Genomic DNA, 60,948 nt, shown 5'->3' on the forward strand with positions numbered 1-60,948 from the left:
TGAGACACACCAGCTTTCCATGTCCCCTAAGGCACGTCTGTGTGCTGATGAGTCCTGTGACTGATGCAGCCACAAGGGAAGCCCTCCTACTCTACCTTATGGTTCCTGTTTGAATAACCTGACCCTTGCCACATGAACACGCATTTCTGCCTTCATATTAATTCAGTATTTAATGATGTATTTCAGTTCAAGGCATTGCACTGAACATAAGGGTGATTGCGTCAACATGTGCCGGATTGCATGTTGTTTGGTGCTCATGCATGTGATATGTATGTGTGTGTGTTTGTGTGTCTGCTGGGTGATGCAGCATCTTTCCAAAACCAATCCAGAAGGTGAACGCTAGCTGAGTCACTGATCTATTGCTGTGGCACCTGCAGCCAAATTCATAACGCCGTCTCACCCACCTTTTTAATCATCAAGTCTACATGGTGATTAAACTTAGGTGTGGTTGATTGAGCTACCCACTAAGGTAAAGTCCCCGTTTTAACAAAAGTTTGAAAGGTTTTTCTGATTTTCGTTTAAATTTAAGCATAATAACACATATATCTTACCCTGTGTCCATGGTGAAATTTCTCAAACCCATTTTGGAGGAAGCCCGCTGGGTTTTAAAAATGCAGTTTTATCTCTGATCACTGATGCTGATCGTTCCATTTCTCAAACTTCATTTTGGAACTATTAAGGTCGAAGCTAAAATGATACATTTCTGCTTTTCTATTCCACATCAGAGCAACGTATCATTTGTTTTTGGATGAGTGTGCATGATTTATATTTCATTTAACTCTTTAATATTACTGGGAGAGTCTTGTTAAGAGGAAGCGAGGAACATTGAGTTCCTCTGGGTAAATAGAGTAAAAACTCATATAATGAGCGTAACCATTGCTGGACAAACGGAGGAAAGACCAACTCAACATGCTGCACAAAAAGAAAGTTGCAGCTTATTAGTGCCACTGTAAATTGCTTCTTTTTTTCTTTTTTTTTTTTGCAAACTTTATATCAAAAATATTTTTTTGCCATTATTGAAGTGACTTGTTTTATCATATGATTGTCATTTTACAAGAATTTGTTTTTGCTCACATCCACAGAGCAAGACGCAGAGCAGCGGGGAACAACATGTCTCTTTACTGAGAGTCTGGAAACTACAAAACTTTTCTTTAGCCATTAAAAGGCGGTCAACTTTTGTGTCTATTTGAATTTTTTGCAATTTTGTCTTCACCTGGCAAGTACAAATGTGATCACTTTGTGAGTGTAGCTTCTCAAAGCTGGCCAGTGCTTTGTTCTGGCTTTAAAGCATCAAGAAAATGATCTGATCCCACATGGCGCTATGCTAAATGACCAGAGTAACTGCCTTGTGGATTGTCCCTTTAAGTTCTGTGCCAGGACATTTACATGGAAGCAAGATTTAGTTTTTCTTAGAATACAAAGCAGCATATCCAGCATTGTAGCACAGAGGTGAAACGACAACCCCAAATGCTCTTACTTTGTTCATCACTGTGGACATTTCCATGGATTTCTCATGAAGCAAAAATCTTTTTTTCTCTGAAATACCTTACACTTTTGATGTGAACAGTCGAGTTATGAATAATCCAGTCTCTAGAGATAAAAACTCTCTCTCTCTCGCTGTCTATCTCTCTCTCTCTCACACACACACACACACACACACACACACACACACACACACACACACACACACACACACACACACACACACACACACACGCACACACACACACACTAAAAGTCATTTTGCTTGCATGATCAAAGAAATATAAGTGCTTTTTCTTGCTTCAACAACTTCATCAACCCTGACTACAGAATGGATATATGCAGCTAACCATATCTAATGACTTAATGAGATAAGGAATTGTGTTCTCTTTACATTCATCCTTTATATCATCCTCTCTTCCTTATTTGTACATTTTCCTTCCTCCTGATTCTTCATCCCTCATGTGGGTGCAACATGCACGACCCTCCCATCACATCACCCTGCCTGCTTTGCCGTCTCTCTGTTTTACTCATCCTCCCTCCGAGCGGCTGCTCTGATGCTGTCAGTCTCCCCCAGATTTATGCCTTTGGCATTAGTCACTGCGTAGCTTTCCCCTCGTCCCTTCATCACAAGTCCCCTCTTCTCCAAGTTTAGCACTAATCTTCTGTTTCTGAGACAGCACCTGCACAGCCCCAGCAGATGGGATGGCTATATTTACTGTGTCTCTCTGTCTGGCGCACACATCAATACACATGTACTTTAACACTGCAAACATTTAAATGTACACTTGAGATGAAAGACTCATTGAGACTGGAGAGTGAAAACATGAATGTGTAATGCAATTCTTTCAGCTCATCCTGCTGTGGTTTGTCAGGTCAAGATATTAGAAAAGCATATTGAGTAAATACTGTAACTGAAATGTTTCCAAGGGCAGTGCACTGTTATGGGAGATAGCAATGTTGCAATGCAGTGTTTGAAAATCTGTGCATCACATCTTAGAACAGGTTTTACAGTAAGACCGTGTTTCAGATTAATGGATTTAGATCTAATTGATTAATCAGAGAAGTGGAGTTTAGTGGTTTAATCGCTGAGTCCTCTTTTCTTATCCTGTAATCGCCAGATTATCTTCCCCAGGATTTCCGGAGTGATGGTCTTTAGTCTTTACTTGGCAGTTTTTGCATAACTAGTGATGACAACAAAGTGTTCTTCCTGCTCATATGACGTGTATGGTGAAGGAGTCTCATAATACTGGTTTACCTTAGACATAATAATTATGCATTGCTTTATTTATTTATTTATTTTTACATGTTGAAGTCTGTGATCCAATGTAAGCATTATCATTCTGCCACCAAATATTTGCTTATACTCAAAACCCTGGTAGATCATCTCTACAGTAGCATTTCTGATGAAAGAACAAGATGCCAACATAGTTAGAAAGCCCTTAAAGGTATAGCTGTATGAATATGTGGGTGAGGCTGAAACTAAAAAATACTTTGAGTGCACAGTTAGAGTAGAAAGGTGCTATATAAGTACCAGTCCAGTTACCTTTTACCAGTAACACAGTGCTACGGTTTCAAAAAGTAGGAACACAAACTCCCTTAAGCTTTCCAAAATAGAAGAAATACTATATGCAGTAAAACCTTCAGAATTTAACTGTGAGACACTAACAGCAATGGTCTGTGACATATCTGGCAAGCTTGTCCAAATCATTGTCAGTCACTGAAATGATACATATCTTGTCCATTTTATTGATTTTTAGCCAAAGTCCAAAGTGGATGTTGTACAGAGCATACTCATATAATCTAACACATGTTCACACACACCTATGGCTGCCATCAGGTTGGACATATTGTGTTGTTTGCCATGTGAGGCCTTCAGACTGAAATGGATTTATTACACATGGTGACACACTTGCCGTCACACCACCTGCAGAACCCAGTGTGATTGCCATTCCATTATTCATACATTTATCCATGCCACACGTGAAAAGAGAAATGTGTTTACTTCGCAGCCCAAAATTCAAATCAGGATGGTGAAAATGATTCTCTGATGCACAACTAAGATACTAATCTGAATGGGAATGTAACAAACATGAAGTTGTTCGGTTAAATGTGGCAAATTCCAATCAGATTTTTGAAAATTGCATTAAATTAAAATATTGCTCAATTGTACTTTCTCATCTTCTGCGGTGTCACAGATTCAAGGTTGTCATAAACCTCAAATGTATCTTTTAATCGTCCCACACTCTGCTTCTGTAGAGTCACAGATACATATGAATGTGGTTTTTATAGGGTTTTAATTTTCCTATTGGAAAAGAATGGATCTGGTCAGCCTGATGTTGGTCAGGTTTAATGGAATACGATGTCTGAAAGACATTTAAGATGATTCATATCTATTGTTTGGGTTCAGCATTTTCAGACTTTCTTAAATTATTGAGCCAGAAATGTACATCCACAAAGTTATAGATAATCCAATATCAAGGCTCTACAGTATATTCTGTGTCTCTGAAGCAAATAATTCAGAATTTGATTCAACTCTCTCATTATGTTTAATTACTCAAGCTGTATGGTTTAAGCAAGACTTTTATAATCCTTTGGTGATCAATTCAAATAACATTTGTGACTTCACTTTCCCCAAAGCATCACCGACAGGTTAACAATTACATTTATTAGTGAAAAACTCAACAACAGCCGGTGAGAATGCTTTCCTAAAGTGACAAAGTTTGTAATCCACTAACTCTTTTACCAAAACATGGTGACTCTGGTTCAAGAACAGATTTAATTGTGATCCAAAAAGGGGTTGAAAAGTTTAGGATTGTGAAAACGTGCAAACTGCAAAAGGAAAAGGTTCTTTTTTTTTCTTTCTTTCTTGCAGTGAGATACTTAAGAAAAACAACAATAGAAATGCAATAGGATGAATTAAACATTTTTGGACTGAAGTTATGAGCATCTTAACAGCAAGTTGCAGAGATCCTAAAAATTTTTTTTTTTTTTTAATTAGAAACCAGTTTTAGCAGCAATAACTTGAAGTAATCATTTTCTGTATGACTTCATCGGTCTCTCACATCATTGTAGAGGAATTCGGCTTCAGTTCATTGGGGTTTCCCGGCATTCATTTATGCACAGCTCTCTTAAGGCCCCACCACATTATTTCAGTCAGGTTGAGGTCTGGACTTTGACTGGGCCATTGCAGCACCTCTGTTCTTTTCTTTTTCAGCCATTCTGTTGTAGATTTGCTGCTGTGCTTGGGATCATTGTCCTGTTGCATGACCTAATTGTGGCCAAACTTTAACTGCTGGACAGATGGCCCCACATTTGACTCTAGAATACTTTGGTATACAGAGGAGATGATTGTCGACTCAATGACTGAAGAGTGCCCAGGTTCTGTGGCTGCAAAACAAACCCATATCATCACCCTTCCAATACCGTGCTTGACGGTTAGTGTGAGGTGTTTGTGCTGATATGCTGTGTTTGATTTTGGATAGGCATGGTGCTGTCCATTATGATCAAACATCTCTTGGTCTTGTCTCTCTCCAAAAGGACATTGTTCCAGACGTCTTGTGGTATGTTCAGTTAATCTAATTAACGTAATTAGATCTAACATCTCAATTAACTAACTGAATCAATGTCTCACAACGTCTCAATTAACCCAGTTAACCTTAAAAAACCCTGGTCGGTAGATTTAACTCATGCCAGGAAAGTCAAGCATTATTTCCGTAACATCAAAGAATGGCTCTAAGCCAGTAAATCTGTCTTATAAAGAGTGTTTATATGACATAAATTGCTTAAATTACAATTTTTACTGTTTGCATCAGTTTCTCTTCTAAATAATCTTGGCTGCGTTAAGGTCCCGTTTCTCTTAAGTTCCCTCTACAAGGTCATTGTAACACCTTGATTCTGTGAAACCTTTCTTTTCCATACAGTAGTTATTCACTCTCAATCTTTATGCTACACTAAGCTACCTGAGACCCAGCTCTACAGCATTTTTCACGTTTTTTTAGTCTTTTTTTTTTGTTTTTAGTCTTTTTTGAGCCTGGGGGTTACTTTTTAATGCTCAAAAGTTGCATTTTGAGTTAATTATTTATTTAATTTTTGAATGAATTGAAAGAAAAATCACTTGTTTGTGTCCAAGTAATTTATGTGGAGATGAGGAGCAAAATGAAAAGCTCTACTTTATTTGTTGGTTGGCTAAGTTGGTCTTTGAAAATCCACGGCATTCAGCTAGACTGAAGTACTGCTTAATGGGCCATGAGGCATATGGTGTGTCGTCTAGCTGCTGTTTTGTCCCTAGATTTCCACTTAATCTCTTGTGTGCCTCATTTTGACTCTATCTGCTTTTTTTTTTTGTCCTGCATAAAAAGCTGACATCTTTTTTTTCCGCCTTTACTCTAAGACTCCCAGCTCCGCTATTATCCACGAGTCCCTCAAATGCCCAACAACTTTGAAACAAACAGCTGAGCCGTCATACACACACACACACACACACACACACACACACACACACACACACACACACACACACACACACACACACACACACACACACACACACACACACACACACACGCAAAAGCTGATGATCACGACTGAAGCTGTCAGCATGCTGCAACTTGCAAAGTAATGCTTGCTCCAAATAGAGGAATTAATCGTGGGGGGAAATAACAACTAGTGGGACACTGTGACAGTGTGTACATGTGTGTGCATGTGCATATAAAAGAATCAGATCTCATATGGCTGTGTGGCCTCACATACCTGCATTATGTAATAAAGATTTCTTTTTAGTGCATTCAAGCTTTGGCATGAATTTCAGCTTTGATTTGCTATAGCACAGTAGTATAGTTTTAAATGAACCCAAGGCCATACAGTAGGTGTTAATTAAAAATCCCATGCAAAAAGCTTTGCTCTGTTTTTACCTGCACACTGACTACTCTATCACACTTTTTCACACATTTTAATTCCAAGCAAAGAGCATAACGGAGATGCTTACTTATCTGTTTGTTCTGGGGGGAGACATTCTTGACAAAACCAAATATCCCAGCTGCAGCTGCATTAATACTCAAATTCCAATTCTAAACTGAGTCTTCCAGCTGACTCAGGAAAAAAAAAAAACACACTCACAGATGCTGATTAGTAAACATCTCTGAGGCTGTAACTTGCATCTTGGCAATGTAGGTTATGTTAATTTAGTAATAAACAGGAAATAAGAGGCAGGAATAACAGTCTTTCAAACTGTCATTAACCACAAACACGTGCTCGTCTGTTTCTGTGCTTAATTACACGTGGATTTGTTAGCACATGGAAGCGCAAAAGAGAACAAGGCAGAGATCCTCTCGTGGCCTTGATGCTCTGAACAGGCAGTGCAGTGGCCTAAGCTTGTAAAATGAGTGTATCATCCCATGCCCCCCTAGAACACAAATAACCTCTCTCGTTTAGTCAAGACATGCACTAAACCTCAATTCATCTTCTTATCTCATGTAATTACAAATCAACATTGGCTTAATGTTGCAGGAGCGTCATGTCGAGTTTCTAAAAGCTGTTCTTCTTGTGTCCCAGACTGCCTTTTCATTTTAACTCCCAGACTTAAATGAACCCTCCAAATCTAATTTTAGAACATCCTTGGGGTTGGGCTTCATCTTTTTTTTTTTTTTTTTTTTTTTTTGAACCGTATCATTCATATTCTGTGCCCTTTGTGTGATCGTGGTCAAGATTTTTGAAGATAAATGCCAGACAAAAAAAAAAAAAAATACAAAATGAAGGTTTAATCTTTTTCCAATTTTTGATTATTTCTAAAAGATTCAGAGACATTTAAATACACTTTCTTTAATGATCTCCATAAATCTGGTGATGTTTATGCAAGTAGTTTGTTCATGATGGGATTTCACTGAAGCCTATGGCTCATAATTCACAGCAATTTCATAACTGAATAAAACTGGGCTTTTTCTTTTTTTCTTTTTTTGCTGTGCTGTCCTGATCTCCTCTGACCCCTGACCTTTACATAAATCAAATGCCAGAAATATACCAACTGTTTTGATAATGACAATGAGAATCCAGGTATTATGATGACAATTGTATAACACAGTTATTTTTATTATTTGTGATAAATCTTATATGCAATTGACATAACAGGTCAGGTCACAGCATTTCCTAATATAGATGGAGCCATTTCCTATATTGTCATTCTCATTTAAAACGTGTGCTGCACAGTAGGACCACTAACCCAGCGGTCAAATGCATTAGCGACATTATTTTGTGCAAAGATTTGTTAGTAATGAACTTCATATGGCACTCATGCATTATTGAATGTATGGCTATTATCTAATGTACTTCATCTCTATAACTAAATCTTCAAACTGTAACCCCTGTTTTGGACCTTGCGTTCCCATTAAATCTAACTCACCCCAACTTCTATGTCAAAGTCAATGTCATCTCAGGCGTATACAGTAAGTATACATAAATATACAAGTATACAGAGAGACAAAGTCGTGAAGATCAGCTAAAGCAAATAAATGAAAACAAAGCATTGTGCTTTGACACAGAACAGTGCAATTATATAAAATGCAATATATATAAAATACAAAATAAAGTAAGTAAAGTAAGCAATGTGCCGGTAAAATTCAAACTATATGGCTGTAAGATACTAGTCCTCCATTTGCAGAGAACATAGAATGATAGTTAAATTGACCAAATATGTGCTCCAGAGGGACATCACCTCAGCCAGGGAAACTGTTGGCTGCCGTCTCCCCACCCTAGAAGAACTGTATGAGGCTAGATGTTTGACAAAAGCAAAAAAAAAAAAACATGCAGAAGGATAAAACACACCAAGGACACTGCATGTTCGAGCTGCTGCCCTCAGGCAAGAGATACCAGACATTAAAAGCCAGGACAAACAATTTTTATCCAAAAGCAGTCACTGTGCTGAATACAAACATGTATATAAGAGAATGCTGCTCTTTTAAATATACATGGGATTATGTGCAATGATGGAAGGAAGATGTGGTATGTGTGGTGTGATGTTTGTGTTTTTTTATCGTGTCTTTTTTAGCTTACTTTCTTCCCTATGTTTTCTATTTATTGTCCACTCTGAGAATTGCACTTTTTAAATGTTGTTGTTATAGAAATAACAATGACAATAAAGAATCTTTATCCTCATGTCCTGAAGATGTGGACAGCACAGTACAGCACAAAAAAGTGCAATGCATCCTATTGCATCTTAACCTCCTTATTTTGCCTCCGCAAAATTTCACCATCTCCCGATGTGGAACGTACTAAGGTATGAGGTAATTCTTACCAATATCTACAACTGTGAACAAGATATCTGAGCAAAGTCTTTTTCATGGCTTTCCAACAGGTAACAGCTAGAAGACAGGTATTCAGTTTTTATTGGCAACTTCTGGTTTGTAATGTACAGTTATACTTGCCTCATACAGGGCAGCCTTGTAAACTGTTCAAACTACATAAAAAGTTCTTGTTTTTGTTCATCCCACCCTTCACTAGTTGCACAAAGTTTCTTTACTTTCAGAAATGCCATGTTTATTTGGAAAGAAAGACCTTTCTAAAAGCAGGAAATCTGACAAAAATAATTCAAATTCTAAACACTATGGATATCTATACCAGATTTTATGGCAGTCCATCCAAAGTCCAGGCCCAGCCATAATTAATTTGATTCATCCTCTGCAGACAGTGGCTCTATGTACAGAAAATTCATCAAACATTAGAAAGATATCCTGCAGCACTGCTAATAATAGTTGCTAAATTTCCTGTTTTGGGCTTTATATTTGTGTTTACATGAATGTAAACACAAATGCATTAACTGAATGCATCAGGGTATTATGTCAGTCATCAACAAAAACTAACACTAAAAGCCTGGTGATGTGTGACATTATGCACCTGAAACCTGGTGATAAATATTTCAGTGTTTCCAGAAATGTGATTTCAGCTCATAGAAAAGTATGAGTTGCCTCCTGGGATGTAATCTGAGAGCGGGTGTTTATTTATATTTATGTTTGGGGGTCTGTATATGAAGTGTTGTTTATGTATTAGGTACATCTACATTACAATCCATTGCAGGGCTGCTATATGCAATTTAATGTAGCAGGCCTGCAAGAGATCACATGTTGTTAAAGCATCTTAAGTCGATGTGGTGTCAGAGTGGTGTTGATTCAGCTCTATTGTTATTTTTAGCCAGTTGAGCTGTGAAACTCTAGTGAGGGAAATGTTTGCCTGCTACACCACTTCAGCCTGGAGTGCATTTCACCAACTACAGGATGCATTATCATGATTTTTTACAGGCATTTGTAGTACCTAAACTTTGATGATCTCTTGGCTCTTTCTCTGAAGCACTGCACTGAGACTTGCATTGTCCTAATAAACTAGAAGACTGTGCAAAAGTCTTAAGCCTTCCCTTTGCTTCCAAGAAGCCAGGCTGTCTCATAAATAGTTTTTACACCGGTCTTGAGCAATAGTTCTTCAGGCTTTCTGAAGGTCTTTCAAAGTTTTTCTTTGGATTTTGGCTGCTTTTTCACCCATTTTCCTTGTCCTTGAACCTGATAATTTTCAGAAGAATATTTTCTTGCTTAGTCAGCTAATTAACACTGACCTATGAATCCATCCATCCATCCATCCATTCGCTTCCGCACATCCTGTTAAGGGTCGCGGGGGGGGGGCTGGAGCCTATCCCAGCTGTCATAGGGCGAGAGGCAGGGTACACCCTGAACAGGTCGCCAGCCTGTTGCAGGGCCAACACAGAGGGACAGACGACCTTTCACACTCACATTCACGCTCTCATTCACACCTATGGGCAATTTAGATTAGCCAATTAGCCTAACCCCAGTAAGTGCATGTCTTTGGCATGTGGGAAGAAACCGGAGTACCCGGAAGCACGGGGAGAACATGCAAACTCCGCACAGAGAGAGGGAGAGGCCTGGGCCAAGGTGGAATCGAACCCAGGCCCTCCAGATGGTATTCTAACTGTGAGGCAGCAGTGCTAACCACTACGCCACCGTGCTTGACCTATGAATCATTCAAGCATAAAAAAGTATCTAACTGAAGGGATGAACCAGTGTTGTGTCCACACATAGCAGGCCTTTACTCAAGACGTTTGCATAGTAACACTGTAACCTGCAACATTGTTAACTTTTTAGCTTGCATCACTATCGGGTGAAGTGTAATTTCAGCTGTACTTTTAATATAGTGATAATTATAAGACAGTTACTGCATATTAATATATATGTACCTTGAATGACAACAGAAGTCATTTCAAGGTACTTAATAATGTAAAAGATCCTGCTACATCATAGAGAAAAAATAAAACTAAAAACTAATACCAGCTGAATGATTGTCCTGAACCTGGTCTGTACCAGTCAAACAAAAGTAAGGATTTTTGTATTTCAAGTATTTCAATATTTCTAAAAATGGCTAGCATGGTAACATTATAGTTGGTAAGCATGTTAGCGAGTTAGCAAGCTGAGATTAGTGTTCGGCTTTTTTTTGGCGGATCCTGAAACCTGCCACAATAGGCCTAGGCTGCTAGGGGTGGGGGTGGGGGGGGTCGTGGTCTTCATCATTTCTTTTGACTCTCTCTGTTTATACACCACTTTGCATTTAATCATTAATTATTGTTCATCTCTGGCTCTCTTCTACAGCTTGTCTTTCGTCCTCCCTCCACCCCCCAAACCAGTCATGGCAGATGGCTGCCCCTCCCTGAGCCTGGTTCTGCTGGAGGTTTCTTCCTGTTAAAAGAGAGTTTTTCCTTCCCACTCTCACCAAGTGCTGCTCATAGGGGGTTGTTTGACTGTTGGGTTTTTTCTTATTATTGTAGGGTCTTTACCTTATAATATAAAGCATCTTGAGGTGACTGCTGTTGCGATTTGGCTCTATATCAGGGGCTCAACAATTTGTTTTTGCTGTTTTTCACTGTATAATTTTTTTTCATGACCACCCAAATAAATAAAATTAAAAAAAAAAAAAAATTCTTTTCACTCTCTCTGTTTATACACCTCTTCAGCTCCCTTTTCTGAAATCAAAATTTCACCCAATCTGGACCACGGGGTGGTCATTTGAAAACATCTATTTTGGATTATTACATAAAAAAACAAGTTATTAATATAGGAAATCTTGCTCTGGTTTTAAGAACGAGGGGAGATTTGAGCCCATGTTCTTCCTGTTTTTGCTAAGGCTGAGCATGTTTGTGCAACTACTCCCATGAAACTGGTAGACAGAAAATTAAAATTAAAAAAAAGAAAATGTGCACACATCAGCCCACATATAGTACACTGCATTGATATTAATCCAAACACCTTGTTAACATACATCCTGCAGGGTGTCCTTGCTTCATTCCGGCATCAATAGCATTTTAACATTAATGTCTACTGAAGGGTAATACCATAGTTTACAAGCTATAAATACACCCACGCCCCCTAAAGACGAGTTATACAAAACAAGTCCAAAAATACCTCTTGTAGCAGAGAAGAGATTAAATGGGAAGAGTGCTGGACAGAAAAATGCATAATGAAGACACGGCTGTCGGAGAGGGGGGGGGGGGGGGGGGGGGGGGGGGGGGGGGGGGGGGGATAAAAAGTGGGATTACACATATCAACAGCAGTAAGTCAGTGGGGCAGGACAGAAGGGGAAGGATGATAGATGATGATGAAAAATAATCTGGGAACATCTGGACATGCAGTCTCAGAGGTGGTGTCTTATCCTGACAAATGCTCGCTTATATGCACAACATAGAGAGAATAAATCATTTCCATTGCATGACCCAAAGAAGAGATCTGTTTTTAGTTGGCCTCCCTTCTTCTTAGACTTCTTCTTCTTCTTAACACTGTTGCTTTATATACGTTTTTTTTTTTTTTTCACCCTTCTTTATCATTTGCCTCACAACCTGTCACACTATTTCACTGCAGTAAGTGTTTTACTACATTTCCCAGAACAACTTTCACCATCCCTCAGAATTGCCAAAAACAAGCCTGGACATATCCACCCATTGTTCATATCCTGGAGCACATCTCAATAGTGATAGTGAAAGTGTTAATGGTAGTCACAGCAGGAGGTCCCTGGTGGGCAAAAGCCAAAAGTTTTGTGTCCATTACTCAAAAGGCAGCATACCTCTTGGCTGTATTGCATCATGGTCCACTGAGGCCACTGTCAGGGAAGAATTTGCTCTTTTGTCTTTCCAGCTCTACAGAGGATTTCTGCCTTTTCTGCCAGCACCGAAAGTCAGTGCAAGATGGTGAGTAGCCTTGATCTCCACTTCTGACATAAATGAGTAATAAAGCTGCCTTATGTTACTGTGTCTTTTTTTTCTACACAAATCTACATTGCAGCTTTACTTCGTGTGTATTTGCCCCCTCATGGGGCATTTTTTATTGGAACCACAAAGATATTCACCTACAAATACAGCCATCTATTAAGTGTGGGGTGTTTTTCTCTTTCACTCCTTTTCACGGTTTTATGGGGGGGAAAAAGGCATGCCTGTTACTACTAACACGAACAAAACCAAATATAACTTTTATTCAGTTCATTCATTCTGACCGTGAACCACCATGCACAAATAGCAGAATGAATGAATCTGAACAACTTTACTTTTCCATTTGTCTTATAGACATATAGAATGCGAAAGGTCTGCCATTCATACATTATTAAGGTTATTAACACTTTTAAAATTTTGAATGGGAAACTGTTGGGAACATATTCAGTAACTACACTGCACAGTCATTTAAACTTAGGAGAGATCAGTCTGTGCGGTTAGGAAGTATAAATGATAGTAAATCAGTTTCATCTACTTTGGTGCATGTGAAAGTGACAACAGGTGCACTGGAGAGGCAACAACAAGACAACCCCCCCCCAAAAGGGAATGGTTTTGCAGGTGGTGGCCACAGACCATTGCTCTCACTTTATCCCTCCTGGCTGATTTTTTTCTCTGTTTTTTTCTTTTTGTTTTTTTTTGTTTTTTTTGCTGGTATCCTCAGCACTGCTGGTAGCATGAGATGGTACCTGCCTCCAATTCAGGTTGTACAGAGAATCCAGCTCCTACAGGATAGCAAATCCATACGTGTCAATACAAGGTTTGCTATGTCTCCCAGCACAGTCTCAAGAGTGTGGAAGATGTGCTCAACACAGCAGCAGGACTGGTATCTGTTCCTTTGTGCAAGGAGGAACAGCAGGATTACTGTCAGAGCCCTACAAAATTACCTCCAGTGGGCTACTTATGTGCATGTTTTTGACCAAACTGTCAGACTACATGAGGATATCATAAGGGCCCTTTAGTGGGACCTGTGCTCACAGCCCAGCACCGGTTCTGGCAGGCCACCACCCAGTTCTTTTCACAGATGGGAGCCGGTTCACACTGAACATGTGACAGACGCGAAAAAGTCTGGTGACACCAGGGTAAATGTTTTGCTGCCTGCATCATAGCGAGCGATAAGGAGAGAGGAATCGTCTGTGGCCACCACCTGCAAAACCATTCCTTTATCTGGGGCTGTCTTGTTGCCTCTCCGGTGCAACTATTGTAACTTTCATTTACACCAAAGCAGGTGGAATAGATTCAAAATGCTGTTTATGCTTCCTAAAATTATGTGCACACGCATACTGTGTCCACCTCAATAGAATGTCGATGCTAGTTAGCTGAATTAGCAAACAAACCTGTTGATGAGACAGGGCTGACAATAGTCTTAAATTCAGAAATACAGGGGTTGGACAATGAAACTGAAACACCTGGTTTTAGACCACAATAATTTATTAGTATGGTGTAGGGCCTCCTTTTGCAGCCAATACAGCGTCAATTCGTCTTAGGAATGACATATACAAGTCCTGCACAGTGGTCAGAGGGATTTTAAGCCATTCTTCTTGCAGGATAGTGGCCAGGTCACGACGTGATGCTGGTGGAGGAAAACGTTTCCTTACTGTTGCAATGTGCAATTAATGAAGATTGGCCACCAGGCTGGTCCAATTTAGCCATGAAACCTCCCACACTAAAATGACAGGTGTTTCAGTTTCATTGTCCAACCCCTGTAGATAAAAACAGATGAAATAATTACTGGTTTTGCAGTATAACTGCATTAAGTGAAACAGATTTTTCATGGTTTTCCTGACGCAAGAGGACAGTACTATTTAAATGTGCCATCCATGCATTATTTAAAATATATGGCGCAGAAGCCAAACTAAAAACTTTAGTTTTTCTTTATTACTTTTTCTCCACACTTAAGTTTCTTCATTTATGTTAAGTTGAATTATGCTTTCCATATGGAAAAGAAACAGAAAACATATATGTTTTAAACAACTTGCCTCATATTAGCTTTACTCATGAAAGTGCCCCATTTGCATTTTCTTCATGACACAGTCGGTAGTTTTATAATGATAAAGAGAACAATTTCTATGTTAACAAAGCACCAAGTCATTTATCAAAGTAATGTTTAAATAAGCCCATACGTAATTCTATCCTATCATTTTGTCACGGTCCTCCAGTCCTCCTGGCTGACACACTTAGTTTTCCTCTCTCTCTCTCTCTCTCTCTCTGTCTCTGTCTCTGTGTTTGTGTGTGTGTGTGTGTGTGTGTGTGTCAACCACACCTTGTGTTCCAGGGGCGGGCCTTCCTCCTTTCAGCTCCATGCATCTGGGTTGATTAACGCACCTGTGAGGAGTTATGAGATCAGTGGCTCCCTATTAAAGCTGGAGGAAGCCACCCCTTTAATGCCTGATTGTTGCTTTGACAATAGTTAGTGGAACTGGCTCTTCTGTATCTGCACTTTTTTTTTTTTTTTAATAAAATCAAGTGGTTAGTGAGTGTACATATCTCACTCACTGTATATGTCTGTCTCTGTATATGCATGCATTTGCTAGCATCTACTGTGACTGTTGTTTCTCTTCTGACCATGTAGATCTCAGATCTTTCTGTTATCACACTTTTTTCTGTACCTTGTTTGGTCTTGTCTCAGGCCTAACAAACGGCCAGTAAATGAGTTTGCTCAGTTACAGCCTTGAATGCCTGCTCTTCTCACTCTGTTACACCCACCCACCCACTACCCCTTCACACACTAATCTAATTGTTTCCTTTCGGACAAAAGCAGAATTCTGCTCAGTTCCATCACTGAGCAGAGACAAACAGATTTTTGACAGCCACAGTGGCCTCTGTGGTACGAGGAAACTAAAGCAAAACCAAACAGACTGGGTGATTGTTGGACACATAAAATGATTGGGATAAAGGAAAAAGCATAGCCTTTGATCTCCCTTGACCTAGAACACAAAGCTGGGCCACACTAGCTCCTGTAATGGTAGACTTAAGCTGTTTTCACAAACAAAGTCCGGACAGTGTTGGGAGGATCAGGTCAGGACATTGTCTACAGTTGCCCTTGATCCCATGAGCACACTGAAGGAGGTTGTCCACATAAGATGTGTTAGATATTACTTGAGCTGAAAATGGGAGCAGGACAAAGACAGTATCTGAGAATGACATTTGTGTGCTCACATGTGGTAGCACTACATGTGCTCACATGTAGTGCTACCACATAAGTTCAGTAGGTTCTGTGCTGCAATGCATATATGAGGATGGCTTTACAGTTGCCTACAGTGATGCAGTGGGACTCTTTGTTAATGCACATAATATCTGTCAAAACAGAATTGGTCTAATCTAAGTTCTGTATAAGTAATAAAATAAAAAGTAATAAAGTAAAAAATATTAGCCTTTATAAATTTAAAGAAATAGATAAGCATATTGGCAGCAGCCAATGAAAGCGAAGCTTGCATTCTTTCTAGTGGCCAGTAGGGAATGATTTTTCTGGTTGCAAGACTGATTTTTATAGGATTTCACAGGAAAGCTGTGTTAGTGCTCAGTTTGTTTATGACCTTGATGATGATCATTCATTTTGTAAATAATAGTCCTATTTGGAGCAAAATAGATGATCAAGCATGGAACGCTTTAGGGCAATCCTATGGTGTGATTGACAAGTGGCCACTTCATGAGTGTGCAGTGTCATTTTTTCTGTCAGAGCCATCACGCACTCTTCACCTCTGGTTTCAAACATCAAGACTGGCAACTGGCAGAATTCCCAAGTCAAGGCTTCAGAAAAAGAGTTCACAAAGTGTAGGTGAAATCTAACTACCAGTGCCTGTAAAGCTCAAAAATGTACATTTCTGAATGTCATTTTTCTTAAGTCTGTACCAAAATTGTTGAAATGTGTAAGAAACAAACATTTCCATTTCTTCAATGGCTTATATCATAATGTAATTACTGGCTGGGAGTTTCTAAGCAGAGAACTAGGAACTACATGTGAAAATGATAAAACCTTGACTTTCTCCTTAAATCATAGTCATTCTTTTTATATGATAAAGAAGAGCATTTTTTTGTGCTGAAATACCATCACGTCATTCACTTTGGCCTTGAGCATTATGGCAGAAAGGTGCGATATGACAGGGAAAATTCATACTTCTTTGTAAGACTCTCAACATGCTGTTGCTTCATAGATTTACTGCACTTCACTGTTTATTCTGCTCAGTCTGCTGTCTCCTGAAACCGCATCAAACCTCCATTTACAAAGGCTATGCAAACAAGAACACACAAGCTACAATTATCAGGTATACTAGAGTGGGAGTACTAAACCGGTATCACAGACTGTAACACTTAGCAGGAGGCTTCAAATTTCAGTGCCTGGAATAATGCTGACCACACCACAGCATGACAAAGGACTCTGTAGCACATTAATGGTTGAGTTAGATGAGAGAGCATGTGGTGAGGTAAACAAGAGCAGCGTTTCTGGTGATGTAAATAGTGTAGTATCAGTGGCCTGCCTTACCAGCAGGCATAATGATGATGTCACCTGTTATGAGGTGTGATAGGACAAAGGTCCAATGGGCGTCTTTCCTTCTTTTGCCATCATGCTCGCACATGCCTTTATTATGTACTAGTGGATGCTTCCACACACTGCTGCAAAAAGTGTAATGTGCACTCGATGCACAAACAGAGACAATGGTGGTCTGATGAAGGGACAATAGTGCCTGTGTAAACCTTGAGAGCATTGCTGTGCCTGTCTCTGTGTGAATTCACAGACACACAACAAGAAACCTTCCAGAGCTGGGATTTCAGGTCACATTGTTTGGACAGGACAGTCTAACTTTCAAAGTCCAGTCTCGAGAAACACAGGTGAACTTTGCGCATACAGTTGTGAGATAAAAATTTTATTGAGTCACGATAACGATTGTGCAGGTGCACAGGCTCGCGTTCTCTTGGCTTATATCTTTTTTCTATGACTTTCTTATCTGCTCTTGAACAAGGTGCACACACAACTGGGTAATACTACTCGTATATTATTAAGCTTGCCATGACCTAAAGCACGTACACTTAAGCTTATGAGTGAACAGGGCAATGGTACATGCACCGGGTTAATGTGAGACGAGTCTTTCTTCACGTACGAGTTTCTTGCTATTACAAAACCAAACTTGTAATATTGTAGTTGTGTTGTATGCACTGGCAGTGTGGGCTATTTGAATAAATCACCAGTTTTATATCATATAGACCTCATAATAAACCCCAGCTGTGTCTGCTGTTGCTAAGGTAACCTAGGAAGCAGGGCCAAATCTGTGACCCTTCACTTGCCCCTGCTTTCATTCCTATGCCCATCTGTCTATGTCCAATAAACTTCTCCAGTCCTTTAATTTCTTCACAGCTCAGCTTGACAAAAACAAGGAAATGTGTGAGACAGTGCTTACTGTCTGCTCTTTCTCTCTCCCAGGATTCTGTCAATTAAATCTAGCCTGTCTGAATCTGTCTGATCCTCTTGATGCAGTCCGGTCCGGGTTTCACTGTAATGACTTGTCCTTAATTTGTGGAGCCTGTGCTGGGCTGGACAATGCATTAAGGACACAAGGATCAGTGTTGAATTTTTTTTTTTTTTTAAAACTGCCCTAAATACAGATTGTCCACTGACTATCTTTCCACTTAATTCTCTCCCAGCTTGCAAATGCACAGCCGTAATTTTCTCCGACAGCTGCATTAACACTGTTCTGATGGCACTGGACCAGGATCCTTTAAGCTGCAGTAGGTGTCCGTAATGTTGTTCATAAGTAGGGCTTAGCCTACTGTTTGCTGTCTGAATCTATAGATGGTAAGATGTAGGTCGGGCCATGCATTCTGGACAAACACTGACAAGTTGAACATACTGCATGTGTACACACATGCATGTGTTTTTTTTCCCCTCCAGTCTATTCTTAATTGGGTCAGGCAGACAATCTGAGTGATGATGGTCTTATTTAGACTGCTGTATGTCCACACATTTAGTCATTCACCACAGAAAAGTCAACAGCGTTGACGGTGCCAACAGGCACACTGATGTAGATCAAGAAACACCCTGTGGCTCAATCCCAAAGCACTTGTGCTCCACCCAAACAGTTTGAAAAACACCACCCAGGCCCCAGAGACCAATAACCCCAGTGAGGTTGCATTGGGTGTATCCGTCAAGAGACGGTGATTTCATTGACATTATGTACATTCCAAACTGACATCAACAAGTTTCTTCTCTTTCTGTCATTTTTTTTTATTAGCACTTGTGTGATGCACAGCATGTTGACTCTGCCCATGTGCACTCTCACTGTCAATTCTGGCTCTGACATTTTGGCTTGTGCAGGAGAGACATAAATGTTATGAAGTAATTGGCTTTATGTGGCTCCTTCAGACAACTGAGAAAGCTTTTTAGTCCATTCTTTCATTTCCCTCACTTCTTTCTTTCTGGCTCTGTTTACTGCTGAAATTGTCTTCACTTGTCATTGTCCACGTCTAATCTGTCATTTCTGTGCTGCCGTTTCTCTTGAACCCAGTCGACATGTCTCTAACTTAGTAGTGGGCCTGGTTGTTCCTCTTCTTCCCCAGTGTGTAGATCTGCGTAGTGACACTGAGCTGTTTCTGTTACCCTCCAAAATAAATTTGGCTTTATCGGGACAGGGATCATGTTACCTTCCTCGCCCTTTCCCACTTTCCTGCTCTGCTATATTTTTTCCTCCCTCCTTCTCTTGCTTTCCACCTCTCTCTATTTTAAATATTCCAATTTCCTCGTGTCTTTGAAAACATTTCCTACCTATTTACACCATTTTATTTCTTCTTTAAATGTCTCCCTCACGCTCATTTCCCGTGCTCTCCGGGTCCCTTGTTGACTGGCGCACAGTAAAATGGATGGAATAATTAAAATCACACACTCTTAATTGGCCCTTTCCCAGCTCTAGTCATAATACCTCTATTTAAAATCACTCCCTTCACAGGGTGCGGGCATCTGTGTGAGTGTGTGTGTGTGTGTGTGTGTGTGTGTGTGTGTGTGTGTGTGTGTGTGTGTGTGTGTGTGTGTGTGTGTGTGTGTGTGTGTGTGTGTGTGTGTGTGTCACTGGAAGCAAAAGTGTGAAATTAAGCTTGCCAGAATGCAGTAAAAGCACAGTGAACTCTGGACACTGTGTGTATGTGTTTTATGTGTTGCTGGCGTATGTGTGTGGAAAGCACTCATTAGCCCATGTCCTCTAATAAGAGCCATGGGTGGTTTAACACCTCGGCCCTATAGACGGGTCCTGGCTATACCAGGCTGAATCCAGCCTGATTGTAATTATAGCAGTCAGTCTGAACATTAATGGCCCTCTCTCTGCTGTGTCCTGCTCTGTAATTAGAAATGCCAGAGCTGGCCTATTGTATGTCTTCGCCATTTCTCCGTCATGCATCTGCTGAGACATACAAGACAAACAGCTGGTGGGAATTGAACTGGCAACCCTGCTGGCAGCCATTTGTAGTCAGGGAATTATTTCCAGGGCATTCATGATGGAGTGGAGGCCAGCAAAAAGGTGGTGCAAAACTACAGGGATTGGTTGCATGACCGTGTGTTTGTGAGAGTTGTGCGAGCACGTGAGTGCAGCCCTGAACCGCAGTGAGCAAACCACAGTGGAGGACTGCAATTAAGATTTTTTTCTTTTTTCTGAGAACAGCAAAGAAAACAGTCAACACCTTTACCGACCATATAGCTTATAAAAACACATCATTGTGTGATGGACTTCCCAAACTACACTACTTCTGTCTTTTGAAATATAAGCAAATATGATATCAAACATCAAAATATCTATAATTGCAAAGGCAGTTTGCCATTTGCTTGCTTATCAGCTAACAGACACACTTTGCAGAAGATGACAACCCTGAGAGAAACTGACTTGAAAGCTTTTTTTTGGAGCCAGAGGGGTTTGCTGATTAATTGTGAATTCATATCATTCAGCAAGCTTATTATATTAAAATTAAAAGTTTGCTACATGTTACCTCTGTCTGTTTTTAAGCCACTATAATACACAGTACAGAGTAGAAGCCAGCAGTACAACCTGATTCAGAGAGGTAACATTTCATTTAAATCTGTATCAGTGTTGTCTTTCAGATCACATAATGCTAAAGGTCAAGGAGGTTATATTAACAGTAATATTTTGCAGTAATACTTTTCCACGCCCACAGACAAAATATGCTATATAGAAAGATATACTAGTATGAAGACATTACATTTCAAGTACCAATCTGCTACCAACAAATAGGAAAAAAATGGCGCCTCGTATTATTTGTTTATGAAAGAAATGAAAGAAGAGCTCAGAACATTTATCCATACAAAATGTGATAATTCTCAAGTACAGGAAAACACATGAAAAGGTCGTACATTCTAACTAATAAACATACAGAATGGCTTAATATCAATATTGTATACACTCACTGGATACTTCATTAGGTACACCTGTTCAACTGATTGCTAATGCACATATCTAATCAGCCAATCACATGGCAACATCTCAGTGCATTTACGCCTGTAGAGGCAACCTGCTGAAGGTCAAACTGAGCATCAGAACCGGGAAGAAATGTGGTTTAAGTGACTTTGAACGTGGCACGGTTGTTGGTGGCAGATGGGCTGGTCTGAGTATTTCAAGAACTGCTGATCTTCTGGGATTTTCCCACACAAGCATCGGTAGGTTTTTGCAGAGAATGGTCTGAAAAAGAGGAAATATCCAGTGAGCAGCAGTTTTCTGAGTGAAATGCCTTGTTGCTTCCAGAGGTGAGAGGAGACTGGCCAGACTACTTTGAGCTGATAGGAAGACAACAGTAACTCAAATAACCACTGTAACCATTAAATGCACAAAGGAGCGTTACCGCAGATCCTTCCTCCCAGCAGCTGTAAGACTTTATAACCATCACTGCTCCCAACAAAAACCACAATAGCCTACACAATGTAGGATAATATATAATATACTGTAAATAGTCCGGCCTGTTAAGGTTCAACACACAGGCACATCATGTACATTGTATATAGTGTTATTATTATTAGTAGTATTAAGGTTAATATTGTTTGTTGATTTTATATATATTCTTTTCTTAATAGTGTGAATTATTATATCTTTATTTATATTTATAATAACTGCGGCTGCTGTTACACCCAAATTTCCCCTCTGTGGGACAATAAAGGCTGTTTCTTCTTCTTTTCTTCTTCTTCTTAACCATTATAACCAATGGTTGTATTATATTATAACAGTTCAGGCTGATCGTGCTGTAGTGGTGTGGGGGATATTCTCGTGGCACACTTTGGCCCCTTAGTACCAGCTGAGCATCGTTTAAATGCCACAGCCGTCCTAAGTATTATTGCTGTCCCAAACATGACCAGGGCGCCTGTCTTCTGGAATAAATGCTTCTGGCTGCTTCCAGCAGTAATGCGCAACTCCACGAAGCTCAGATCTTCTCAAACTGGTTTCTTGAAAGAGTTCACTTGACTCAGATGACCTCCACAATCACCAGACCTCAGTCCAATAGAGCACCTTTAGGATGTGGTGGAACTGGAGATTTATCATCATGGAAGTGCAGCTGACAAGCCTGCAGCAACTGTTTGATGCTATCATGTCAACGTGGACCAAAATCTCAGAGGAATGTTTCCAGCATCTTGTTGCCATGAAGTTGGGCCTGAAAGCTGAAGGCTCTGTTTCCCATTCTCCTTTTTACTTTCTACCACTGTACCCAAACTAAAAAAGAATTAAGAACTGGAAACAGTAAACGGGGTTAATTGTGTTAATGAAGTACACATACAAATGATCTAAATGAAAACATACTTGTGAGCACAAGCCTCCAGATAATCACTCTGCTATGATGTTGATAGGTGATAAATTATTTTTTTTTCTCCACCACAATCATTTCCAAATCTGACATGTTTCTTGACTGATTTAGGCCAATGCACTGACATATTCCATGGTGTCTTCCTACTAAAACACACTGTAGAGTGAGCTGCAATCACACTCACTGTACAAACACACACACACACACACACATATCCCTGTAATAGGCATAGCCACTGATGTTAACCCACTTACATATAATATCCAATAATGAGATTAGAGATTTATTCTAGTGAGGGAGAGCAGAGCAGTAGAGAGAGGTGGGGTCCCATTTGTACTGAGATGACCCGAAAATCAGTTTCCAGGATTCAGTCTTCATTTTCCCACCTGTTCTGTCTCAAGTTGAAATCAAAATTATGAAATGAGATTTTGGATTGCAGAATAAATATTGGGAGGTCAGTGCACTGATCCATAGTGCCCCTGAGTTTATAGCCTCTAATAACTGTAAGCCTGTTATAACCAGAATTAGTGTGCCTCCTCACTATACATTATCCTCCCTGTAGACGTGAGCACAGTAATGTGATTGGCTTTAATCGTGTAAGAGCAACAATACAGTCCAAGTAATCCCATCTAGTACTGTTCTTTGACTGTCCTTTGGATAACCCCCTCACTTGCCCTTTGCACATATCCCAGCTAATGTGACTTCTGGCTCAGTAGTATTGAAACAAACCTTCACTGTTGGCTATTAGTGAAGGAGGAGAAAGCAGACTTTAATTGTTCATTCACAAAGTGTTTTATTCCATTAAAACCTAAACTTTCAAGCTCATAATATGAAACATATCTGTATAGGTAAGTTGGATTTCTAATATTTTTAATTTCTAATAATCCTCAATTAACTATTGGGCTAAATCTACACCCAAATCCAAGAGTCTTTGATCCCATATGTTAAATTTGTTACAATATTTTGATAAGTTTGGCCAGCCAGCCAGCCGATGCAGATAGCAGTGATCTTCTTGCTTTAACGCACCAGTCTAAACTTTTAGTTTTGTTTGTAACTGAGTTCCAGTGTTTAAAGCCTTTGTCATAATCATATGAGCAAGTGATATGTTTTCTGCAAACTTTATTGCTATGCTTCTCATTTATTTTTGGGCTGCACTGACTGTGCACCATCCAGTGACTAAGATGTCTCGGTTCTGAGCTTATTCCTTCCCGGCAGTCCTCTAAAAGCCCACATCAGAAGAACATTTTGTTTGGTTGAGTAAAGTCCCTGATGAAAAGGCTCCTCCAAAAGAACCTCCTTTTTCCTTAAAAATGATCAATCTCGAAAACATCCTTCATATCCCCATGAGCCTCTTCCCCTGCAGGATCAATGCGTCTGTGCGTGTGTCTAACTGAATCATGGTATTTGATTCTGTTAGTCCATTTTGGTAGAGGAGACCATCTGTTAGCTGTTAAAAGCTTGGGAGGAGACCACCACCACCACTGATCCTTCCCTCTCTGCCTGTTTTTATTCTGCCTATAATCTCCAAGATATGACCTGATCTTCCCTCACCCCATCACGTACTCTGATCAGAAAACTGGATGCACAGCCTGTTCACGCTTACATAATTTGGATCATTTCAGTCCCTGCAAATCCATAAATCACCAACATGCCTATCTGTGTGTATGGATGACCCTGTACTGATCAGGTTTGGCAGCAATATGGAAAATCCCTCAGGAACATGTTGTGCATGTTTCCATCTGCCAAGGATAAACCATCAAAACCTCCAAGCATGTCTGTATGTGTGTTTGCATGTGGTCTGGTTAAGCGCCTGCACTCTTACGGGGACTGAGTTCACTGATCTAATGAGGACATTTTTTATTTATGAAGACAATTTGATAAATCCTCCATATTCTTAAACACACAGTCGAAATATATCAGAATAAGCCCTGAGTGAGGATAACTGTCAGCACTACTTCACCCTGTCATTATTCGCCCTATCTAAATTTAAATCATACTATATAAATGCCCTTGTTTGGTTACTTGTGGCCCTGCTGCAGCTGTAAATTTGCGGGGAATTAACTGTAGTAACACACCGGCAATAACAAGCCCTCACTAAAATAGCAAAGCCAATGTGTGTATGTGTGTGACTTTTCTACCGCCCACTTGTGTCATTTAGAAGACCCTGGTTAAGGAGATCACCATGGTGACCACTCTTTGCCCACAGCTGCACATACAAACACACAAAAAAATGCACATCCCCTGTTTGACTAGAGAACATCAATTATTAATGAACTGTGCTCACTAAATTGATTTTCAGCCTCTCAGACGATCTCTTCAAGAATCACATCTGCGCGCTAATTCTGAGCAGTTCCTCTTTGAACTCTTTGTAATTATCTGCATTTGCAAAGTATGATTGTTGGGATCTGTTGGTAAGCTATACAATTACAGACAGTGCAACAAAAAAATAGCATACAAAATCTAGCACATAGAAGAGCATAATAATTCTAGGTGTGTGGCTGAACGGATGAGTGTGGGTGGAAGTGGCTTTCTGTAATTGCATCCACAGGTGTTTTTGTAGTAGCACATTAGCTTTATGCCACGCTTCTTCTCAATAGGGAAAAAAAAAAAAAAAAAAAAAGATGCAGCGATAATGATTTAGGTAAAGTCAGCAATCGATTTTGTGCATCTGTGTTCATGAGAGTCTGTGTTGAGTGTGCTTTCATTTAGAAGGGAAAAGGGACTGGCTCCTGACATGGCAAGTGCTAGACTGCGTGGTCTCAATAGTTAAGCAACTGTGCAATTATGCAATGAGCGTGACCATGCCAGTGATAGACAAAGAAAGAACAGAGAGACAGGACAGGAGGCAGAGGGAACAGTGTGACAGGGTTGAACAACTTACTGAGAAAAGAAAAGAAGCACCACAGAGCGAGAGAGAGAAAGATGTACTGCAGAGAAGTATTAAAAAATAAAGTTGTTTGGTATGTTTTATTGTTTGGCTGAAGTTGGATGGGAACGGGTGTTTATGGTGCATGCATACTGAGATTTATCCTACTTGTGCAATAAACTATATTTGGAGGGGGTCAGGCAAAGTGTGTGTGTATGTATTTTAGGAATGCTAAGGTATCCGTGACACACATACACGCACTCTGCCCTTGCATCTGTAACATTGTAACCTTAGCAGATTGTGTGTGCGTATGTGTGTGTGTATATGCATGTGGACCAGTTGGATCTAAACTTGAGCAGGGTTTTAACTTCTCGCCTTCGCTAACTTGTTGATCCTTTGGACCGATCCATAGACGCATTTAACATAGCGTGCATGTCTGTGCACCTTGCAAAAAACATCCTGTTGCTTAATCATTAAGTAGCCATATTGCTTAATGAACAACTTACATGGTCGAAAGCATGTTGATGCAGGAATAATATGTGGAATTGTGGCTTTCTAAAAGAAACTTAGCTACAAGAATCACTCAGGTTGTGCCACATGGGCATTAGTGAAATCCTGCACTGGTGCTGATAAGGCCTGGCTCACAGTCAGCGTTCAATCCATCACACTCCTGTTGGCTGAGGTCGAGCTCAAGGCTCTGTGCAAAACAGGTCAAGTTTTTATACACCAAACCTGTTAAAAACCCTTCTTGATGGACCTTGACCTTTCTCTCTTTGCATGGTGCATAAGGACACTGACGTGCGGAGGGCCTCTTGCGAAATGCTCATAAATTCTCAAACACCTTCTTGTCTAAAATGTAATTGCACGCTATAGCATTTAGACTTTTCTTAATAGGAGCTACACTCACTGAACTGAAACCATTACAGGAATAGTTTAGTATTTTACTAGCACTTGCTGAGGGTTTCTTACTTTACTCTTACTTAGCTGAGAGAACTATCAGCATGCTTTTTTTTACACATGCACCGTGGCACTAAATGCTTCTATATATCATTCAACTAAGGTGCAAGAGAGGACACAAACGTCCAGTGCAGTCGCTTTGGGCATTAAGCAGTCTTTAGCCATCCAGCTCCCAGGCATAAAGTCAGTGTGGAGTGTGACGTCTGATTGCGCTGAATGTTTGAAGAGTTTCTTTAATTAACAACTAAAGGGCCATGAAACCTTGAAAACCATCAAAATAAATGTGAAGAATACAAACACAAAAATTAAATCAGCTGCTGAGCGATCACAAGGATATGTAGCATCTTTGCACTGGTAAAGTCTAGTTTTAAATTATTTTGGTTCCACAGATATGAAATTTAACAATATGACTTGCATGCAGAGCCACTGACCTCTATCTAAGCAATCAAACACTGAGAAACTTTTCTCAAAGCCATCCAAGTTTGACAAAATGACCTTTTATTTAAAAAAAAAAAAGTACTTTAATGCCTTGGTGAAGCACAGAAGTGTTACTATCACCAACATCTTGCACTCACTTTATATTGAAATGCAGAACAAATTCCCCATGAACACGCTTGGCTGTGGTGTGATCAGCTCTATTGTTGTCTTTCTAAAAGCAGGTCATGAAAGATGCTTATCATCAACAGAGCAATCTACTGCCAGGAGATCAAAAAAATTCTGATATGAACACATGTGCCCACACACATGCACACATGTAGGCACGCTCGTGCATGCCCACACACACACACACACACACACACACACACACAGGCACACAACCACCCACACACACCCTTGGAAGAAGCCATTCACACTTCGCCCCCATAGAGTACATGTCAGTCCATCTGGGATCATTAACACTATGTTAATGAATATAGGGCTGGGGCCAGAAGCAAGTGAGGAAAGGAAAGAGGAAAAGATACAGAAACAGACAGAGAGAGAGATAAAGAGGACAGAGGGTGGGAGGATGAATGAGGATAATAGATTCTCTCCAAACCAATGCACTGCTTGAGGTAGTTGAAATTGGGAGAAAAAAAAAAAACAGGAAGAAGAAGAGAAAATTATTCAAGGACACAACAAGCATGAAGAAAACTGGACAACATCAAGACAGGCGGGGAGAAGGAACTGAAGGGAGCGAAGCACCAAAGAAATGGGAAGGGAAAGGGTGATGTTTAAAAGCTATACAGTGTGAAAGACAAGAGAAAGCAAAGTATCGAGGAGAGTTGCACTGGGTATGTTCTGGCCAGGGGCTGATGAGGGCTCCGTGGAAATAACTGAACAGATGAACAGAAGAAAGGGAAGGAAGGAAAGACAGCAGAGACAACAGATGAGCCGAGAGAACAGGCAGCGAGACAGACAAGGAGATACAGTGTAACAAATGATGGCAGAGGCAATGTGAGCTGAGTAGCGTAGTTAAATATTTCACTGGGGCTTGTTTGTGCTTTTGTGTGCTGCTGTGTTTGTGTGTGCGTGGGCATGTGTGTGAGAGTCCCTGGGAGACAGAAAGGAGGACAGAGAGGCAGTGAGAGAGCGAACGATGGAAGTGTGCCTGTTGACTGGGCGAGTTAATGATTCCTGTGGTCTGAATAGTGAGACAGTGTTAGTCCAGGAGGGAGGGAGGAGGCTCATTTACCCCCTACTGACACACATAGACATACACAACAGTGTTTTAGTTTGTGTGTGTGTCTGTGTGTCTGTGTGTGTGTGCGCGTGTGTGTGTCTATTGCTTGTTTTGATACCCTGTCAGCTTATGTGCAGCACGTTTGAAACAGCTCGGCCTCCATGGCGATTTTCCAGAGAATGGTCCGAGCAGAAACGTGTTGCAGAGACGAGTTGTTTCTGCTGCTGTCTTGGTGTGTGATACTGCAAGAATGAGTATCCCCCCCCCCCCCCCCCCCCCCACACACACACACACACACACACACACACAGCCATCCAGGCTAAATCTAGACACATGGAGAGCTATGAAGCAGAAGCATGCCTCCCAGTGTGCGAATAGAGGACCACCTGTATGCAGATGAATGGGTTTGAATGAGCGCCAGGAGACGTGCCTTTGTGGTGTCACAGAAGGAGCAGCTTGTCGAAGTGTGCCGCTATGAGCCAGAGGGCCAAGGGCCCGCAGGAGGCCGGGGGATAAAGGGACAGAGGGCAGCAGGGTGACAAGCTGTCCATGTGTAGATGAAACAATGCCAAGTGTTAACAAGCCTAAGCTAGCGTAATGACAGAGGCTGGGTGAACAAAAGGGAGCTCTTTGAAATACAATCTGTGATCAACTAGAGTCAATATACAAATTACACTGATTTGGTCCCTGTAAGCCCCTTTATACCCCATTCATTGTAGCATAATGTTGATCTTCCATATGACCTTTTTTTTCCCCCAGTGCCAGCTAACGCTCTTTTTTGTGAGGAAGGTTAAGAAGCATGAACTGTACACTAGTAGCAAAGGCTTGAGGGCACGACGAATGATGGCGTGATAACATCAGAACAAAAGAGACGACAGACATGTGATCAACAGGATAGCATCTTGCTTCTCCAACAAGAGAGATAACACCAGGGATCAGAGAACTCCTACACATCTTTAAACTTAACACTAAAAACCTGTGCAATTATGTTTGGGCAGATGTGTTGATATTCTACTATACAGCTGCTAAAGCAGCACCTCTACCATCCCTGTTTGGTCTTTGTTACGTTTCAGTGCAGCTGACACCCAGTGTTTCCATGCCTCTTTCATCTGTAACACCTATTTGTCATTGTTTTCCTTTCAAAGTTTCACTCCACCTCATTTTGATTTATCTTTGCCTCTCTATTAAACACTCCTCATTCATATTTGTGTGTGTGCTGTCTCTACCTGTGTCAGCTTTATTAGTGCGCGTGTGTGTGTGTGTGTGTGTGTGTGTGTGTGTGTGTGTGTGTGTGTGTGTGTGTGTGTGTGTGTGTGTGTAAAGAAACCACTCCAAATCTTTAAACAAAGATCCCTGGCCAGCTCTGATCCCTGCCTGGGGGCCGACAGGATGAGAGTAGAGAGGAAGGGGTAGAAGAAAGAAGCAAGACTGGAAATTTAATAGACTGATGGGAATCAGATTTTTTTTTTCTAAATAGCTGTCTCCCACATATCCTTCACCCCTCCAATCAAAACATTTATTCTGCCTGGACCGATACTTCTCTTGTATCTCTGACACCGTGTGTTTTTGTTTCATAGATTTGTTCACTTAGACAACACTTGGCTGTGTGTTTATCTCCAATAAAAAATTATCATCATTTTATATGGTTGAAAGAGAGCAAAACAGAAAAACCGGTATTACTTGGTACAGGTAGCACCACTAGCTTCCTTTCTTAATTAAACTGGTTATGCAATTGTAGGATTTCCACAACATGCTGAACAGCATGTGACAGATACTTTGAGGCATGGAGACAAGTCCTTAGAATATAAACAAGACAGTTTCTGCTCCTTGAAAGGCTTGTATGGCTGTCAGGTCTTTCCCCCCCAACTTCCTTTAATCCGCTTTTAGAACTGTCAGGTTTTCTATCTTCTGAAACATTTTTTCAGGGAACTGTTTTTTTTTTTCTTTCTCCAGACATCTTCGTATTTGCTGCCTTTCTGTCATTCGCAGGAACCCCGGTATTCCCTTTCTGTGTGTGTGTGTGTGTGTGTGTGTGTGTGTGTGTGTGTGTGTGTGTGTGTGTGTGTGTGTGTGTGTGTTATGGGAGGATCGAGGCTCACACTGAGAGTCATATGTAGTTTCTACTGGCAACAATACTGTCAGAAGAGGCTTACAACTTACATCTTTGTGTGTGTTTGTATACAAGAACCAGTCAAAGGTTTGAACACATTCATATGAATGGGTGAGTGTGTCCAAACTTTTGACTGGTACTGTACATGTGTAGGATGCATATGATGCACGTGCACGGATGCGATGGGAGAGCCCAGCCATCTGACTGTTGGCTGCAGCAGCACAGAGGAGGTGTAGGTGGGGATGGTGAAATTCTAAGTGTGGGTTTCTGTCTCATCGCAAGGTTGGTTCTGTGTTAGATGAACAGATCATCAGGAGATCCCGAGGATGAGCACCGGAAGTGTGCTGGCAGTGACGGACAGTTTAACTGTCACTCCTTGTGTTGTATATGAGAGAGAACTGGGGGGGAAGGGGGATGGGGGGGTCGTGTTGTTGTTAGTCTGGGGTCAGTGAATCATTAGATGCTTTTGGAGCTGGAGCAATATTTATCATTCCACAGGAGAAATCTATACATGAAGCAGTGTCTATTTTCAGCACTGCAGGAATGTCTGGGTTTGCATACCAACAAATTACCAAGAAGTTTTCACTTTCGTTAAAACTGACCTCTTGTCCCATTTCTATTTTTATTTCTTTGTCATCTTACTCACTTACTCTTACTCTTATTTTGGGGAGACGTTATGGAATGGAAAAGCACCCGGAGCTATGATTAACCCCCCACTGCCTGCAGGATCTACAGTGTGTGTCTGTGTTTATGATCCTCTCTGAGTTCTGTGCCAGGACGTGTGTGTGCCTGCCCAGCCAAGCCTAGGGACAGTCAGGCATATAGAGCACACACACACACACACACACACACACACACACACACACACACACACACACACACACACACACACACACACACACACACACACACACACACACACACTGCCTCCTGCCTTCTCCCTGAAGCACCGGGGCTCTGAACCAGCTAACCCAGGCTGTGCTCCATGCCTGCCTGAGGGAAGCCCTCTCCCGCTGAGGCCACAATCCCGTCGACACCCCGCGATCTGGACTTTATCCACTCCATCTGTGAGGTTGTTTTCTAAAGGTACCTGTCTAGGACCACAACTATGAGCAGACACCACAAGATTAGACTTACTGATAAGATGGTAGTAATTCTTCACTATCTGACAGAACGTGCCTAGGCAGCAATGCCCTTTAAGAACCTGTGCAGCTCTCTGCAGAGCATTCTCAAGTGATCAACTAGAAAAACAATCAAATCCAAATGATCTTTAATACACGATATTTATTTCTAAAAGTTGTGTCAAGGCAACCTTTTTGCTGCAGTATGTGTACAGCTCAGTAAACAAATTGGGTAACAATGAGTAATAACAATCCAGCAACTAAACACAGTGCCTAGAACTGCAAGGGACATCACAAAGAAAAATACCACCACCTCAGAGTGACACGTAACAGTATTACACAAGAACGACAACCTAAAAAAACAGAACAACAGATGCTGACATAGCCTAGTATCTGCATGAATCTACTTGAATTCTTAGCTAAATTTTTAGTTATGGGAAATAAATAAGTACAGTACTAATCTTGTAGGCTGGGAGTACTTGTACTTTAATTCAACATTTCTACATTCACTGCAGTTTCTTTATAGCTGGTTAGTAGTTATTTATCAGATTGCTGTTTTATGTACAGGACCTTTCTCACCCTATAGACTCCAACCCCCCCCCGACCCTGAACAGGATAAGCGGCAGAGAATGGATGTACAGGACAGATGCTTAGTTTTAGCATGATCATGAGTTAAGCCAAAAGTATTTTTTTGAACGAGTCAGTTAAAATAATGGCAAACAACCACAGTAATGAAGTACTGCTTACATGATAATGCAGAGGTAATTATGATCCATAATAACGTGGTATAACACAGACTGAAACATTATTGGGTACTTCTGTTGATAACGCTTATGTGGGTTTTTAAAACACAGTAAGGTGGCATTTTCTGCCATCTTTTTTTCTTGAACAAATTAAAACCATTCTTAGATTTAGTTTCGTTTCTATAATATTATCAATGTTATACTATGGCTAGAGTGAGGCTTTTGTTTTGAGCAGCCGGAGGACGCGCCTCCAGTGAGTGCTGCGGGTATTCCGATTACTGGCGGCACCTCAATGGGGTGGAGCCTCTGTCACACAAAACAGACAAGTTGCGCTCCTGTGAACCAGTCAAGACTTAGAACAGCGCGTGGTGAGAAGCGTCACTTTGCTCTACTTACTACACACGGAGCGTAAAATCCTCGGTTGGTTTCCGTGCGCGTATTTACGCGTTTTAACATCTTTGATAAGTGAAGTCATTTAAACGCCAGTTACCACCTTAACTTGCTCCTTGTTCCTTTGGAGAAGAGAAGCTATGGATGTGGCGTGTCTGCTGTGTTTGGTGCTGACCATCAGTTCTTGGTTTGCCTCCGCGGAGAGACACAGCGTCTACTGGAACAGCTCGAACCCGAAGTAAGTGCCGCTCTGTGCTTTGGTGTATAATTGTAGGCGATTTTCTGTGCATCATGGGAAGTCGAGTGAGTGATGTACTGGGTCAGTCACACTGTGTGTGTTTCCCGTTGTCTCCAGAGGAGAATTGTAACATCCTACTTTCTTAAGTTTGACACATGTAAAGTCTCATCCTACATCTGAGCATCCACTGGCTTAGGCTGCTCAGGCTTGCCTCTTTCATTCATATGTCAATTAAAGATCTATATGACTTTAGAAAATTGTCTTTAGTGTGTTATACCATACAGCAGCAGATGGATGTAAAAGCAGAAGATTGTGAGCAAGTGCCTGGACAGCTTCGTCACTATATTTAACCGCAACACACAGACGCGGACATACTCTAATAGTAAAAAATAGACTGACGAGTATGAACTTGGCCAGTGCCGTCTGTAGGGTCTGCACCTGTGTGCAGTGTGCGTGTCATGGAAAGATGACTCTATTAACCAATAAAAATGAATCACATGAGTTAATTCCCTAATAGATTCACAAAGATACCGCATCAGGCAGTTTAAAGAGGTTTTTCATCTCAGAGGAGAGCTAGCGAGTGCGCGTGAGTCACACAGAGAGAGGCGCATAATGCTGATTAGTTTGTTTTGAGGTCAGAAATGTAATGCTATCCGACCACTCAGCGGGATCGATCGGGGCTGACATATCGCAGCGCGATTTATTGAGCTTTTAGCGTGGAGCGGGTGATCCCGACGTTTGAAAGACGGTATAATTTTAAAACCAAGCTGAAACAGAAGGACGCTCTGCTTTCTGCTGCCGAGATAGGTCGATTAAAATCCGCCACAGAGAAGAAACAAGGGCAGAAGCCATTATGGCTTTTTAGCCTGATTAGCTTACATTACTGGCTCTCTAACTGCCCTTTAACAATGTTAATAGACACGGGGCTAAAAAGAGCCCTGCAGCATGGAAAACAATTGTGCTGATAATTGGATAAGAAGTCTAATGGAAAAGTCCTGTCGTCACGAGTAGTGTTTGTGTCATGACTTGTGTGACTCAACTGCCTACGTTTGACCCACCTGCGTTTTACACCTGAGTCACCCCAAACTGAGGTCAGGAAGTCTAGTTCAGGTGGGACATAAGGTAAAGGTAACTTCACAGAAGGGAACGTGTAACCAGAGTCCTCTGGTCAGTTCCACATAAAGGACAGAAACTGGATCTCCGGGGCTTACTTCAAATAAGAAAGGCTGGGGGAAAAAGAAGGCAGAGAGAGAGATTAAGGTGGTCTAATACAAAGTCAGATCTTATGTCTGTTGTCTCTAATCCAAATCTGCACTATTTTTGCTCCAGTACATTAGTTGCATAACTAGAAGAAAAAATCACAATATAGCACTAATCCCAAATGTGCTACATGGCTAAACATAGACTTTATAGAAGAATTAATGGATCAGAGACACTTGTGGATATATTCTGCTTCTACTCTGCCACTTATTCACTTTTTTATTGTCTGTCTCTAAAACACATTTTCACAGATTAATAGTAACAGGTTTTTGGAGGAGCTAAACCCCATCTCACTGGCCTCTGCATTCCACTTATTTTTATTTGTATTTTTCTCACATTTTACAGTCTGGTCTCTATTACGCTTCAGTCTGAGACTCCCCCTCTACATCGCCATCCCCCGACTCACTCACTCCTCCTTTCTCTGCAGCCTGACTAAAAGCCCACCTGCCTACAACTGTCCCCAGTGATCTATCAGTCACCTGCTCAGAGGATTAAGTAGATCCATCATTGACCTTTGGCGGAAGCGGGCCGTGGATAATTGATGCTAATTGATTCTTGGTAGGATTGCGAGCAGCAGTGATCTGTTTTAGGTGGAGGACAGTGACCAGATGGCAGTAGTCTGCCCACTCATATGGAGATGTGGAGCAACTGGTAACGGCTTAGGTGTGCGTGTTTACCTCTTAATACAGTCTGTGTGTGTACGTTTGCCAGCTCACTGGCGTGACTTAATGATTATTGCTTAATCCCTCACTTCAGGTCTTTTTAGGGACTTGATTCAGTGTTTTTGTTTGCGTGTCATTTACTTACACGACAGGTGAAGAGGCATGTTTTTCCCTGTCTGGTCCAGTCTTGTTTTTACGCTACTTGTCTCTACCTGTGCCAGCTTTATTAGTGTGTGTGTGTGTGTGTGTGTGTGTGTGTGTGTGTGTGTGTGTGTGTGTGTGTGTGTGTGTGTGTGTGTGTGTGTGTGAGAGAGAGAGAAACAGAGGGAGAGAGAGGGAGATTTAACTTCCTGGCTTTTAACAGGAAGCCATTATATTTTTGTTGTGAACTAAGAGTACATGATTGTTTCTGGGCCTTGGAGTTCACGTGTCTCAGTGTCAAAGCAAAACAGGGTGTGGCCGTTACCGTAAGCAGCCTTACCGAGACATGATAAATGTGTGACTCAGACTTACACACACTGGGGGGCAAGAGGGAGGTCTTGGCTGTTAATATTAGCTACAGCCAGCATTCCACCTCGCTGTTACTATACTCAACTGTCAGCTGTGCATGAGTGTGCGTATGTGTGTGTGTTTCTCTCCCTTGTACCTGTCTCTTCCCCTCTCCATCTCTCTACTCCTACTCCTTTCTTTTAACAGCTGGGTCTTCTCCCAGACTGGCCGCTAGCCTCAAGCCCTCTTTTTCTCTCTACTTACTGATTCGAGCAGATTCAAGATCGCCTCTTTTTCAATCCAAATATGGATGATACTAGCACACTACTCCACTGCATCCTTTTAATCTTTAATATCTGAGTTATTTGGCTGCCTTCATCCATCTCCAGTGGCCTGGGTCTGTGTCCCATGCCTCTGCTATCTGTGCAAATATCTTTATCAGGAGTTTGGTGTAATATAATATTCTGTTTATCTCAGCCTGTGTCTGGCTCAGCCTGCCTTCACTGTTATTGATGCAGCCAGGCCTGCCTGTACATGTTGCCTGGAGTTTTAGGTGAACGGGGTCAATGTACTCCCACCTCCCTTTAAATCCGAGATATTACACACTTCATTCTCTCTCTCTCTCTGTTTCTATTTTTGCTCATTATTCATCCCTTCACGGCTGGTTGTTGGACTGTAATCTCACCAGAATGGGAACACACACACACACACACACACACACACACACACACGCACGCACACAGTCCAACATCAAGTACAGACGGCATGTAATCTGACCATCTGACCCAAAACACTAGACACAAAACCCATCATCCTGGAATATTTATTCTATGTATATACCCCTGGGATCCTGTGATGTAACTCCTCTCTGTTTTTCTGTTTCTTTGTGTGTTTGTGTGTATGTGGATTACTGGGTAATTGTTATGATGTATGTAGTATGTAAGTTACTTAAAACTTGTATTTGTCACATTGCCTCATTCCCACTGTAATCTCCCAAATGGGATCCATCAGAACAATCAATTTCCAGCAGTATCTCAATTTAGCTTTTTATGATTCCTGTCCCATCATTATCAGGAGGCTTTGTGCATATTCCCTGCTGATATAACTGTCCTCTTACCTAACGTGCTTATAAATGTTCTCACATATCTTCACACATGATCGCACTGAAGCACCTGGGGTTATTTAGTTACTATAGTTTACAACAACAGTATATATTGTTGTTGCTTTTTGTTTTTGTTTTTGTTTTTTTTGCATCACGTCTGCAGAATCATCTGTTTTACTCTCTGGTCTTCCTCTTGGTTCCTTATCTGTAGTCCAGATTTCCTCTCCCCCCCCCTCCCCTTTCTATACCAGTCCCCCTCATTCTCACAGACCTTCCTCTGTTTTTGCCCCAGTAGTTTTCCATCAGAGCAGGATGGAGCACCTCTCAGCCACAGTTCTGCTAACTTTAGAGAGGCCTGCCTTCACCCGGTGTTATCATACTAAGCATGGGCAAGCGTGCGTATGTGTACACTGCTCATTCATAGAATTTCAGGCATACCATGGCATTGCTGCCCACTTGAAGCTCACTAGCACCCCTTAAAGGCTGAATCACCAGCAGAGGGACTTCAGCTCTTGTACTTGAGGATGGTTTGTTTTGCATCAGTTAATTCAAAACTTGCTTATATAAAAAAGTTGAATATTTTATGTAAATTCTTAGAAGTTACTGAACTTGTCCTCTCTCTGTCTCAGCTAAACGGACCAACAGATTAACTCTGCATGACCTCCAGCATATTAAACCAAGCATGATACCATTTGGCCTTTTTCTATTCATCACAGACAGAATAGGAGGCTACCGAAAAGGAGAGGACCAGGCAGAAAGGAGGAAGGATAGAGGCCTGGGTGCAGGGTGAGAGAAGGGTGAAAGGGATTTGTGTTGAGAAATTAGCCTGGATGAAGAGCTCTGGTATATTATGTCAGCATTAAGAGACAGGACAAATAGAAGATGAAGGGTGTGTGTGTGTGTGTGTGTGTGGGGGGGGGGGGGGGGGGGTCGGGGGTTAAATTTGCAAGAATAAAAGAGAGGCAGATAGAGGGAGGAGAGGCTGGACAGTGATGGATGAAGGGAGGGAAAAACTTTAGAACTGAATAAGTGGGAAAGGCCATTGTTGACAGTTTTAAAGGCTCCCATCCAACAGGGGCCAAAGGGATTGCCTCATATATGAACACACATTTCTTGAAACTTAAATTTTAATCATGTTATGGACATCAGGTTGTATTAGCGCATAGTGGAGGAAGATTTCCCTCTTGGCTTTTTTTTTTTTTTTAATTGCAAGACAATGAGATATAGAAAGAATGAGGGTAGATTACACAGGAAGCTGCAGTAATATGGGAAGACTTTTCATTTTATATTAGATTGGCTCTAATGGAGCAGCCCACTGGTGAGCAGCTAAACCCATTAGAACCACTGACAGCTCCTCAGCCCGTGTGAAAGGAGGTGTGAATCTGTCATACCGCAGCAAATTAATCGGGTATTGAGTGTACACCTCAAAGTAAAAGCGTGTAAGAGAGAGGCTGGAAATTTGACGAGCGTTCCTTATGAGAACACGGTAAACGATCTGAACCGCAGCGCCCCTTCATTGTGACATTCCTGCGTGTGTACACTTACTACTGATTACCTGTGGAGCAAATGGAAGAAGAGGGGCGGGGTGGTGCATGCGTTTGATGTTTCAGACATGCTGACTCTCTCCGTGAGTGTGTTTCGTGTGTGTTTGATGCATATATCTTCAGTGCTGACTCGGATGCTAGTTCTGGTGAGAAGTGGTGACCCTGAACTCTAACCCTTTGACCTGGCTGCCAGTTTCCAGCGTTCCCTAGACAGACAGTGAAAGACAGAGTTCTTGTGTCAGTAGTTTGAGTGAGCCCAGAGTGAGCTCATGGGACAAATGGTGGGAAGGACCATAGAAGGGAGAAAGGAAATTGGGGGGAGGATGGTAGGGGAAAAAAAAAAAGAACAAGAGCAGAGCAAAGATAATTGCAAGACTTCAGAGAAGAAAAGTGTTGAACACGTCACCTACAGTAATAAGCAGTAAGAACTGTTCTGTTTTATATTATCACAACACATACACCTTAGCCTCGGACGCAAAAGGTGGAGTAGCTCTGTAGTGAGGAACGACCTGCAGAGAAGAAAGACTGGAACCACCTTCAACCTTTGCTGTTTACCCATACCTCAGTCGCATGCAAGAAAACACACAAGAGGCTCCAATAGACCTTAATAAACAGATGTGCTCATAAGCCCGGGGCATGAGATGCCCTGGATAAGGGGTCTTTAGAGAATCCCCCTCCCTTGAAAACGCTGAAACACACAAACCAATATAAGGGAAGAAGAAGAAGATGCTCTGTGGAAAGTAGGTTTGCTTCAACTCACACACCTGGCTCTCCGTCTTGCAGAGGACATAGTTATCACATTAATGCGACTCTCACTTCCCTGAGAACTGCCAGTCAGAGGCGAGTCCTAGACGTGGGGAGATGCTAGAGCGCAGAGCTTTGATGAATGAAGACGTAAAGTCAGAGAGCGTAAAGAGGATGGAGGAGTTAAAGACAGCGTGAACTCAGTGGGCATGAATAGGCTGGGATTTCCCCCCATCCTTGATTTGTGGTCATATAAAGAAAAGAAAACATGAATTGAACTTTAAATAAATATGAAAAATTGAGAAAGTATCACCAAACCACCCATCAGGCGTTGGGACACTCATTAGACACATACACAGAAGCCAGGGTAGTGAAAGCTCCACAGGGGTTAAGGTAGAGGAGTTGAAGGGGCCCAGTAGCCTTCAGGCATTCTGTCTTTGGGGAGGGAAAGGGTATAATTACATCCCATTCATTCCTCCTCCCCTCCTTTTCAGGAGAACACATTGGCCCCAGACCCCTAACAGCTTTTAATTAGCTAGACCAATGGCGGAGAGGAGGAGGGGAAATGAGGAGGTGAAGAGAAGGATAAAAGGAGAGTTTTCTTAAAAGCATGAGCCGTGAATGAAATTGGCAACAGAATCTATCTGTTTTGTTGCCTTTTGACAAGCCTGTTCTCACGTGGAGGTCGGCCAGACCACTAACAAGGACACAGTGTGGGAAAAAGGTCTATCCTATACAATTCAAAACTACTCTTTACTTCAGAGGGACCCACTAGAGACCTCCAAACGTCTTGTTTTGCTCAGCCCTGTTATTACTGGTTTGACTGAAGAAAACAGTACAGGCGAACAACATGAGAGGCGCAGCTTATTTGGCTAATTAGGCTGCTACAGATGTTTCTTTTCATTTCACTAAAGCACTTGCCCTTGTAGACCTAGGACACACACTCGCACACAAACACATAAACAATGGCATACACACCTGCACAGAAGTGTACTCACCAACAAAGAGCCTTTTCAGAGAGAAAGCTCTGGGTAGTGATCAGCTTATTAGCCCTGGAAAACAAGTATAGAGCTGTGCTCAGCTGACAAAGCATGTTTTGACAGGTAGGTTAGCACTAACCCTTAGACACACACGTACACAATACACACAAACAATTACACACACGCACGCACACACACACACACACACACACACACACACACACACACACACACACACACACACACACACACACACAGAAACAGGAAGACAGGGGTTAGAGGTTTTCATTTGGAGCCAGTGTGTCTGTGACTTGGCCGGGGGGGGGTCCTAGCAGGAGCCACAACAACGGGAGGGGAAGAAGGGGGAGAGGCTCAGAGCCACCTTGTCTCAAGTTTTGATGACAGGACACACATCAACAGGGGTTGTTTTCTTGTCACTTTCACTCTGTGCAACATGTGAAACACAAACATCCACAAGCAGCTGCTCGATTTAAGCACAGATTGAATTTGAGGATTAGAGTTTTTATCCCCGAGGATGTCATGGAAGTAATACGCAAATATCAGTCTTTCTTCACCTCCTGGTTTTTGGCTGAGCTTTTAGTTAAATTAACATGCAGGCCAACTGCACATCGCACACATGATGAAACTGAAAGGTTAGAGTTCCTTAAAATCTGTTTCCCCCTTTGCGCCAGTAAATCTGCTCCTAATGGAGTAGTAGCTTCTTTTTAACAATAAGTAAGTTTTACAATTGTCAAACTTTAACAGGGCTCCCTTTTTATATTCTTGCTACACATTGCCATCACTAATGTGCAGTGAGACTCTACAGAAAATATACTTATTTTCTACCATGTCTCCATACTTCATTAGGACACCCGGGGCGAAGCAAGCATAGGAAGTGAGCAAAAAGGAGCCTGAGAGGCTTAAAAGGAGCCATAAAACTAAATGAAGGGTAAAGATGAAAAGGAGAAGGGAGAGCGAGATAGTCTTGCTCCCCACCTAGTCTGTCTGTGTCTTTGATGAAATCAGAGAAAAAGAAGATAGAGATAGAGACAGCAAATTAGCCAGAAAAGTCACAACAGGAGCTTCGCCACAGATGGACAAACATTCAGGTGAAGAAATAAATGAGACAGAAAACAGAAAACAATTTAAAAACACTTGACAGAAAGACTCACTGAGCTGTGCAGAGAGGAGAGTGGGCCGAAAGAGAAAGTGGGGGAAAAAAAAAACAGGCTGTGGGGGCTGAGCTGTCATTTACAATTTAGTTGTAAGCAGGTGAGAGGTAAATTTCACCTGAAGGGAAGCGAGAAGGAAAGGTGTGTGGGATGGTGTTAGGGCTGTGTACGATTCTGGGTGTGTTTTCTCCTCCAAAAACAAAATGAACAAGTCCAGCCTGATCAGCCTCTTTCTAATTCTGTTACTGAGACAGGTTTGCACAAGCAAACAGAAAAACACATCCTCACACGCCATCGGCCAGCTTTAATTGTGTGTTTATTCAAGTTTTTCATGTCACTACGGCCGTTCTCTGTTGCTGCACGTGTCTGTGTTTAATTAGTCCTCGTCACTTTCCTTAACAGATACAGCAGATAATATGCATCGTCGGGTGTGTCTTGGACACGTAAATGAAACCAGCAGATGAGCTCCGCCTCTGTTATTCAGTTTGGAAAATGGGTGAGGACATTTGTCAGTAACCTCCTGTCTCTTTCTGTCTCCCTGCAGCTTCCAGTGGGATGAGTATACAGTGGAAGTGCGCATCAATGACTATCTGGACATCATCTGCCCTCACTACACCCACGGCGAGGTGTCATCGCATGCAGCTGAGCGCTATGTGCTGTACATGGTGGAGAGAGAGGACTACGAGGTGTGCAAGCCTCACTCCTTCGATCAGCTCCGCTGGGAGTGCTCACGGCCCTTTGCTCCCCATGCTCCAGAAAAATTCTCCGAGAAGTTTCAGCGCTTCACGCCTTTCACTCTGGGCAAGGAGTTCAGGCAGGGAGAGAGCTATTATTATATCTGTAAGTATATTTAATGAAAATGATATTTCTATTCATTCGTCTATGGTTTGGTTCCTTGTGTTAAACATTTCCCCCTTTTTACCTTTTTCAGCCAAGCCGATGCATCACCATGGGAAAGACTGTCTGCGGCTGAGAGTGGATGTAGTTGGCCATAAAGGCTCTGGAAAGAATCACTATGACAAATCCAAAGTGCATGAAACAGAAAAAAACTTAGATGGAGAAAAAGTGAAGTTCCTTGCTACAGGAGGAGTTCACAACCCCTCTAACCGTCTCCCAGCAGGTGAGGATTCTTTAAAAAATAGATTCCAGACATAGAAAATAATCACAGCGGTGGCGTGACTAAAACCAGCTCAGCTGGGTGTGTTTACCATTCCTGAATGATGAAATCCTGTCCTAACGGTCCCTCCCGTCTTTTCTCTCAGATGACCCTGCTGTGATGGAGCCAAATGTCCAGAGGAGTATCGGCAGCTCTGCAGCGCAGCTGGTCTCTCTGTCACTCCTTTTTACCCTGATCCCGGTCTTATTAGCCCTGATGCTGCAGTAAGGCTGGTCAGGATGCCATAACAGAGACAATACTAACCTGATGCCGGTCATCAGGACATGAACGATCAGAGATTCTTTTTATACAGATTTTTTTTTATACAAGCATGGACAGTGTGTGTTGTTCAGTGTGTGCTTGATGTGTTTCTTTGTGTGAATGTGGAACGTGGATCGCTCCAAAAGAAGAGGACCTCAGAGACTTTTTTTTTTTTTTTTTTTTACTTTATTTTGAGGATGGAAATTCTCATTTATGATCATTTAAGATGCACATTTTTTTTTTCAGTCATTATGAACAAAACCGCAAACAGAACGAACCAAACGCTTTGTTAAATTGACGGCAGCAAGATCGCATTATCCTCACTGTCATGTGTCATCAGATTTTCAGAACATTGGTACAACTGTGCATTGCATTACAGAGCTCTCTTTTTCTTCCTCTACATGTAGAGAAATTATTGATATTGTGTATTGTTGTAGGCAACTGCCACAGTATGTAGGATAATGTAGGATATTTGTCATGTTGTGTTGCACTCAACTCCTTGTTATATTGCTCCACATTTCTAAAGGTATCCGACATGTTTTCAATTGTAGCGCAACCTGAGAAAACAAATTCTCTAACAGTGGTTCTCACCCCAATTTCTGGCTTTTAGTGATGCCTATTGGTGCTCATGCTTATAAAAGTTTTCATGTGATTATGATTTAAAATATATTCCAAGAACTAACAACATGCAGATATTAAAAATAAGATGCAGTGATATTTATTTTTTCTTAAGTCCTCATTAATGGAGGTGTCGTGACCCAGTGTTGAGAGCCACTGAACAAAACAAAGATTGCAACCTCAGCATTTTCAGTACGTATTCACTCGTTTCTACTGTCTCGACTGTATCGCGGTACACTGGCTGATGTTTGCAGATGTCGTCCCACTTGCACATCATCAAACCTCAAGCTGAAGGTATTTCCCAGAATGCATTTGTATTTTTTGTTTTGTTTTTCTTGTTAAACACGCTTGCGTCATTTTGTAAATGTTTATATGTACATTTGTACATAGAGAAAACTATATGAAACTTGTTTTAAGATGTGGAAACTCTTGAGTGAAATAAAAATGTGATGTAATCAAAAAAAAAAAGGTCTGTCTGTTTTTTATCAGCTATGTTGAAATTCATATTGGCAATAACCTATTTTGGATCTTGATAACCCCACTGAGATCATGGAGATTTGGACGGATGACACAATATTTTGGCAAAGCCATCTATCCTCTGTCCGTCTCCACATTTCCACCCCCATGTCTTTCCCAACCTCTCATCCTCTCTGCCCTCTCTTGCTTTCATCCCCCTGTGATACTGCATATTCAGGCTTAGATTTCAGGCTCAAAACCAAACAAGGACTGAGAGAGGGACAAAAAAAAAAAAAAACTGCAAGAACCCAGAGGGAAGGAGGCCCATAAGCAAACTGACAGCTGGGTGTGAACGTGTCACTCTCACCTCCTCGCTCATACGCTTTCACTCTTTTTTTTTTTGCCCTGTTTTTGCCCTTTCTTTTACTTCTCTGAACATCGCCTTTTGAGGTAAAGCTGGACATCCGTCTACACAGCTGTATGTTGGAATGAGGAGAAAACAAACCCCAGAGATGACTGAAAACTGTCAAAAATCGCCGTTCGATGTAAAACCGCACAACATCAGAACACGCTCAAAATCAGAACATAAAACTGAGCTGTTTGCTTTTCCGTGATAACGTCATAGCTTAAATTCAATGCAGATGATCACAGAATCTCAGGTGTCTTGTGCAACGCTGCACCCACACATGTGTACAGTAGAATAAAGCAGGACATCGTTCAACTGTGCCTGATGGGATGGATTAAATATGGCAGCAGCCACAGCTTTGATGTCTCAGTTCAACATTATGTCAGGCATTATGTGAAAAAAGTAAATGTATGCTTCAAAATAAAAAAAAATAATCCCAGTAGTGGAAGAGTTTTTGAAGACCTTTAGCTGTGTAAATACTGTAAACCAAAAGCAAAAATTACAAGTAAACTTCCTTCAGTTTTCCAGTTAAGTAAAACTAAACACTAGAAATTTGACATTTTTCAGAGTTAGTTTAATGTGGTGCTCCTAAAAATGTCACCACATTATTTTGGGTTTTGTAACATTGAAATATTTTTCATATGCAATTTATACTGTCTTCAGAGAAAACAAATGAACAAATTATATTTTGTATGCATTTTGGCGTATTAATCTGCCTGTATTGAGTTCTGTCCTAATGTGGATGGGAGAGAAATGGTGGCGAAGCAGAACCTGTGTTTAGTAGGCATTGCGCTGGATTGGTCTGGGGGCGGTCCTCCTGTCTGCCTCAGACGCAGTCTGGATGTGAACAGCAGTGCTCTGGTCGTCATCGCTCTCTCCTATTCTATTGTTTTCAGGTCAGTGCACGGTAAAACTACACCGAAACTATTCTGTAAGATTGCACACATTACTGTTGCAGTAATCCTGACACTTGGGACCTGTAACAGATCGTGGGGGCTCGTCCGGTATCAGCACGCCACATGTCTACGGGCTGTCGCTGATCCAGTGATATTGACCGCAAGGACCTCTCGTGCTACATGTTCTCGGAGCCAGGGGTGACCCAGTGTGCAACGGAGAGGCTAGCAGAGGTGGCAAAAGTACTGACATTCTGTACTTAAGTAGAAGTACAAGCACTTGTGTTAAAAAATACTTTGGTAAAAGTCGAAGTACTGGTTCAACTTCTTTACTTAAGTAAAAGTAAAAAAGTACAGGCTCTGAAATTTACTCAAAGTAAGAAAGTAAAAGTAGCTCTTTGGAGGATGTTTCTACCTGCTATTTTTGTGTAAAGCTAACTGAACCTTATTGTATATTATTGTAATAATATAAAATAATACATGAGAACACAAACGTTATTCCATCTAAATTTTAATTCTAATGAATGTACTGAATCACAAACTGTGAAAGGGAATTTAAACACAGCTCTATTCTCTGTGTCCTCCATAGCAGAGGGTGACTGTGTCTCCACCTAAACACAAACATGAGGATACTCAGGGGTTACAGTGGGATTCAGAAGCTGGAGGAACCCTAAGATCAGCTGTAGTGGCTCTGCATGGGGAGAAGAATCACAACTTTCTATTGTGAGCTCCAGTAAATGATGTTGGTGTGCAGGCTGTGATCAGCTGACCTGCTGCTGCTGCTCTGAGGTTTACTGCTCTGTGTGGATGAACTGAACTCACAAAGATGTAACCCAGTATTTCACAGCTATCTGAGCTGATCTCCATCCCCTACACTGACAGCATACAGGCTGTAGAAATGTTGGACTCAGTGAATGAATCTCAGCATCAGCAGCTTTGATTCAAACTCATCTCTGCTGCACTGATGTAACCTGTAACTCCGACCATGAACACAAAGTGCACCAACACAGAGCTTTACTGTAAATACAGTACAACAAGCTGACCTGTTTATTACACACTAAACTGCAGTATTTTCATACAATCTTTGAATAACACAAAGTCAGCATACTTCAGTTTATTTTCCAGTCCTTACCTTTAATTCTAACCTCTCTTCTTCCTCTCCTGTCCTCTTTCTCCATCTCTGAGTGAACATCTCTCTCTTTGCTCTCCCTGAAATACAGCAGCTCTTCTTTTAGCTAGCAGACACACTGTGTGACAAACTGCACACACTTTGTGTGTTTGCTGATATTTGTTGAGCATTTAAAAACGTTGCATTTACCTGCCACACGTTACTCCCTTCATGCTCGCTCCTCTTCAGTAGCGCTAGCTAAGCTGTTCATGTGCCGCGAGCATAACTTACGGATTCGGTCCGGCCCACTATGACCCCTGATTATAGCGCTATAAATGAGACATTAATTACATGGGTTTGTGTATTTAATCCCTTTGTACCCGATAAGATGGAGGATACGCCAGTACGATTGTCTCTTATATGTTAATATTCCTCCGGCTCAGATCGCTTGATGTTTGACGGCGCACTGACCGAAAACGCAAACTTCTCCCTGACGTGTTAAAAAGTAATGAGTCTGTTTTGAAAATGTAAGAAGTAGAAAGTACCGATACTTGTGTAAAAATGTAGGGAGTAAAAGTAAAAAGTACTCAGAAAAATAAATACTCAAGTAAAGTACAGATACCTAAAAAATCTACTTAAGTACAGTAACGAAGTATTTGTACTTCGTTACTTCCCACCTCTGGAGGCTAGTAACCAGTAGAAATGGTGTACCAGCCTACAGGTAGTGCAGCACTGCAGACCCAAGCAGCCGGGGTCAGCAAGATATCGTCTGGTGAGAGAAAACAACTACTTTGGAGTATCAAGAAAAAGTTACACCAGTTAACAGCCAGTGAAGCTCACCTGATCGCAACTTCTCTTGGAGAAGTTGAAGGACTTGATTCCAGCCAGTTGACTCAAAATGACGAAGAAAGTTGCGTTGAGTATCTGACTAACTACCTGACATGTCCAACAATCCTGGGCCGGGAGGACCAGGGCTTGTCGTTGCTAAGGAGACTAGAATGCATCATAGATGGGACCGTGGCGGGTCGTGGTCACAATGCAGTGTCCCTAGGAGCTGAAGACAGTACAAGTGAGCAGGCCATTCCTCCTGTCCACCCGCAAGAGGGTGATGGTGACATAGATATACAGACATTATTAGCCCATTATGACAGTATTCAAGCCCGGCTGAACCAAGCTCTGTCCACAGCAGCCTCCCCAGACCCAGGGAAACAAAATGCGACACCAGCTCTCACCAATCAGCCTCCTAACCAGCAGGTGAATCAACCATCAGTTCCCCGGAGCATAGGGGACCCACTTCTCCCAACTCTTCAACATCAGCAACAGCCATGCTCACCACAGCATTCACTTTCTCACCCAAGGACTGCGCCAAGTCACAGCGGTGAGAGCATGATAGCCATGAAAGATCTGCCGCTGCTGTCCCGCAAAGAGTTTAAAGTGCATGGGGGAATGATTAGTGTCACAACATCAGAACTAAGTTACAATAACATCTGTAAGCAGATCGATGAGGGTCTCAGGGAGAATCACACTCCCAGTGAAGTAATAAGAGAAGTGTTACGTGCTATTAGGCCAGGTAACTTCCGAGATATGTTAACAATAAAAGACGATCTCACAGTTCCTGAGCTCAAAAGTTTCCTGCAGTCTCACTTAGGTGAGAAGAGTAGCACAGAACTCTTTCAAGATTTAATATGTGCTAAACAGCACGAAAACGAGACACCTCAGCAGCTCATGTATAGAGTGATTGGGCTGAAGCAAAAGATCTTGTTTTCACTTAGACAGCCAGACTCAGTGGTTAAGTACGATATATCCACAAACCAGTGCATCTTCCTCAACACCATTTGTCAGGGCATAGGGGAGAAGTACGACAGTGTTCGCCGAGATCTTAAGACCCTCTTAGGTGACCCCACTGTCAGTGATGAGGCGCTGCTTCGCCAAGTAATAAAGACCACGACTTTGAAAATGACAATGGACAAAGAGAACAAGGACTTGAAAGAGATGCTGAACAGGTTGAGGTTGAAGTTGGTCCTGAGCAGGCGGAGCAAGTGCCAGCTCAGGAGGGGTCCCTAAGGAGATCTTCAAGGACAAGGAGACCACCTCAGACACTTACCTACAGCAGTATGGGCCAGTCTTCTTACCAGCCACAGAGAGTCATAGGTCATGCCAAGTTTGGGTAATGCAACCTGTACAAGGACATCTTTATGCTCCTCATCAGACTGTACCTTATGCAGTGACAATGCCTTTTTGTAATGCCTTCTGAGTGTGTTTACTGAAATGTGTGTACTGAAGGTAAAGACTCTTTGAGAAAGGTTATTGTGGTAATAGCCAAGTAATTAACATGTTATAAATGAGGAGTTCTGACTTTAAAAGTGTCGGGAGCCACCTTTTATGTTGGGGAGTGTGTGGTGCTCCTAAAAATGTCACCACATTATTTTGGGTTTTGTAACATTGAAATATTTTTCATATGCAATTTATACTGTCTTCAGAGAAAACAAATGAACAAATTATATTTTGTATGCATTTTGGCGCATTAATCTGCCTGTATTGAGTTCTGTCCTAATGTGGATGGGAGAGAAATGGTGGCAAAGCGGAACCTTTGTTTAGTGGGCATTGCGCTGGATTGGTCTGGGGGCGGTCCTCCTGTCTGCCTCAGACGCAGTCTGGATGTGAACAGCAGTGCTCTGGTCGTCATCGCTCTCTCCTATTCTATTGTTTTCAGGTCAGTGTACGGTAAAACTACACCGAAACTATTCTGTAAGATTGCGCACATTACTGTTGCAGTAATCCTGACACTTGGGACCTGTAACATTAATATGTTCACAAAGTTTGCAGATCAGTTCGAGGACTTGAAGTGCTTACAAATATAGCATAAAGGGTTTTATCTCACTGTCTGTGACATTTTATTTTGCAAAATTAAAACACTGATTACAGCCCTCTGATAAAGACATGTATCTGTGAAAGTAAATAAAAATTATGCTAAAAAACAATATTTAGATTTTAAAATTGTGATCTACTATTATTAGGTATACCTGTGCAACTAATTGTTAATGCATTTAGGCATACTGACATGGTCAGGATGACCTGCTGGAGTTCATGCTGAGCATCAGAATGGGGGAAAAAAGGTGGTTTAAGTGACTGAATGGAGCATGGGTGTTGGTGCCAGACAGGCTGGTCTGAGTATTTCATAAAATGCTGATCTACTGGGATTTTCCCACACAGCCATCTCTAGGGTTTAGTCTGAAAAAGAGAAAATAGCCAGTGAGCGGTAGTTCTCTGAGGCCTTGTTGATGCCAGAGGTCAGAGGAGAATGGCCAGACTGCTTCAAGCTGATAGGAAGGCAACAGTAACTCAAATAACCATTCATTACAACCAAGGTATGCTGAAGAGCCTAATGTACCTAATGAAGTGTCCAGTGATTGCATTTTAATATTCTTTCTTGTCTGATACTTTAGCCCTTATTTTATACTTTTATATTCAAAAGTGCAAAAGTCGTCTAATTGTCACTCAACAAAGGCAGACTATACAGTTGTGTTTGCATAACACTTTAAGGAGTCGGAGCAGCTTCCATTAAACCGCACTGTCACAAAAAGAAAGGGGATTGCGATTTAATAACAAAAAGATCAACCATAAGCCAGAGAAATAAAATTGTTCTGAATCAATATAGAAATGACCTTCAAGGAAAGAAAAATGTGTGAAAAGATTAAATGTCAAACAGATGCAAAGCTAAAACTAAAAGCTAAAAACTAGAAGAGAAGATGGGTGAAAATTATACATCAGAGATTGTTGATAAAGGTCAAGTTTTGAAATGTCTAGAGTGACACAGCAGCTCGACTCTGGCAGCTGAACACAGCAGGGTGCAGTCAGGTGATGATGGGAAGGGGGGGGCAATGTGGGGTAGATGAGTCTTATTGCTGCCAAGAAAAAAAAGGGTCACAGAAAGTTAATAAACAAACTTTAGATGATTTGTATTAAATTTACCCTGAGAGATTGACAATATCTAAAAGTTTTAATGTACAACTTTAAATATGAATCTTAATTCTTAGATGTAATATCCATGAAATGACACCCAGTACGCTGACTAGTTGAAAAATGATGCATATTAGATAAAATTAATCAAAGAACAGTGGTGCACCCCAGTGGAGTGCATAATTAATTTTTCAGTTTAAACAGTGAAATCGTCTCGTTTTTGAGACTGTAAAATCCAGAACATTAGCCTGGATAGAGACACTGACGGTTTTGTGTGATGTCAAGCTAGAAGCATGTATTATGGTATTGGAACAATGATGTAATGATACAACGCTTTGCCTTTTTTGGCTTTTTTTCCTTAGCATAGGCTGCACAGGGTAACCAGTTTGGCTTTCTTTTTAGACTGTGCTACTGGAATAAAGGGTCTAACAGTGAAAACAAACCTGTGATTCACAAATGATGAGACTGGACAGAAAAGGACTGAAAAAAAAAGGAGCTGTTTTCCTATTCTGTCTAATCCATCAGTTTAGTATTATACTTCCACAACGTTAGAGCGAACAAAATTGGTACAGAAAGAAAAAAAAAATCATCTTTTCAATTGTTTGATCTTTTCAGTTTTAGAGCCGCTATCCTCAATGTCCCCTTAACAACAACTGTACGACTGCTGATGTCGTTGAAAGCTTGTAAAACTGGGTGCATGATTGTCTCATTCTAGTGGATATGTAAGAGTGCTGTCATGATACATAGACTCAAAGAGTACAAACAGCTAAGATTTCCTGAACCCTGTCTCACCTGTCTGATAATAATCTTACTGTCTGGGCTCAAATATTTTGGACATATTATTTCACAAGGAAACACCATCTTACCCAAGTTTAGTGCATTTATGGATGGAGTAAAAATAGCACTATTTAGCGCATACACTACACCTCAGTATGCTGCACTCTTATGGGCAAAGTATGGAAAAGCAAATTAATGGAGGCTTTAAGTAGCTTGAAACAATTCCACAAGATTATTCCTGAAGAGACTGAGATGGTTCAGTCCAGGCTGATTGTAGCTGCTGGTGTCCCAACTTTCAAAGCTGTGTTAAGAAATCTAAAGAATTATTTGATAGCTTCTGAAAATGAAGTCATTGTGGGTTTATCAAATTTAAGACACACTATCATTATCAGCTGTAGAGATAATGTTACGTATGTCTTTTCATTCTTTTTTTTTTTTTTTTATGTTTGCTTATTTTATGTGATCTTTGTTTTTTGTATGTGTTTGTTTTAAATTTTGGTCCATGAGTCCAAAATAAAAGACTGACAATGAATTAAATACATCTAGTTTATGTTGATTATATTATATACACTCACTGGACACTTTACTAGGTACATATTATTAGTATCTGTCTGCTTTCATTCTTTGTGGCATAGTTTCAACTCAGGGCTGGACACATTCTTCAGAGATTTTGGTCCATATTGACAGCATCACACAGTTCCTGCAGATTTGTCAGCTGCACATTCATGATGTGACTCTCCCCTTCCACCACACCCCAAAGGTGCTCTATTGGATTAAGATCTGGTGACTGTGGAGGCCATTTGAGTACAGTGAACTCACTGTCATGTTCAAGAAACCAGATTGAGATAATATGAGCTTTGTGACATGGTGTGTCATCCCACTGGAAGCCAACATCAGAAGGTGGTACACTGTGCATATAAAGGGATGGACATCGTCAGCAATAATACACTTGTAGCTGTCGTGTTTAAATGATGCTCAGTTGGTACTAAGGAGCCCAAAGTGTGCCAAGAAAATATCTCCTACACCACCTGGAGCATCCAGAACTACTGATATAGGGCATAATATGTCTTTTACACCAAATTCTGACCCTCCTATCTAAATATTGCAGCAGAAATCGAGACTCATCAGAAGAGGCGATGTTTCTCCAGTCTTCTGTTGTCCAGTTTTGGTGAGCCTGCGCGAATTGTAGCCTGGGTTTTCTGGGGAGTGGCACCTGCTTCTGTTGCCCATCTGCTTCACGATTTTACGTGTTGTGCATTCAGAGATGCACTTCTGCATACTTTGGTTGTAACGAGTGATAACGTGGGTTATTTTTTCCTTCCTATCAGCTGAAAGCAGTTTGGCCATTCCCGTGGACCTTTCGCTGTAAAGACTAGATATAGTTGTGTTGGAAAATCCCAGCAGAACAGCAGTTTCTAAAATACTCAGACCAGTCCCCAACAAAGATATCATGTTCAAAGTTACTTAAATCACCTTCCTCCCCATTCGGATGCTTGGTTTGAACTTCAGCACGTCGTTTTGACTATATCTACGTGCCTACGTGCACTGAGTTGCTGCCATGTGATCGGTGGATTTGATATTCCTATGTTAACTCAGTGGCTTGCCATTTTAGAACCAGGTGGGGAAACACTGAATGTTTTCATACTTAATTGGGTTGTATGTAAAAGATCACTGAATGCGGAAAAGCTGTAAATAAACTGTATGAACGGCATGAGCTACCTTAGGTCTGTGTCCCTCTGACAGTCCCTCCATCATTCAGCTCGCTGGACCTTTAAAATTCTTGCGCCGTAAATACGTCCCGCGCTACGTTTGTCATCGTTTCAGCACCCTATTGGACCATCTCTTTGGGCCTATAGCCAATCAGAGGACAGGAACCCGGAGAGCACTGATTGCAAATACGGAAATACAGTGAGCGTATCCGCGTCGTTAAAGTCCACCTTTAATTTCATGCAGTTTAGGAGTTTATGACTAAAAGCAGACGTTGCAAGCAGCATATTAAAATAAGAAGTGTTTTTTCTCCCGCTCTATGGATTTGTTGCCGCTTCTGTCATGGGCCTGCATCGTGTTCACAGTCGGGATGTTCTCGACTGGGCTGTAAGTTTAAATGTTTATTAATGGCATGCATCGTGGTTTTATCTTACTTCGTACTGTAACTCTGTTAGATTGGCAGAAAATACGAAGACAGTAAGATCAGGTTGAGACGCGATAGGGCGTTTCTGAACTGTTTGTATTTGCTGCATGATAACAACTTTATAGTGAAGGAATTCGCGAAATACACACAAACATTTAGTAAATATGAAGTTATTCATTTAAACTGCCACCAGCATCTGCAGCCTATTTGTGATGATCTTCTTTGCCTCTCCCTCTCGCTTTCTGTGTCTGTGTTCGTTTGTTTGTTTCTAGCACCGACCTGAAGAAGATGCGAGAATCCAAAAGTGCAGACAATATCCAGTTTCTTCCTTTCCTCACTACGTGCCTCAAGTAAGTGTATCTTTTGTGTCTTTTTGGTTTTTTTTTTTTTTTGCATCATTTACTGTGTCCTGTTCATCACCACTAATGCCCCTGTTGTTTCCATAGTAACCTTGGTTGGTTGTATTATGGGATTCTGAAGAAAGACCAAACGATCATCCTGGTCAACATCATTGGAGCGTTTCTCCAGATCCTCTACATCATCATGTACTTCCGCTACACGAAACAGAAGGTCAGCATGGTCAGACCCGTTGGAAAGCACCTTACTCACTGCAGCTGGATCTTTAATTTCTCTGTTTCCGTATGTGTTTGTTTCAGAGATTAGTGTCCTCCCAGACCCTTACAGCAGTGATTGTGCTGACCTGCGGCTGGCTCTACTTCGCCATGTTTCTTACTGATAGAGACATTCAGCTCAACCAGCTGGGTCTCACCTGCAGCGTGGTCACTGTCAGCATGTACCTGTCGCCGCTCACCGACTTGGTACAACTCGCAGGCAAACACAACATACAGGCAGCATGTAGAAAGTTAGCTGTGCTTTTCTCCACTCACTGTACTAATGAATAACAATAACATAACAATAATATTTCAAAACATAATCTGCAATTCATTTACATTTGGATCAGTTGACCAAAACAGTCACCTCAAGGTGCTTTATACTGGAAGGTAAACGCCCTCAATACTAGAGAGAAAACTCCAGCCATCAGACGAACAGCTATGAGCAAGCATTTGTTGGGAAGGAAGAACTCTCTTTTAATAAGAAGAGACCTCCATTAGAACCAGGCTTGGGGAGGGGCAGCCATCTGCCACAACTGGTTGGCCAGTGAGGCGAGGGAGAAGAGAACAAACAAAAGTACAAACAAGAGACAAGAACAAGAAGCAGAAGTAGTATGGGAGAGAGGAGACAAAAGTTAATAATGTGCAATAGTGGTATAGAAATGCAGTAGTGAAAAGAAGTGAGTGAAGAAGAAATGCTCAGTGCACCATGGGCAGTCCCCAAGCATGAACCTTGAGCAGCACAACTGAAGCTGCATCCACACAGGGAGCAATTTGCTTGTTGTGCATCACTTTTAGGGTTGACAGTTAGTCGCCAGGCTCCAGTTGCTTAGGTGACCCTCTAAGATATTTACAACCAAAGTATAGGTCAATCAACAGTAGCCTGCTCTCTCACGGGTAGTTCTTTACTTAGTGGAAGTTGAACACTTTTAAGTTGAGAAAATTTTATCTCCATTCACTAGGATTTTTTTTTTTTAACTAATTGTGATTGATTTTTCAATTATCTGGTTGCCACAATGCTGCGAAACGCTTCCTGTGTGTATGCAACTTAAGGGGTCCAGCTCTAACTATAAGCTTGATCAAAATGGAAAGTTTGAAGTCTCTGGCTAGTAGTTTTGCTGTAATGTTAAACAGACAAGCATACCAAAAACAATATCCTGTTCCCCCCTCCGGGGTTGGGGTAATTATGGATGTAACAGGGAGCCACGGATTAAAGTTAATATGGGAAAACTGAGCTCTCTTTTGCTAGTTCCTGTTAGCACTCCTGTTGTGGCATTTTGATCCAAATGAAGGTTTTAGAGCATTCTGACAACAGTCCAGCCTAGAAGTAACAAATGTGTGGACTAGTTCAGCATCACTCTGAGACAGAACAGTTCACATTTTAATTATAGCAAGATTGCAAAAATGAAAGAAGGCAGGGTTAGATAGTTGTTTAAGGTGTACAATATTTTTTTAATGTGCATGGTTGAAGGACATCTCCTGATCTAAAATGACTCTTGAGATTCCTCACAGTGTTACTGGAGGACAAGGTAATGCCATTCAGGCCAAATACAATAACCTCAGTTTTGGCCAAATGAAGTAGAATTAGAAAATTAAAAAAAAAGTCTAGTCTAATATTTTTTGCTAATATAGAATAATCAAATTGACATACATAACTGATATTATTTCTGTTTTAGTTAATGAAGCCAGTGGCTTCAGCCTTTCAAAGTTCACATTAGATGTTTGCCATTTTATTTCCAGTAAATGGTGATAGGTTGGTTTCTTGGATGTTTATGTCTGCTTTTTTTTTTTTTGTTTGTTTTTTTGCATTTACTTTCACTTTTGTTTTTCCATTCTTTTCCAGGTCAACCTGTTACCGGTTAATTATGCATTACTGCGTAATCCTCATATCCATGTATCTAATTTTACTAATGTAGCATAAATTACATACAGCTCTAAGTAATGAATATAAGGAGTTAATATTAGTTTGAAATCAGTTATGAAGTATAAAATATTAAGAACAATAATAAAAAGAAAAATGAGAAATATTAGTAAAATTTTCAGGACAAAATAAAAATACTAGGTCAGGGTGGGCAATTAATTTTCCCAAGGGGCCAAATGAGAAACCGGGACTTGTTGTGGAGGGCTGCAGCAATAAGCTTATAAAGAGATAATATTGAGTAGACCCCTTGGGAAAATTAATTGCCCATCCCTGTACTAGATAAAAGTCAGCCACTGGGCAAAAACTCATTTTATAAAGTCAGTTTTTTAAAAAGTTATCAACATACTCTCAGGCTTTACAAGCCTCTCGTGGCTCCATCCTGTGGAATGGGACTAGCTATGAGTCTTAAAAGAACTAAAGTCAGTTTTGCACAGGCACAGTACTCCTGAACTTTTTTAGGACTTACCTAATGGAGTTGCATATGATAACACAAAAGCCCGACACAGTTTGATCAGAATTTAAATAGTATTTAATCTGCCAGCTCCCAGGATCAAAGTCCATATAACATCTGTTTTCACAGATGTGCAAGTCAGTGTCATGTGTTCTACATCCTGCATGCTCTACTCAGGCAGCACCCTCCCCTAAATCAAACTGAATATTTACGGCAGTGAAAAAGTGGCTCTGTGGTTTAATCATTGACACATTTGGCTAACACATGAAAGAGCGGAGCCATCAAAGCATTAAGTATTAAGCTACAGCATAGTAGATTATGTTGAATGTGAGAGTCATGCGTCAAAATTGATGACATGCCACCTGATGATACTGCCGAGGGGTACCATATAAAGGCTAAGAAGGGCTAGTCCTAGGATCGAGCCATGTGGTATGCCACACCTGATCTAATGCTTGTAGGAGTGTTCGTTCAGGGCAACAATATCTCTACCTAAACTACTTAACAGTGCCACATAAGTCCAAACATTCCTGTAGTAAATGAGAATATTGTGATTACCCCTGTCAAATGCAGCAATCATCATCAGCAATGCCAGAACAAATTTCAGTTTAACACAAGTGTTCCTGAATGAGTTTGATATTTTTCGTTTTGTAAGAGATTCGGTATATCTTTCATCTCAACAGTTATGTCGCACATTTATTAATTAATGTATATTTTATATGCTAAGATTTTCTTGTTCAGTTATTGCTCAGATTAGAGTATAAGCATCAGTTTGTGTTAGCCAGTGATGGCTGATTTTACACCAGTTTAAACACTGAAAACCAGCCAGTTGACAGCTGGTTGCATTCAAAAGGACTCTCATTCAACCAGAGACTTCAGAAATGTGCTGTTCATGGTGTTTTGCAGCATTAAAATGTTATAGTCACAGCTGCTCCAAATAGCGGTGTTAATGCGACATTTTTAATAATCTGTATTTTATCTCCCAAAGTAGAGATTCTCTCTGAAGCAATTCATGCCTCTCAAGGTTAGTTGATGAGAAGCCTCTTAATCGACAAAGTTTTTGAGTGTTCGGCCGGCCACAAGGAAAACTTCCACAGTAAACACAAAGTGTCCACAGTCCTTCACAAACAGGCATTGTCATTTACAGGGCTGGTGCTTGCAGTTAATAGATAGTAATTACAAATGTTAGGGAGGAAGTCCACAGAGTTCAGAGATAAACACCAGCTCCAAGAAGCAAATATTATTCTTACTTGCCAACATGAAACACGGTATACTCTTTGAAACTTGTAGCGGACTCCTTGCTGGTTGTTGCAGCTCATTGACAATCATTATTGCTTTTGCCAGTGTCATTAACAGGCAGCCCACACAGTGCTTGCCCTTGTAAAATTCAAAATTTATATGCTTGTTATTTCGCTGCAATCTCATAGTACATTCATAGTACATAATGACAAATCAAGGCATTCTATTCCATTCAGTCATATATTTCTGTGATCCAGCACGGCGTTAACAGTGTCACATTTTTTCTTAGTCCTTGAACTCAAACCATTTTGTGAATCACCTCAGAATAAAACCTTGCAACAGTGAGTTAAGCAATCGTTTGAGCTAATGACTACCAGTTGCTAGAGCAATATGAAATCACTGGGCACTTTATTAGGTACCTCTTGCTAGTAACGGGTCTGACCCAATTTTGCCTTTAGAACTGCCTTGATTCTTAATGGGAAAAATTCTTAATGGGAAACATTCCTTGGAGATTTTGGTCCATATTGACATGATAGCATCACACAGTTAGAATAGAATAGATTGCATTTATTGTCATTATACAGAATGTACAATGAGATTGGAGACGACTCTTCCTTTCAGTGCTCATCACACAGTTGCTGCAGATTTGATGATTGCACATCTGTGAGTAAATCTCCCGTTCCACCACAGTGGTGCTCCATTTGAGTACAGTGAGCTCACTGTCATGTTCAAGAAGCCAGCTTGAAATGATCTGAGCTTTGTGACATGGTGCATTATCCTGCTGGAAGCAACCATCAGAAGATGGTGCACTGTGGTCATAAAGGGATGGACATGGTCAGCAACAGTACTCAGGCAGACTGTAGTGTTTAAATGATGCTCACTCAGTACTAAGAGGCCCAAAGTGTGCCCAGAAAATATCCCCCACACCATCACTATACTCATGTTGTTTCCCCCAGATTCTGACCTTGCCATCTTAATGTTGCAGCAGAAATCAGCACTCCTCAGAGAAGGCAGTGTTTTTCAAATTTTCTGTTGCCCAATTTTAGTGAGCCTGTGCGAATTGTGGCCTCAATTTCCTGTTCTTACCTGACAGAACTGGAATCCCGTGTGGTCTTCTGCTGCTGTAGACCATGTGTTTCAAGGTTTGACATGTTGTATTTTCAGAGATGCCCCTTCTGCATACATTGGATGTAACAAGTGGTTATTTGAGTTTCTGTTGCCTTCATATCACTTTGAAGCAGCCTGGCCATTCTTCTCTGACCTCTGGCATCAAAAAGGCATTTTCACCCAGAGAACTGCCACTTACTGGATATTTTCCCTTTTTCAGACCGTTCTCTGTAAACCCCAGAGACGGTTGTATAGGAAAATCCCAGTAGAGAAGCAGTTTTTCCTGTCTGGCACCAACAAAAGAGCCACAATCAAAGTCAATTAAAACAACTTTCTTCCTCATTCTGATGCTCAGTTTGAAATCCAGCATGTCTACATGCCTAAATACACTGAGTTGCTGACATGTGATTGTCCAATTAGATATTTGCGTTAATGCAAATAATATTAAGCAGGTATACCCAATATAGTGGCTTCTGAGTGTGTACATATGTTACAGTTCATAGTAACCTCACAGTATTAATCTGGATACAGATTGTATTCGGTGTCTACATCACAAACGGCATATATTTACTCCTCTTTCCTGACCATGTGCTTCACTGAAGCCACTGCGCAGACAGTTGGCAGCAGCTGCTCAGTTTAGTTCATCTACTCACATCATCTCAGTCTGCATGTGCAGCTATGGAGTTAAGGGATAAATCCCCAGTTCTTTCTCTTTCCTTTTGTCACTTTATTTGATCTTCTGGTTCCGTCTTCTATCCTGTTTGTCTCTTTCCCTCCATCTGCCTCAGAGCACTGAATGACCCCCAGTCAGCTTCCTGCCTTTCTTTCCCTCATCTGTCTTCCTGTTATTTCCAGTTTCTGTCTTGTGTGTTCCTTGGCCCCTTGGTTACTTTATGTTTTCTTCTTAAGGTTTATCAAATATGTTATAGGAACTACACAAATTGCTTAAAATATAGCTTTCTGCTTAAAGACCATTTCCTGATTGCAGCACATTTAATAAGTGCTGCTGGATTTTAAATGGAAACTTGTAGTTTGGAAAGTAAAACAAAGGATAAAAGTGAAATTATCGCCTAAACTCCCACTCATGGTTTCCTTTGAGTTATCAGCACTTTTGGTGAGTTCATTTTCAGATTTGAGTACCTCTAAATAAACTGGAGTACAATGTGTCATCTGACCACTTTAGAAGTATCCAGTGTTTATATCACATCCAAATGGGCACATTTAAAAGCAGCACCAAGAGTCTGCCAGTCATAGCGAGGGGCAAGACACAATAGTTACAATGTGGGGAAACTAATCCACAGTTCCTCCTTCCAGCATTGGAAGTGTGAGAATTTGGCTGTACAGACATCTAGAGAGCATTTCTGAAGGAGCATGCTAGTATTGGACAGGGCATTTCTCTCAGGGATCATCACCAGATGGCACCTTTCATATTACAGCTAGTAATTTGATCCACTGTAAATATAAAAACCCCAATATTCCAGCTTTAAAATGTATATTAATAGATTGTTGCATCCCTCATCTTTCTCTCTTGCTTTGTAGGTGGAGATCGTGCGTAGTGGTAACGTGCAGTGCTTGTCCTTTCCTCTGACTGTAGCCACCTTCTTCACTTCAACCTCCTGGGTCTTCTACGGCCTTCAGCTGAACGATTACTATATTGTGGTAAGACATCATGAATACACTCTTCAATAATTATATTTATACCACCTATAAGCTTGGGAAGATTGTGTGAGTATTAAAATGATAATATGGCTTTTTCTTCTTACTTGATTATCTTTTTTTTTTTCTCAGGTTCCAAACACACCTGGTATCTTAACCAGCCTCATCAGACTTTACCTATTTTGGAAATTTGCGTCAGTCAGTCAAAGCTCACCTTCCTATAAACCCGTGCAGATATGAGGGTGACAGTTGAGCTGGATACCGAAAGGATGAAAAACCTGTTGGCGTCATGGATGGCTGGCAACAAAGCTTTAGAGTTACATGTTGGAGTGAACTCATTGAGTGAGCCAACGTATAAGTGTCTTGTTTACTTTTTGGGAGAAGAATACAGAGGAGGGCAGTTACTCTAGAGACTAAATTTTATGATGTCTTAAATACAGTTCAACTGTTACTGTTCTGCAGCTATTTGTTACATGTGTCCACATGTCTCTGTGTCTCTAAGTGCCTTTTTTTTTAGGCAATCTTTGCCATTAAAGTACCAGATTTATACAGTGGATACAAAGTTTTAGAGAATATATATGGTACAGTGGTACAGTGGTTAGCACCATTGCCTCACAGTGAGGAGGTCCTGGGTTTGAATCCACTGGCCAGCTGGGCCCCTCTGTGTGGAGTTTGCATGTTCTTCCTGTATCTGCGCAGGTTCTCTGCAGGTACTCTGGCTTGCTTCCTCTCACAGTCCAAAAATACACACACATTAGTTTGACTGGTTATTCTAAATTGGCCATAGGTGTGAATGTGAGCGTGAATGGTTGTTTGTCTCTCTGTGTTTAGTGGGATTTATACCTCTGCTTTAAATCTACCCCGTTTGTGTGTCATAACCACAAACTCTTCTGAAACCCTATATCATAACATGTGCCATAACTGACACGCACCTCCCCAGAAATGTAACTACGTTCAGTTGACGCAGCCTGCAACAACTGTGATCTGCCGCCATTGATTGAAACAACTTGAAGAGATTGGATGCAGACCAAGGCCAGCGCACTACGCAGAAGTATAAATGCTGATAACAGCGTTTGCCAGTTGCTTTGGCTACGTTGCAGGCTCTGCAAAGATTCAATGCAGAAGTATAAATTAAGCTTTAACCCTGACATAGACTGGCGATCTCTCCAGGGTGTACCCCACCTCTCACTGATGACAACTGGGATAAACTCCAGCCCCCCCCTGCAAGTCTGAATGCATAAGTGGTTAATAACATGGATATATAACAGCATATGCAGTTTGTTATAATTATATATTGAAAAAGAAAAATATTGTATAGAAAGACGTTTGTGTCCACTTTCTGCTGGACAAATAAAGTGATTTATTATTAGATAATGAAAGGTCAATAAATTTTTTACAGTAATCATTAGTGATCATTGTGTGTTGATTGTTTAGTTGTGGGCATGGTGGGGTTTTTTTTTTTTTTGTTTTTCTACTTGCTGAGACTGTACTTGACCCTTTGAAGTAGAGGAATTCATGCTTTAGTTTGGAGGGTTTGTTTTGGGTTCAGTAATGAGCTTTCATGCATGTGAGGAGATAAGTGTGTATGATTG

General features: G+C 41.2%; 2 protein-coding genes across 2 annotated transcripts; both read left to right on the forward strand.

Moving 5' to 3' along the window:
- Positions 1-32,363: 32,363 nt before the first annotated feature.
- On the forward strand, positions 32,364-43,094 carry efna1b (ephrin-A1b). Its single transcript, XM_030749144.1, has 4 exons — positions 32,364-32,655; positions 41,153-41,448; positions 41,540-41,728; positions 41,871-43,094. The coding sequence occupies exons 1-4, from the start codon at positions 32,558-32,560 to the stop codon at positions 41,990-41,992; spliced, it is 705 nt and encodes a 234-aa protein (XP_030605004.1). The 5' UTR covers positions 32,364-32,557; the 3' UTR covers positions 41,993-43,094.
- A 9,052-nt stretch (positions 43,095-52,146) lies between these two features.
- slc50a1 (solute carrier family 50 member 1) lies at positions 52,147-60,696 on the forward strand. Its single transcript, XM_030749146.1, has 6 exons — positions 52,147-52,337; positions 52,647-52,724; positions 52,821-52,944; positions 53,031-53,192; positions 59,240-59,359; positions 59,489-60,696. The coding sequence occupies exons 1-6, from the start codon at positions 52,270-52,272 to the stop codon at positions 59,594-59,596; spliced, it is 660 nt and encodes a 219-aa protein (XP_030605006.1). The 5' UTR covers positions 52,147-52,269; the 3' UTR covers positions 59,597-60,696.
- Positions 60,697-60,948: the final 252 nt, after the last annotated feature.

Source organism: Archocentrus centrarchus, chromosome 16, assembly GCF_007364275.1.
Source record: "Archocentrus centrarchus isolate MPI-CPG fArcCen1 chromosome 16, fArcCen1, whole genome shotgun sequence".
Lineage (NCBI taxonomy): Eukaryota > Metazoa > Chordata > Actinopteri > Cichliformes > Cichlidae > Archocentrus > Archocentrus centrarchus.

What these genes read in the sequence shown, in the direction of transcription:
- slc50a1 (XM_030749146.1), top strand. Translation starts at nt 52,270, where the DNA reads ATGGATTTGTTGCCGCTTCTGTCATGGGCCTGCATCGTGTTCACAGTC. An exon ending in TGTCGCCGCTCACCGACTTG is followed by an intron (nt 53,193 to 59,239) that starts GTACAACTCGCA and finishes CTTGCTTTGTAG; the next exon opens with GTGGAGATCGTGCGTAGTGG. An exon ending in TGAACGATTACTATATTGTG is followed by an intron (nt 59,360 to 59,488) that starts GTAAGACATCAT and finishes TTTTTTTCTCAG; the next exon opens with GTTCCAAACACACCTGGTAT.
- efna1b (XM_030749144.1), top strand. Translation starts at nt 32,558, where the DNA reads ATGGATGTGGCGTGTCTGCTGTGTTTGGTGCTGACCATCAGTTCTTGG. An exon ending in TGGAACAGCTCGAACCCGAA is followed by an intron (nt 32,656 to 41,152) that starts GTAAGTGCCGCT and finishes GTCTCCCTGCAG; the next exon opens with CTTCCAGTGGGATGAGTATA. An exon ending in CTCTAACCGTCTCCCAGCAG is followed by an intron (nt 41,729 to 41,870) that starts GTGAGGATTCTT and finishes CTTTTCTCTCAG; the next exon opens with ATGACCCTGCTGTGATGGAG.